At 39.8% G+C, this 58,250-nt stretch overlaps 3 protein-coding genes across 8 annotated transcripts in view; all 3 read left to right on the forward strand.

The window, feature by feature from the left end:
• LOC102017726 (chromosome unknown open reading frame, human C20orf202) overlaps nucleotides 1–1,025 on the forward strand; it is a 15,946-nt gene extending 14,921 nt beyond the window's left edge. Inside the window, exon 6 of the mRNA XM_005414711.2 lies at nucleotides 758–1,025. Within this exon, the coding sequence (XP_005414768.1) occupies nucleotides 758–991 (234 nt within the window). The 3' untranslated portion in view covers nucleotides 992–1,025. The remainder of the gene's footprint in view (nucleotides 1–757) is intronic.
• Nucleotides 1,026–11,805: 10,780 nt separating this feature from the next.
• Rad21l1 (RAD21 cohesin complex component like 1) lies at nucleotides 11,806–41,727 on the forward strand. Of its 3 annotated transcripts, none has more exons than XM_013510007.1 (15): nucleotides 11,806–11,956; nucleotides 12,548–12,623; nucleotides 13,767–13,942; nucleotides 15,028–15,157; nucleotides 16,815–16,908; nucleotides 18,973–19,079; nucleotides 22,474–22,644; nucleotides 23,342–23,437; nucleotides 24,530–24,640; nucleotides 29,696–29,922; nucleotides 30,144–30,243; nucleotides 31,051–31,175; nucleotides 33,246–33,335; nucleotides 35,964–36,041; nucleotides 40,067–41,727. In XM_013510007.1, the coding sequence occupies exons 3-15, from the start codon at nucleotides 13,799–13,801 to the stop codon at nucleotides 40,253–40,255; spliced, it is 1,662 nt and encodes a 553-aa protein (XP_013365461.1). In that variant the 5' UTR covers nucleotides 11,806–11,956; nucleotides 12,548–12,623; nucleotides 13,767–13,798; the 3' UTR covers nucleotides 40,256–41,727. The 3 variants fall into 3 exon arrangements, with proteins under 3 accessions (XP_013365461.1, XP_005414752.1, XP_005414753.1); XM_005414695.1 differs by having other exon boundaries at nucleotides 11,806–11,905; XM_005414696.1 differs by having other exon boundaries at nucleotides 11,806–11,905; nucleotides 33,249–33,335.
• Nucleotides 41,728–45,047: 3,320 nt separating this feature from the next.
• The window catches only part of Snph (syntaphilin), a 42,053-nt gene continuing 28,850 nt past the window's right edge, over nucleotides 45,048–58,250 (forward strand). The window contains exons 1-3 of one of the 4 annotated variants that reach the window (XM_005414698.2): nucleotides 45,048–45,270; nucleotides 45,495–45,600; nucleotides 48,771–48,890. The gene's annotated coding sequence lies outside the window, so the exon portion shown is untranslated. The other 3 variants (XM_005414699.2, XM_013510017.1, XM_013510016.1) reach the window with 3 other exon arrangements.

Genomic DNA, 58,250 nt, shown 5'->3' on the forward strand with positions numbered 1-58,250 from the left:
AAATTCAAGACCAGCCTGGGCTACAAAGTGAGCTCAAGGCCAGCCTGAACTGCATAGTGAGACCCTGTCTCAAAAAGACAAAAAAAAAAAAAAATTCAAATTTAAATAACTATTTTTCAAAGCAAATATTTAGGGAGAAGAGTGGTACTGTGTCACATTGTTAAAAATCACTTTAGTGTCCGGCTTAACAGAAAAAGAGCTGCATTCTACTGTCTGTTTCTGCACTCAATTTACTTGGATATTATACGTGATGAGCTTCTAGAAAATGTCACTGCATACTAACAAGAAGACGAGAGTGAAAAAATAAAATACTGAGTATTGTAATAAAAGTAGTTTTGACCTCACTGATCCCTGAAAGAGTTTTTGGTACCCAAGAATCCCCAGACTGTATGTCAGGAGCTACTGCTCTAAAGGGCTCAGCCAAGTGGGATTATTTCACTCTGTTTTAATATGAAAGAAGTCACTATCACCGTAATGCCGAAAAAAGTATTTGTTTCAGTAAGGATTAAAGGATATAGTGGAGTTTTATGCCTGGTACATTTTAGAGTGTGCATTCCAGGGGCTAATTCATTTGCTCCTCATAAGGGCCCTGAAAGGTATGTAATTTGCTTTGTACTTTTCGGATGAAGGTGAGGCTTCTGTTGGGTTTGGTGGCTCCCAGGCAACTTGTCTCTAATGGACAGTGACAGGAAGGGGCTTGATAAGGAGGGGCAGCCAAAGCTTTCCACACCCCTCATTGACTCCTTCTGTCTTCCAGTCTGAGATGCAGATCCAGGACCAGAGGCTCCTGCTCACACTGAGGCATCTCCACAATGTCCTGGAGGAGCTGCGCACACCAAGCACCCAGTGGGAGGATGGCAGGTCCAGCGGGGGAACATCTCCTATCAGAGCACGAGCAGGCTCTGAAGGCAGGTGCTGCCAGCCAGTTGCCTCCAGGGGGCTGGCCCAGCTCCTTCAAGGGGAAGAGAACAGAAGAAACTCCCTTCCCTAACTGGCCAGAGATGACGCTGACCCCACGCCCGCCATCTGTAGTCTAAATTCTGTGAGGTTTGGGAGTAGAAGGAGCACTGGGATGGAGTCATGAAGCCAGGGCTCTGGGGTCTGTCTCTGCTTGCTGCTGGGTCCCTGGATCCATCACTCAACTTCTCTATGTTTCTAGTTCCTTTTCTGTCACTTATCAGTTATTTTGTGAGGCATAAATAAAGTATCAGATGTGAGCATGCACAAACGTGTTATATAGCTTCTCACAAGTACCCATGGCTATAATCCATGCTTGAGAATTTCTCACAAAGCAATTATTAAAAAACAAAAATAAAAGAAAGATTTGATGTGCAAGAATGGTTACCTAGCATTGCCATGGTGAAAAATTCAGAACCCTATGCAGTGATCTTTCCACAGGGCTGCTCCTCTGAGTTTTCTGTCTTCTCACCCAGCCTTCCCATCCTCCCTCAGCCATTAACAAAAGGCCCTGGTCCCACCTTGGCCATGGGATGGGCATGTGACCAAGTGTGGCCAATTGTATAACTCAAGGTTGTTCTAAGAACAGGATCGGGTTACAGGTGGGCATGTGACTCAGCAGAGCCAATAGCAGTCTTTCCCTGGGATTGCTGTCTGGATGCTCTTTTTACTACAGCTACAAAGCAGAGGCAGCCAGTAGCCATGTTTACTGTCGGGGGGGGGGAAAGACCTGTATATGGTAAGAAAGAAAGAGGCAAATCTTTAAAGAGAGGGTCACACAAGAGATGGACAGAAAAAAAGAGCCCTGGTTTTTTTTTAGATCCTGCTTTTAGGCCCTAGTTTGTGAGTCATCTCTATTTTTTCAATATGTGAATTTTATTAGTAGTAGTACATGAACATTTGCGGTACATAATGATTGCATTCACTGTGAGGAATAGGTACATGTGCATAACATATTTTAGTTCCTTTTTTACATCCCTTTTCCCTCCTGCTAGATCTCTTTCCTGTCCCTCTCTCTCCTCTTTCTTTCTGTCTCTGTCCTTCTCTCCTCTGTCTCTCTCTGTCTCTCTCTGTCTCTGTCCCTCTCTCCCTCCTCTCTTTTCCTCATCTCTGCATTCTTTTTGTTGAACTCTACCACCCACTGCCACACACACTCGGGTTTGTTTGTGCTTAAGCTCATTTGAGCAGGCTTTCTCTCATTTGCAACCAAAATGCTCCCCAGGAACACCATCCAGATGTTCAAAAAATCAACGAAGAGAAATCACTAAGAGAGTGGCATTTCATTCATACAGGGTTTGTGATAATGACCTCCTCTATAACAGCTGGCAGTGAGGTTCACGTACAGAGGGACGCTCAGTTGTATGGAGTACTACAGTTATAACCACAAAAATCATATCTGCTTCTATGAAGAATTATAACGAAAAAGTGAGATAAAAGTTATGGTGTGGGGATGACCCAGTTACAGGCAGGCCTTCTGGATTTTACAATCTTCTTGCATATTGTTAGAGACTGTGTTTACAGTTTTGAAGAAGTGAGTTCACTGCCTGCAGAGACAGTGGAAGGGTGCATTGTACATTCTGTGTTCACAGTCAGATTCATTTGGGAATTTATACAATACTTGGTAATATAAAAAGTACCAAGTACCTGCTCTGTGATGCAAGGGATGGGACCTTGCCATGCATATTTCTGTGTTGCCAACTGCTCCCTCTTAAACTTTTTATTCTTTTCCAATAAGCAAATAAGGTTGGACTGCAGGGAGGATAGAGAAGGGGCTCCATGTCCTACAGGCTTCTTGTTGCTCTGAGCACCCCGTGCAACGCTGTTTCACCTCACAGCAGAGGTCTCTTCTACGGCACCAGCTCCTCCCCTAGCCCTCAGGACCCTCCCCTGAGCCACAGAGACACCATCCCAGCTAAGCACAGCTCCACAGGACTCCTTCTTTGAGTTTTTAAGTTTTAATAGTTTCATCTTCTTTTCTTTGTTCCTTCAGCCCTGGGGGTGGTAGATGCTTCCTGCAATTGCTACCTTAGAATTCTTTTTATAACCTTGCAATAACCTAGTTAATAACTTTACACCTAGTTAAAAATTCTTTATATTATGTTCATTGTGTTAAAATTGGTGTGGTTTCTGTCTCCTATCCGTCCCTGACTGACAGTCTTTTGCTATTCTTTCCAGTGCTATTGTAACTATACTTGTCCATGTCTCCTGGTGCACAAGTACAAGATTGTCTAGAATATACATGTAGAGTTGAATTGAGGGAATGTGAACTCTCAAGTTTACAAGAAACTTGTTTCACAACTAGGTCATCCACCCACCTCCTACAAGCAGCATGTAAGAATTTCATGGGTCCCCATCTGGCCAATACTTGGTGTTAGCTTAGTTTGCCAGTGTAATGGGCATAAACTAGTATTAGCTTGCCATCCTAGGACTAGAGATAAAGCTCAGTTGTAGAACATATGAAAAGTCATTGGTTTAATCCACAGTGCCCCCAAAGAACACACATTTAGAGAGAATATAGCTCAGTGGTAGTTTGCCTAAGATTGTCACCTTGATTTAATTTTCATGATCCTATTTACACGCATGGTTGTTAACCTGAGTTTTAATTCCAGCTCTACCATTCACTTACCCTTTTTGATCTTAGATAAATGGTTCACTCTCTCTGAGCCTCAATTGCCTGACCTATAAAAAGGGGATGATAATAGTATTACACATAGGATCATTGTGTAGATTAAATGGGATAATACATATAAATCATTTTATATAACGTTTGGCACTGGAAAGGCTAATAAATGGCAACTTATTATTGCTGTGTGATTAGTGGCTGATTTGTGAAACTGACAATTACAAACAGGCTTGGTAGTGACCAGCATCTAGAGAGTTCTTGGTCTAGCCATGCAATGTAGAAATGGCATTGGTCTCCTATGCCCAGTGTCAACCACTAGCACCCTCCACTTCTCCCTGCTTCCCACGGCTTGGCTCACAGACCAGAAGCCCCTGCTAATGCCCATCCGTACCCCAGTGTTGGAACCTACAGCCTCCAAGCTACTCCTCTGGTGGGTATTTGAGCTTCTCCAGGACATCACCCCTGGAGTGAATGTTCAGTTCCTGATCCCAGATCAGAATAAGCTCACGGCAAACCCAGATGCTGGGCACAGAGGGTGGGAATGGCAGTAAGATCCTGAGTACAGATCCTAGAGGACAAAGTTAGAAGTCATGTCCATGCAGGGAAGCCACTGAGCACCATGGGAGCATGTCATCATGGTCTCAGAAAGGAAAGTCCAAGATTTTCTCTGCTCAGGTAGCAAAAACATGACTCCATGCCTAAACCTGACATCCAGAATGAGGGGAGGAAGGGACACAGATGGCAAAAGGACTAATGAGGTCTGAGGTTAAAAACTTAAGAACAAGAAGAACAATTCAATATGTGAAACCCATAGTGAGTTAGGCCTGAACTCACACTGTAACTGATGAGAAATGATCAGGTTCCATCCTGGGATGGCTGTGCCACCTGACAGAGCATGTAATTGCTGTGTAACAAAGTGCCCTGAACTTAAAACAACAACAATCATTTTATTATTGCAACAGCCATTTATGGTTTTTGTGAGTTCTATTTCCCATGGGTCTAGGGGTTGCCTGGTGTATCAGTCAGGGTTTTACTGGAGAAACAGATACAACACAGGATGTGCAAATTATAAGAAATTACAAGATTGGTTTACGACGGTCAGCCAGAGAGTTGTATGGGGAAGTGTGCAGAGGGTGTCTGCACACTGAAGGCCGAAGGAATCAGTCCAGGGTCTGGAGCTCACTGCAGAGTTCCGTGCAAGTCCTTACCAGGAGGCCGATGAATCTGCAAAGGAAGGCTGAAGGATCCAAGGCAGAAGCCGAAGAGTCTGCACTAGAAGTCAGGAGACAAAGTCCAAGCTGAAGGTGAAGACTGGAGCTCCTCCAAAAGGAATGGAAGTAGCTCTGTCCTTCTTCATTTCCCTTTTATATTATCTAGGTGATGATCCACCCTAGGGTGGCTCCTCTACACCCTAGGGTGTAGAATTGCTGGGCCAATTACTGAACCAAGTTTAGTTATGCTTCTAAACTTCTCAAGTTGACATAATCAATCAACCACTACACCTGGGTTCAACTCTTGCTTAGATTCTCAAGTGGTTGCAGTCAGATGGTGCCTATGGCTCAATCCATCACTAAGGCTGATTTATTTACATAATTGGCTGTGACACTGTGACACTGGCTGTCGCCTGGGACCTTAGCTGAAGCCGTCATCTGGAACAACTACACATGACCCCTCCACGTGGTCTGGGCTTCCTTTCTTTAACTCACACCTACACTTTACATTCTCATCTTCTATCTGCATCTTTTTTTTTTTTTTTGGTCTTCTTGAGACAAGGTCTGGCTATGCAGTTCAGGCTGGCTTTGAGCTCACTTTGTAGTCCAGGGTGGCCTAAACTTGCAACAATCCTCCTGCCTCAGCCTCCCAAGTGCTAAGATTACAGGCATGTGCCACCATGCCCAGCTGTCTGCATCTTTTCAGCTCCACTCTCATTGCTAATAATTGCATTCTCCTGCTACTTTTTTCCTATGGTGTCCAGGATTGAACCTAGGGCTTCATATATCTTAGGAAGTGCTCTACCATTGATCTATACACTTGGCCCTTCATTTTAGTTTGAGGCAGCATCTTGCTAAGCTGCCCAGGTTGGCCTTGAAATTGCGATCCTCCTGCCTTCCCAAGCAGCTGGGATTACAAGCGTGCACCACTATGCCCAGCTTCCTGCTGCTTCTTTAAATTAGAGTCCACAGAACAGGAGGAACTCTGAGTGGCTGGCTCAGCTTTTGACATGTGTACACATGATAAGTTGTTTGCATAAAGTAGATTTATTTCTACTACTACTGCTCTTCCTCATCAACACATGGATTGTAAAATATAGTGGACTTTGACACCTACTGCCTGGTTTGAATCCTAGGTCTGCTACTTAGCTCTGTGACCTTGAGCAAGTAACAAAATTTTCTGTGTTTTTCTGCTGCTCTAAAAAGTGGGGGTAAGAAGAGAAATGATCTCACAGGGCTCTGAGCCAATGCAGTGAGTCAACATGTTCCCGGCACATAAGAAGTGTTCAGTAAATCTTTGTTATTATTAATAATGACAGCTACCATCTTTTGTGTGTGTGCCGGGAATCAAACTCAGGACCTTGTGCTTGCCAGACAGGCACTTGTGCTTGCTGAGCTATATCCCCGGAAACAGCTACCATTTTTTAGGACAAAATAGTGCAGTGGTTCTAGGCACAGCTTGAAGTCTCACTGCCTGTGTTCAAACCCCATAGTTCAAATCCTATGCTTCAAATGCCTGTGTTTAAATGCCTATGTTTGAATCTCATTCAAATTCCAAGTTGTTGTCTTTGGGCAAGTCATTAAACTCTCTGGGCCTCAGTTTGATTGTATCTTGGATGCGGCTGCTGGTATTGCCTATTCCCTGGGTTTGCTGTGAGGAATAAATGACTTAACATGGTCCCTATCAGCTAATGAGGTCTACGTCAGCATCATGTAGGCTATACTTTTGACTGTCAATCATATACTCTAACTTCCAGCCCATATAAAGCACTGTAAAAATCTTACTGTATTCAACATCTCTGCAAGGGTAGCTTTTTATTTTCATATTTTGGATGAAGAAACTGAGGTTTAGGGAAGCGAAGTTGCCCAGAGTTCCAGATGAGCAAAGGCAGGGGTGACATTAAATCTCAGGCCTTTCTCCTGCCTAAGCAGGACCCTTAGGACGGTGTTGCTCTTCTGGTTAGCCACAGTGGGGAGAGGTATGCAGTGGAGAGAGGAGGCAGAGATGCCAGGCTCTTGTGGCCCCTTTGCTCTTCTCTGGAGGGGTCTGGGCAAGGTGCTCTTTGTGCACGTGAATGGACCTGGGATGAGAACTCTGGAGCCCTCCTGGGTAGTAGACAGACTCAGAATTTAGTTTCCCCCAGTACAGCAAGCACATCCTTCCCTGCTCCTAGAAGATCCTGAGCCCCAGTTCATGGGTAGCATCTCTGCCCTACTCTTCCAATCTGTTCTGTTTTGCTCAAATCCTCCCAGGCCACTTTCTTCTCCTGCCTCACTGGGCTGAAATCAGTTTTACTGGGCCAACAGCAAGGTGTTGGGCAGGCGGGACTCCCTCTGGAGGCTCTTACGAGGAGCCCTTCCTTGCCTTTTCCAGTTTCTGGCGTCTGCATGTGCTTTTTGACTTGAGGCCACATCCCTCCAGTCTCTGCAGGTGACTTCTGACAGCCTTCTACTCTGTGTGTAAGATTTCTCTTCATCTACCTCTTATGACGATTCAAATGATTGCTTTCAGGGCCCACCAGATAACCCAGGATAATCTCTCCATATCAAGATCCTCAGCTTACTGACGTGTGCAAAGACTTTCCCATATAATATTCATAAGATCCAGTGGTTAGGATGCTAGGATGTGAGGACTTTTCCCATCCTACCACAGATGAAGACCAACAAAATAGAATGTCCCTCTCATTCTTCTTGGAAATCATTCTCTAGCCCTTGTGTAGGGCTAAGAATCTTACACATAGTCCTCCATCTGCATCAGTGGATCCAAGCAACCATAGAAAATATTGAGAAAAGAAAATTGCATCTGTAGTGAACACATACAGATATCTTGTCATTATTCCTTAAATATTAGAATGTAACAACTATTTACATATCACTTACATTGTATTAGGTATTGTAAGTAGTTTAGAAATAATTTAAATATGCAGGAGGATGTACATAATTTATATGCAAATACTACATCATTTCATTTAAGAGACTTAAGCATTGTAGGATTTGGTATCTGTTGGGGTCCTAGAACCAAATCCCCAAGGATACTGAGGAATAACTGCAGCAGTCAGATCTGGCTGGTGAATATTCCCATTTGACAGAAGACTGAGGCCCAAAGGCCAGTTGCAAGGGGAGCAGAAGCAAGACTCTGAGAACAAATGAAACTGGCTTTCAAAGTTGGACCTCTGACAAGTGTTTTTACTTAGCCTTGTCCCTCAAAGATGAGGGTAACAGCTGTACACTGAGGGGTGGCGCCACCTAGTGTCCGTGTACAGTCGTCCTTCGGGGAATCCACCACCCTGTCTGTCCTCTGTCCTACTGTGGGGCATCTTTGTAGAAGGGCCATGGAGGAGAATTCCTGGTCCCAAAAAGAGCTGGCTTTGAACTTCACTGACTGAGTGACCTGGGGCCAGCCACTTCTTCTCTAACCCTCCATTTAATCTTAACAAAATGAAAATGAGGCCTCTCAGCGATGTGGAGAGGATCTTGATGAAGTGCCCCACCATGCCTGACAACTGGGAATAGCTAGGGGGCAATGGAAAGAAGCATTGTCTGCAGTTCAACAGGTCTGGATTTGTTAAAAAAGAAAAACTACTGTGCACGTGCTGTGTGCCAGGGACCGTTTAGTGTGCACTGACGTGACAATAAATAAAACATACAATATTCATGGCTTCATGCAGTTAATACTCTAGCATCCCAATTTTTTAGTCAGTCACTCATTCATTTACAAATATGTTTCTGATACTATATGTGCCAGGAACTTCCTAAGCCATGGGCACAGAAGTTATCTAATCTTTCTGGAGCCTGGGGAGCAGAAGGGAGAGGGCTGAGTAGGAACAGATCCAACTTTGTGGGGCCTAAAGCTTATATAACTTATAGTACTCCTTAAGAGAAAGAATACAGCTGGGTATGGTGGTGCAAACCTATAATCCAAGGGGGTGGAGGTGGGGTGCTGAGGCAGGAGGATCACAAGTTTAAGGGCAACCCGGGCAACTTAGCAAAACCTTGCCTCAAAATAAAATTGAAAATGTTAGTGATATGACATAGCGGTAGAGTACTTGCCTGGCATGTTGTTAAGTAATGCATTCAATACCCAGTAACAGGGGACAAATATAAAGTCACAAATACAGGATTAATTTAGGAAGAGAATTTTTTTTAGAATGAGAAAAATAACACATTATGAAATTCTAAAAGCTGACAAATATCACAAACCTCACACAATCTAGAAATGTAGCACAATATTTTACCGATAAATTGTGTGGTATGGGTCTATAATAATCTTCTCTACATTTTTTGTTGTATATTCTTTGCTCATTTAGTCATAAGCCAATGATTGTGTGTTATTATTTTCTACAAAGAGACTAGGGAGATAATTCAGTCCTTTTACCGGGTTGATTAACTTTTTCTTTTTTTTTTTTTTTTTGTACCAGGAATCAAACTCATGACCTCAGGCTTGCCAGGCAAGCGCTTATGCCGCTGAGCTACATCCCCGGCCCTTGATTAACTTTCTAAGTAGGTATGTTAAATAATTCTTTGAGTTGTAAAGCTTCATGTGATGTAAATTTTTAGGATTATTGTAAAATTTGGGGGAAAGCTCTTCATTTTTAATATACAATCTCTAAGTCTTACTGTAAAGTGATTAATTTTAAATATTCTTTGAGTTGACAGTACATTTACCAGTTTATTATTGGTAATATTTGATTAGTTGTATATTTTATTATAGTGATGTTTTATGAGTTCTATTTTCTACTCATTAATTGTCAGTACTTCATATAAAATATGAGGGAAAATTAAAATTTTTCCAATTCATTTATATAATTAATTGCTTTTAATTAGATTACCAAATTATCCAAGAGTATTCATTATTTTATTTCAAAACATATCTGTTCCTCTTAATGAATTATTACTTTTGTTATGATACATAGGACACATTGGCATGTTTCAGCTTGTAGGCACCAGAAATCACTAAAGCAAATATACCAAATAAGATCTGACCCAATACAATGAGATCCTACAACACACACCTTCTTATATGGAGGCCCTAGCTTTTTATAGTGCTACCATATGTTTGTGCTCTACACACAAGACTGATGTTCTGGTTTGTGCAGTTCCTGTGAGAAGGAAAGAAAAATAAGGAATGCATTTGTATCTATATATGCTGCACTGCCAGAGAGTCCAGGGGAAAAAGCTGCTTAAACTGAGCTTTGATGAGAACCAAATCCTTTACTTACACTTAATACGCCTGAAGATTGGAAGAATTTTCCATAGATTAATTTCCGATTCTGTACAATGTAAATCTTATTTCATATCCCTATGTGCACTGTATGTACTCCTGCAGCTGGGCACTGACATAATTTATGGTCCTGCATCCTCAGTCACATGGAGGGTAGGTCTGCTTGGGGGCAGTAGCCATGTTTCTGGAAGGCTTTCCTGCACTGAGATGGATAGCAATGACTTAACCACACAAAGAAGTGACCATGGACCACATAAATAGATCTCTCTAAACCGAAATCCAACATACACTTAACTCGGCCTTAGCCCCATCCTTTAGGTACTCCATTACCATTGTGATAGGCAGAGTGGAGACATCAATCATGAAGAATCACAGAAAACATCTTATTTTTTCAAAATTTACAGAAGCATATGGCCATGTGAACACATTGGAATGTTTCTCTGAGCCCCTTAGATGGGTTCATACAAAGAGGGTTATGAAACCAAAGATTATTGTTAAGGTAAACACATCTATATGAAATGAAGCCATTATAGTAAGTCTGAGGGAGACTATATGGGGCCTTGTAGTTGTTGAATGGGGGTTTACATTTTATTCTAAAGGTAACAGGAAGGCTTTAAAGGAGGAGGTTGGGAGTACTTTGATTTGATCCTTATTTTTTAAAGACTACTTTGATTTCCGAGTAGAGAGTGGGTTTTCAGGAGAAAAAAGACTTGAAAGAACCACTTAGAAGGCTATTGGAGTTTTCCTAGGAGAGAGGTGGCTTGGGCTCGGGTGGAATGGAAGAGGTAGTGAGAAGTAAAGAGATTAAGTTACTTTTGAAGGTGGAGTGATGGGCTCGCTGATGGGTCGACATTAAAATAGACGTGAAGTGGCACCAAGTGTGTCTCCCAGATGTCTGTGTGAGTTGCCACAGTGACTTCATCCTCTGCAGTGGAAAAATGGGGGCTAAAGTTGAGTTTGAATCTTGTCTTTACCATTCCATAGACGACACTGAACAGGACGCTTTTTTTCTCTAGACTTTTTCCCTATCTCCAAAGAGGGAAGACTAATACCTGCTTTGTGAGGTTGTTTAAAAAGTGAATAAGGCAGCCTATTAACATGCTCGGCAAGCAGTCTAGACCTTCTCAACAAACTGGACGTCATTACTGTTCCAAGATTTATTAGTGTATACTACAAAGCTCAAGTGGACAAACCGTCCTTGGGTTCTTCTGCTTTGATGTGATTTTTCTCAGATCTTAGCAATTGATTTCTGCTATTGAAAGCTGTGATGTTCCAGGCTGGAAAATGTTTGCTGTCCCCCCAAAACCGGTCTTTTAAAAAATAACAATAATAGATGAATTTATTAAGTACATATTGTAGGCTCTGTACATGCTTCACGTCATTTATTTCTTACAATATCCTGTGGCACAGGTACTTCTTTCATCCTTTCCATTTTACAGATAAGAAAAACTGAGGTTGAGGGATTAAATAATTTTCCCAGGGACCTCTAGCTAGTAAATGGAAGTGACTGGACTGCACCATAAAGATGCTCAAAGATCAACGATCGGACGGAAAAATGATGTTTCACAGTGGAACACAGCGCTCAAGCCCGGTTCTCGTCTTGTTTTACGGGTGTCCTAGGCTGTTACTAGAGCGCGGGCAGAACACCTGAGTCTGCGCGCTGGGACTGCCCCACCCGCCCGGGCCCGTCCGCCCGGGCACGTCCGCCCGGGCCGCCCTCCCCTCCCTCTCCGTCCCCATACCCCGCCTCCCGCCACGCCCGGCTCCCCGCCCCACAGCCGCGCCCCGCGGACGCCCGGGGGCGCTGCAGTGCTGTTCCGGCACCTGACGCGCGCTCCGGCGGCTCCTCACAGCCCGCGTTCTGGCGCCCGCGCCTCAGATCCTGCGCTGAAAGTAGGGCTCAGCTGGGAGGCCGGGCGCGCCTCCAGGCAGGAGGCGGGCTGGGTGAGGGGACTGCGGGCACCACGCCTCCGCGCGCCGCGCCCCGCTCCTCACCGCGTCCTCAGCTCGCGGCGCCAGCCCCGCAGGCCTGGCCTGAGGGAGCCCGGGGGTCCCCTCGCGCGCGCCCTCGGGGCCGTCCCCCGGCCTCAGTTTCCCCCTGAGGAGGTCGGCTGTGGAGGGAGCCCTTGGCCGTGACGGCCGCCCCCCTCGATGTCCCCAGCCCTGGAAGCTCGCAGCTCCGAGGTTCCTGGCCCTCGCCCCCTGAGAGCCGCCTCAGAGGGCTTCGCCGCCTCGGCGGGGCCCTCGCGCGTCCTGCGCGCCGCGCCCCCGCCCGCGCCCCCGCCCCCGGCGCTGCTTTCGGTCTCGCCCTCGCGGGTACTGCCGGGTGTGTGGCGGGTAGTGTATCAGGGAAAGCACGGGAATAAGTTACAAGGTTTACGTTCTGGGGTTTTGTGTGTGTGAGTGTTCTATTTTTATTTGAGATATAAAATATCAGTTTCAGATAATTGGAAACAACCTAGGACCTTTGCTCTCAGCTAAATTTTACCCTTCCTCCCTCCCTTCCTTCCTTCGTTTCCTCGCTCTCTTTTACAGGGTCTCGCTCAGCTGACCAGGCTGGGCTGAGCTTGTGATCCTCCTGCATCAGTCTCCCAGAGAACCGGAATTACAGGTGTGCGGCCCCGCCCATTAAGGATATTACATTAAAAGTACTCACAAGGGGGGAGTCTTAGAAGACAAATTGAATATTACTCTAAGATACCAAAACCCATTCGCAGTGCAAAGGAGGAGAGTGGAGCCAATGTAAGGCAGAAGCCGTAAATATCAAAATCCCTAGCTGTCCCCATGAGGGAATGTGGCTTGGTAAATTGCATAACCTTTAGTTTGGGCATAATAATTTGATTCTTGCGGTGGAAATGAGCATTGAGCGAAGTTCACCTAAATTTTTAATTCTGTGGCTGGCTTTGTTTTTGCCTTTATTTTGGCTCGATGTTCTTTTATCAAAAATTTAAATAGAAGTTTCCATAGTGGCAGTTTAAAATTACTTACATGTAAGCAATAATTTATTCTTCTCTAGGGGTCAACCAAACGTCCTTTTTCATTTGTAGCTTCCTAATAGAGCCTTAAAATATTTTTAAGTAGTATAGTTTAAATATACATTAATTTCTTCTGTGTTAAAATGAATATTTTCTCATTATATTCTTCAAAACTTTTAAATTTGATTCTTTTTTCTTTTCTTGGTCTTCTGATTCTTTTCCTAGTTTCTTGGTTTTTCTCTTTTAGTTCTTGACTTTATAGTCATTTGGGAATCTGTTATTTTTAACCTCAAAAATTATTATATTGTTAAATAAACCAGAGCATCTTGAAGAGAACAATGACATTCAACACTTGAATATAAATCAGTGATCCAATAATTCTCAAATTCTTAAATTTCTTATTTCATAGGTTTGTCTATCTTTTCTTACTCTTTTCTATTTCTGATTCCTATTTTTCAGTCTTCCCCTTTTATTTTATTAGACCATATTCAGTTAAAGAGAATGCAAATCCTACATAGGATAGAATAAATAAGACCTAAGCGAGATCCTTTGTTAGAATCCATTTAAACCAGGTGTGACTCACAGTCTGCTAGCGCTCTGTCCTTCATTTATGATTTTATAAAGATTCTCTTTTTTGCAAGGAAATACTTTGAATTGAACAATATGTTGAATTAGGAAATAATCTGAATGTTACTTTTAAAATTTAAAACTGTTGTCATGAAATAGTACTGAAAAATTTTTGTTATCAAGTTTTAAATATATTTTTGTGTTCTCTCTAGTTCATTAAATATAACTACGGAATACAGGCAAGATGTTCTACACCCATGTGCTTATGAGTAGGCGAGGACCACTGGCCAAAATATGGCTAGCAGCTCACTGGGAGAAGAAACTCACAAAGGCACATGTATTTGAATGTAATCTAGAGATAACTATAGAAAAAATTATTTCACCTAAGGTATGTTACTGATTAAAATGATAATTTGTGTTGCCATAACTTCTGTAGAGGAAAGGAATTTAAATACATTTATATCATTAAATACATTTCCAACACAGTTGTACTTCTCAGATTGTCTCTTTTAATTCTTTATAGCAGTTATTGTCTGAGCATAAACATATTGGTTTCTGCTGGTGATTTGTTCATGTATGTATCATAAACAGATTGGAGCCTGAGGAACAAAGGCTGTCTTTTATGTATTTTGTAATCTTTTCTTGTTCTCTGTGTATGTAGTAGGTACTTAATTAATACGTCTAGAAAATAATGAATGAATGGGGAGGGTAGAGAGAAAGGATTGATTATATACTTAAAAATAACACATCATAAAATACTGTGTTAATTATAAAACTGTAAAATAGCTATTAAAATTTGCATTAAAATATTATCTTAATATTTTTATAGGTTAAGTATTTATCTGCTAGAAAGAAGGATGACTTATAAATTGGAAGATTACTGTGTGAGAGGCACTGGCCTAGACTTTATGTTATTAATCCTTATTAATTTGTTTAATCCTTTTTAAAGGTTCTTTGGCTTCTTTTAGCCTCAGTGAAGTGGTGTTAGGATGAACTTTTAAATACCAAATTTACATATAATCCTTGCTTCATCACTTAATAGTTGTATTACTTTGGACTTGCCACTTAGTATATCTGAGTAGACAGATATTTTTTTCTTCTGTGAATAGACATTGTTGTCAGAGTTAAATACATTAATGTATGAAAAGCTCTTAGGACAATGACTGGTACAAAATAAATTGTAGCCATTTTTATTAAACCGAGGTTCATGAAGGTTAAGTGACATGCCAGACTGCAGAATTTATATTCTTCCTGCAATATTTATAATAGCACATGTCACTTAAATGCCACATTAGATCATTTTTATGAAATAAAAATTAATCATTTTATAAGAAGGGATAAAATTTAAGTGATTTACTTTAAGAATATGAAATGTCTGCTTTTTAAAGAAAAGAAATTATTATAATTTCAATAACTTTCAGAGAACAGGGTTTGTGAACCTGATTTTTATTCTAATTTTAAAATTATTGAAAGGTGAAAATTGCACTTCGAACTTCAGGACACCTTCTTCTGGGAATTGTTCGAATCTATGATAGGAAGGCAAAATATCTTTTGGCAGACTGCAGTGAAGCATTTCTTAAAATGAAGATGACCTTCCGCCCAGGTACACCTGCAGTGTTAACTTTGTCTCACTTTTCTTGGTTCCCTTTTGTATGTCTGTTGGGTGGGGCCTTTCAATTGGCAGTAGATTGTAATTCAGGTGATTATAGTGAATGTAAACTTCATTTTGACTGAATCTAAGTTTCCATGGTTAAGGATGAATTATATTGTTTTGCTTACTCTTTTCCTATGTTTGCAGGAAAAGGTTTTGCTTTGTGAGACTTGTAATGTCCCTATGTATTATGTAAGAGATATGCTTAAAGCCAAAGCTTGTGTAAAAAACTCTATTATTCCATTTTTAATGGATCATTTAGCTTTTCATATATGTTTTGTCTTTATGAACGAAATTAGAAATAGTATAATTGACAAAACAAATATCAATAATTATGTTTTTATAATTCTCAAAACTATTAAATTGTACGCTCTTAATGAAATATGATAAAAATACCTAGACATGCCAAAATGCTAAAAAATTTAAGTGTCATAAATATAATGCTTTCCAAATATAATGTACATAGCATTTGTTCCACTTTTAAGACATTCATCATTTTCCACGTTGGATCATGGTTATTTAGATACAAGTCCTTCTGCTATCACTAGTCCTCAGGCTCCCTGAAGGAGCATCTTTGTCGTCTCCATTTTTTAAATCTCTTACAGTATCTGTCTTGGTTCCTTGCCCATACTATTCCCTCAACCAATTTTTGTTGAAAAAGGATTGACAGGTTTTTAATCTTTATTCTAAAATATTTCTACAATCTCTAGTGAGATCTATACTCATATCAAGTAAGATTCATTTCTTCACTTATTATTTCATTTATATATTCCACAAATATTTATTGATCTTATACTTAGTGTCAAACATGATGATAGGCTCTGGCATACAAGGACAGACAAGGTAAACAATACCCTTTCAGTCTAGTGAGGAAATAAGATAATGAAAAAAATTTTTTAAGTTACTACAATAATTATAGACTGTGCTTGTGCTATAAAGGAAAATAAACAGCACTGCAACAGAATACAATAGAGAACATTACTTTAGTTAGGGAAGTTGGGAAAAGCCTTTCTGAGGGGGTCGAATTTAGTTTGAAAAGTGAGAAATATCCAGCCATGTAATAAGTTCCACATGGAATGGCATAACAGGCAAGTGAAACTGCAAGAGCGAAAGTCTTTGGATGACAATGTACTTGAATTTTCAGGGAACAAAAGGGCTTGTATGTCTAGAGTAAGTACAATGAGAAGGAGAGTGGCCTCATATGATGCTTGATAGGTTGATTGGGCTAGAAGGGCCTTAATTAGACATTTTGATTTTATTAAAATGTACTGGGTAGTTGCTAAACCATTTTATGGGGGTTATCTGATCAGTTTGCTTTTGGAAAATATTAAAATATTTGGAAAATGTTTGCTTTATGGAGAATGGAGTGCAGAAGGACAGGAGTGGATAAGGGAGACCGGTTAAAGAGACTAACAAAGTGGTCCAAGGGGCTGGGGATTTAGCTCAGCGGCAAAAGCGCCTGCCTGGCAAGCGCAAGGTCGTGAGTTCGGTTCCTGGTACCAGAGAAAAAAAGTGGTCCAGTGAGATAAAGTATTTAGTTGGGAGTTTATTTTATACTGCATCATTACTTATTACATGTGATTTTTAAATATTTTTTTCAGGACTGGTGGACTGGTGGACCTCCCAAAAGAGAGTTTTGAAGCAACTTACAATGCTATTACATTACCAGAAGAATTTTATGATTTTGACACCCATAATATAAAGTAATTATTTTGTTTACTTTTCTTCAATTTGATTTTCTTGATATTTTATTGTTTTCCTATTCAGATTTTATGAAGGCAAATGAAATGTAGTTAACAACTGAGCAAGTACACATACAATTGATAGACTTTAATGTGAATTTCAAAAGTGTACCAACAAAAATGTATCATTATATTCATCAAATATAATTTATAATATTGTCAGCATATTCATTTGTCCATTCAATAAATATTCAGTAGGGGCTTGGAATATAGCTCAGTGGCACAGCACCTGGCTGGCAAGCACAAGGTCATGATTTCCATTCCTGCTACCAAAAAGTAAATAAATGAATAAATAAATAAATAAATAAATATTCATTGCATGCTTTTCCTAGCCAGGCATTGTTCTGGGCATTGAGGAGATAGCAATGAATAAAACACAGTTGCCGGCCTCATAGATCATATGCTTTAGCTGGAGTAGATTGACATTAAACAAACATGTAAACATACAGTATGCCAGGAAATGACTAGATGATCTAATATGAAAAAAAATAGAAAATAATGAATGGTCAGGAAATGATTTTCTAATAACAGAAATCTGAAGAAGATAAATGAACCAATCACTGAGAAGTGTGGGAGAAAACTGTCCTAGCTAGAGCAAGTGGAAAGGCCCTAAGACGGAGCCCATTGGATGCTTCAATAAGGAGGCAAGGGAGGCTGGAAAGGAGTGACTGAGGGGCTTGAGTGGTATATAAATGAGGTCAGAGAAGCAGCAGGAGGTACAGATGATATAGGATATCATAGGCTGCAGTAAGACTTACTTTACTCAGAGAGGAAGCACAAGAAGGTTTGAATAGAGAAATGGCCAGGTCTGGCTTGATGTCAACATGGTCTTTCTGGCTTCTTACTATAAGGGAAAAATAGGAAGCAGGGAGCAGGTGAGATTATTAGAGTAAGAAGTCTAGGTGAAGAATGGTATCCGTGATCTGTTCTTACTTCATCAAGGTGATAGCAATGAAATTATGGATATGTGTAGAAATCAGAGCCAACAGGATTTGCTGATGAATTGGATGTATGGCTCTGAGAAGTAAATGGTGCCATATGATTTTTAACATGAGAATGGAGTTACCACTTAATAAAATCAGGATCACTAAGAAATGGCAAGTTTAAGAAGGGGTGAGAAGAAGTAGTAAATTAGGTTTTGGAAATGACAGTCACACATCTGTAATTGTCTAAATTATGAATCATAAATTCAGATGTTGAAACCTAATCCTGAAGGTGACCATATTAAGAGATAGGGCTTTGGGGTAATGATTAGGTCATGAGGGCAGAGAATCCCATGGATGGGATTAGCGCCCTTATAAAGGGGTTAGGCCTTTTAAAAGAGGGGTGAGAAACTTTCTACCACCTGAAGACACAGCAAGAAGGTGCTGTCTGTGTGGAACATATCCTTACCAGACACTGAGTCTGCTGGAACCTTGATCTTAGACTACCCAATCTCCAGCACTGTGTGCAGTGAAATGCTGTTGTTTATAAATTGGCCAGTTTAATTTATTTGTTATAGCTGCCCCAAAGCCTGGAAGGTTCAAAGTCAGGGTGCCAGTATTTTCACTGTCTGGTGGGGTTCTGCTTCCTGGCTCATAGGTGGCAGTTTTCTCACTGTATCCTCATATGGTGCAAGAAGCAGTGCAGCATTTTGGAGCCTGATAAGGGCACTAATACCATTTATAAAGGGAGAGCCCTCATGATTTAGTCACCTCCCAAAGGTCTCACATTTTAATAGCATTGCATTGGTGATTAGATTTCAAGTTATGAATGAGGGGAGCACAAACAAATGTTCAGCCATAGCAGAAACAAACATCTGTTTCAAATGCTGTTGGCTAGCATAAGTAAGGTAAGAACTGAGAATGACCATAGGACATGTTAATGTGGAGATTGTGTATGTGTTAAAACATAATACTATTGAGAAAACAAAACTTTCCTTTATTTGTAGAATAAAACCTGCTTTTTGTTTTAGGCTTTTGCAGTATACTGTAAAATCATTTTGATCTATTTGTATGCTTTCCCCAATCTTACATTTCTCTGTAGTGTGATTGATATTTCAGAGCACTTCACTCAGAACCAAAGCAGACCTGAAGAAATTACACTTAGAGAACAATATGGCAATGATCTACTTTTCTCAACAGAGAACTTAGGTGAGAGCTTTTGAAAAATCAAAATTATAAGTAATAACCAGTTATATTTACATTTTTATACTAAAATAACACCAATAGAAATATGTATAGAAGGAATATATTTGTGTGATATAAGTATAATACCCTCCAAATTTTCTCACCTTTTTCTAGTACAGATGTTAATTGTAAGATATTCTTAGGGTATAGCTTCTTTCTCAGTGTATAATCACTTGTTGAATACTCTATAATACATCAGATACTATCATAAACACATGCAGTACCAGCGTTTAAAAAAAGCAGTTCCTGCCCTCAAGGAATGTTTGTCTGGGTAAGAGGCATGCAAATAAATAGTTGCTGTAGTTAACATTCATACTAGGTTTTATATATATGCTATATGAAATACCTTTAAATGTCATATTTTCTCCAATATATGATGGTATCAGTTGTAAAATAACAGATTTTAAATCTGCTTGGAAGTGAGGAGGAGGAAATATTGCCATACTTAATGTATAGATTAAGATAATAAGAGAGAAACTGATTATAAATGCTAAAATATTAGGGCAAAGTGAATGTAGTTTAAAATTGAAGTGTTATAGTATAATTCAACTATATAGTATTTGGTCTTTTTTTCTGACATATGCCACTCTCTATATTGTGATATTTATATGCCTTCTGTGCTGACCTACAAACTCCATGATGGTTGATCTGTACCATGATCATCTTTGAATTTCTCACAGTACCCAAAACAGTGAGCATAGGAGAAGGATGGACTAAACTTGCCTTGGCTCAGGTGGACGGTCAAGGACATAGTGCTTTAGCTACATCTCTACCTCACCTTCTGACCCTTCCTCTCTCTCTATAATCTTTGATATCTATGATTATGTTCCTCAAAACATCTATGTTGAATGACTGTGTTTATAATTTTTGTCTACTTCTGATTTGTCTATATTATTTTATTTTTGTGTAAATTTAATAAATTCCTAAAATTTAAAGTGAATTAAAATTTCATTTTCATGAAAATTAAAATTTAAAAAATCAAAACAAAATGTTTTTATTAGTCAATGTATATAAAAATACTCTGTCAAATTACTATAAATCATTCCAGACATTTACTTCTAATCGCTGTATTTACTTTACTATGGACCAGCACTAGTCCATAGACCATACTTTGACTATACTGGATCTCTTAACCACACCTAGAAATATAACACCTTGGCAAAATCATAATTGTATACTTTGCTGGCCATAACACTCTGTGTAAACTTTCCTGTAATTCTACTATTTTTTTATGCCTGGAACTTTAGGATTGCTTTCAACTACTTTTTTCTTAGCTTCATACTAGTGATGATTTTGTTTTTAAAATCTGAAGTGTCTTTTAGGTTTTCTATTTACACCAACATAGTTTACCAATACCAAAGGCCTGAAGTGCTGTACTACTCTCCTGCAAATCTTACTCCTTTCTATTTCTACATTTTCCATATCTCTGCAAAAGCAACTGTCTTTAAATTTCATTTTTGCTTATCACATTCCTCTACTTAAGTACCTTGGTTTCCTATAATATTGTATTGAACTCCTCTGCCTATCTTCCAAGGCCTCTTCCAATTTATCACCCTTTTTTATTTTATCAACTGTGTTCTGCTCTTTTTTTCTTCCAGTATGAGGGGTTGAGCCCAGAGCCTTTGCTTTGAGCTACATCCCGGCTCTCAAATTTGTGATTCTCCTGCTTCCACCTCCCAGAATGCTGGGATTACAGATACACCCAGATTGTTTTACTATGGGCATTTTGCTATATTCAAGCAAATGTCTTACAGTCTAACCAATACAATTTAGGTGTTCACATTTCTGTATCTTACATAATTCAAAAATGTGAGAATGAGTTCTTAGTAGATCAACAGACTCAGGTTTGAATCAGATCTTTATTGCTTGCTGTTTGGAGCATAGCAATTATCTAATCTCCCTGAGCCTTATTTCCGTATCTGTAAAGTTGAAATAACTTCTAGCAGCATCATAGATTGTTGTTTCCTTTATTCTTGCCTTCAGTCTTCTCTATCAATATATGATTTTTCTCTCCTTCAAAAATGATCTGAAATTTACAGTTCTTTAAGAAATCTTTAATATTAACCATCCTATTCTGTACTTCAATATAAAATTGAAGGTAACGATTATTTCTTTTCTGTAATCTCAGACTGTTTTGGTGCTCAATGCTCAGAATATAGTGTCTGTTCATATATGTTATTCTTTGACCAAGGCTGATTTTTCTTTTGGGATTTATCAAACTGCACATAATATAAACATATTCTTGTTTTTTAAAAAGTCACTTCATCTTTTCTATTGATCGGGTCTTTAGTGTGATTAAGATTGCTATTTTCAACTCTTTTTTAAAGATGTAGGTCTATAGAAGAATGTTCAATATGAATCAAAGACTATCATGATTTTCTTTAACCCTAAGATGGGTTGTTGGAGGGAAGGGAACCACCAACCTCTGCCTTCTGGGGTTACAGACTCCTGGACCTAAAGATTCAAACCCAAGACAGAAAAAGAATATCCAAGAGCTATCAGTGTAACATAGTGACTGTTAATCGGGGTTGGAATTAGAGGGAGCTGGCTTTGTTATTGACTGGTGTGTGACTGTGTGCAAATAAAATACAAAATTAATTATAAAACCTTTCTGTGATGTGTTCCCTCATTTGTACAATAAAAATTATATCTTGTGTTATATAATATGTATAATACATTAATGCTGACTGTTTATCATTTGTATTTACTCTCCAACTTCTAGCATATTCAGTAAATATTTATTAGATGAATGTTGTAAGCCCAATCTTTAATATTTTACTTACCCGGGGGCTGGGGATTTAGCTCAGCGGCAAAGCGCCTGCCTGGCAAGCGCAAGGTCGTGAGGTCGGTTCCCGGTACCGGAGAAAAACCAAAAACCAAAAACCAAACAAACAAAACAAAACAAAAAATATTTTACTTACCCTTTCCATTTTCCTAAGAAAGCATATATGCTCCGTATTTTTCCTGACCCTTATTATGGATGAACTGTTCAAGCAATTATGCTTGAAATTATATGAAATAATAGTTGGTCAAGCAGAATATGAATTAATTAATGTAGAGGAAATCATCCTGCCATAGTATTTCTGCCTTCTAGGAAATTATTAAATAACATCACAATTAATAAACTTTAATTATGTGCTTTTTTCCTATTATATTGGAAAGAATATTACACCAGAATGCTAATCTCTGCTGATTAACTTAGTGACTTTAGTTGAATAATTTGAGTGGGTTTTTTCAACTTTCTTGTTTCTTATCTATAAAATGAGAGCAATTGTACTAGATAATATCTCAGTTTCCTTCTAACCCTAAAACTATTTGTTTTTATGACTAACAGCACTAATGATATACATTTATTTAGGGGAAGAATCTGAAATTTTCAGAAGACATAGTTTCTTTGATGACAACGTATTAGTGAATTCCAGTGGTCATTTCATTGAACATAGTCCTACAAGTCTCATTGAAGAAAAGTCTTTGTTCTGTGACAGTGGAGATGGATTTGGAGATGAAGGATCTGCAGGAGAAATGATTGGTATGCTGTCTGGTCATATCCAAATCAAATATTTACTTCAAATTACTACAGTATATTAATATATTATGTGAAACTAAAATTTCAGATATGCTTCTGTATGATATAGGTCAATTCGTTTTTTATACAATTTTTAAAAGTCAGGGGCTGGGGATTTAGCTCAGCAGCACAGCGCCTGCCTGGCAAGCACCAGGTTGTGAGTTCAATTCCCGGTACTGGAGAAAAACCAAAAAAAATTTAAAAAAATAAATAAATAAAAGTCTATGACGAATTTAAGGTAGCCCTACTAGCCATCTGTTTAAATACATTTTCCATAGAAGTTGGGAACTATTGCCCATTTTTATTTTTACACATTCTTAAGTTTGGGAAGGGAAGAATGAGATTAGTATATCTCTCACAAAATATATTACATTATGTGCTGGAAAATGTTTTCTGTAACCCTAGTTGTAGGACTGCTAAGGAATCTAGCATTTTATATTTCTATTATAATTATAGAAGTAGTATGGACAAAAATGAGAAAACTAAATGTGCATATTTTAAAGGTTGCTAACTGTAATGTCATATATATTTTAAATTTTTTTCATTTACATCAAATCTAGTCCCTTCATTATGCCTTATTTAAAGCAATGTTAATAAATGTTGTGTGAACAAATGACTGACTCAAGTTTATATGACAAAAATATGTATTGTGCTTTTCAAGACAATCTACTGCAAGATGATGTGAATATCCTGTTAGGAGACATGCATTTAAAGGGAGAAGTTTCCTTGCCTTTTGAGCTTCCCAGTGCAATCATGGGTATGTTAAAATTTTCCTTTATATAGACAATGAACAGATATTTGTTTGAATTAAGCCTTAGAACTTCTACTTTTAAGTAGCAGTACAATATAGTACAGAATAAAGAATATTGTCCTTCAAACATTTTTAGTCGGATTCTAGACAGTATGGAATAGGAAGTTGATTTCTCTTGCAGTATAGGTGTTAAACCCTGCACTAAGTTACATCCTCAACTGATGGACTGATCAGTTGATCAACTGACTGACTGACTGACTGACTGACAGAGAGAGAGACAGAGCCTCACTAAGTTGCTAAATAGCCCAGGCTGAGCTCAAATTCATAGTCCTCCTATCTCAGCCTCGCACAATGCTGAGATTTAGCTTCTGAGAAAGGCACAATTAAGGGTATTTTAACCTCAGCTGGGTTTAGTATGCGAGCATGCTTAAATATTTTGCCCAAATACTGGGCTGTTGAATCCTAAAAATAATATATGTTGCATAGTAAATAAATAAATAAATTGTGTAGCTTGACAATCTGTATACAATTTGAGGGAAATTACAAAGGTGGGATATTTTCCCTACTTAAAATTCTTACAAAGTACTTAAGATGATTTGAGGTTTTTTAGGATGATTTTTCTTTAAAATTAAAAGTGCAGTTAGCTCTATTTTGATTCTTCACAATTTTTGATGTTATATTTGGTTTCTAATGAAATAATAGAAATTTAACATGTGAAAAGAGGCAGTAAAATTTTATAGTTTATTATAAATCAATTGATGCAGTTCAACAGAATATAAATACTTATCAGTATATCAAATTTATACCGTCGTTTATTATATTTGCTTCTCTTGCCTTCAATTTCACTGTGACTGTATTCCAGCCTTAGATGTCTCATGTGCAAAAGGGGTGAAGATATTGACTCAACCAAATACTGTGGGTCCCCTACTGTATAATCTCTGAGTCTCTTTACTGCTATCAAATACAAGATCTTAAGAATTCAGATATTGTGCCAGTTAGCAATATACCTTTAGTGTTCATCTTAATTCTCATACAGTCTTCCAGCTTAGAAATAACCATATGTTTTTATAATTACTTCAATGACTCCATTATTTGTAGAACCAGATAATCCAGATGGTGTATGTCTACCTGAAAATGAAAAACTGGATGAAACAGTATTATTATCAAATGAAGAGGGAGGATTTGCTCTTGAGCCAGTTGACGTTTCAGGTCAGAGGCATTCGTGTTATTTTTATCTTTGATGCACTACTCTGTTATACTTTGAATAATCAAAAAATTTATAGGAGATAATCTAGTAATAGAATTTTTAATACAATAGGAGAAGAGTATGAAGAAAATTTGAGACAATTCTTTCATTGTATTCAATTCTGTTCAAGTCATATATCCAAGTTTAGAAACTGGAAAACTTAGAATTCAGTTCAAGAAGTTATTCAGCCATTACTCTGTATGCACAGGAATGAAGAAAACATGGTTCTTTCCTTTAAGAAGTTTTATAATTTGGACTTCCCCTCTAAACACAGTGAGCCCAAGGCATCCTCATGAGCGCTCACTGCACGAAAGGCACCCTGCACCCTGTGCAGAGAAAAGATAAGGAAACAGACCCTAATAACACCTATGAGTGAGCACCCCCATCTGTTGACTTCCAGAGACCCCTGTCTGCTTGAAAACGTGCCCCATGACTCTTGTGGACCCCAGCAGGTACACAAATGTGTCCATGGATTGCACCAACTGGGAGGGGCAGTTCCTAAGTCAAACCCAGGGATAGCATCAGATTCTGCTTGCTGAGTAGAGAGGAGAATTGTTCAGGCTGTGTTAGCTCAGGTTTTGAGTGCAAGAGAAAAGTGAGGAAATTGGTATGGCTGCTTATTATCAGACCACAACTAAGGCAAGAAGGAAATTGTGTAAACACTCAGGTTATTTGGCGTAATGGTCACATGGGAATCACATGCACATTCTACTATTGAAATATTTGATCTGGGATTTTTTTGGTGCTTTGACTTAGTTGATATTTGTTTTCCCTCCCTCTTCTTGTCTATCTCATTTCTTCAGCTCAAGCTTCTGTGGCAATAATATTTTCTTATTTTTTGTTTCTCCCACTTTTTAAATTCTTTTAATTTTTTGTTGCTATTTTCTGCTCTCTTTCAGTCACTGCAATCTTCTCTCATAATGACTTTCTGTCTTCTCTATTCTATTCCTTTTGCTCTGCCTTATCTTACCTAGCTCTCTGTTTTCCCTTGACTTGTCCCCACTTTACAAGTGCATAAATATATCAGTTGATTCCAGATACCTCACAGCTTCCCTCAATTTCAAAATACACCTCCCTCTTCCTCCTACATCCCATCTTTGTCCCCACAAATATCTTCATAAAACCCTCAACACTAACCCTTAAATCCAACTAAAAGACTCCCAACAGAGTCTGACCCCATCAAGCAAGACAAATAGATAAAACAAAAACAAAGGAGTCATCAACAAAAAGAATGAAATAGCAGGAAAAAATCAATACCTTTCAGTAATAACTCTCAATGTGAAGGGCCTCAACACCCCCATTAAAAGCCACAGATTGGCAGACTGGATCAAAGAAACAGAATCCAGCAGTCTATTGCATTCAAGAAATGCATCTAACAAAAAGACATTCATAGACTAAAAATCAAAGGATGGAAAACAATATTTCATGTGTCAGTGTCCCCCAAGCAAGCACAGGCAGCAATTTTACTCTCAGATAAAGTAAACATCAAGCTAAAAATGATAAGAGGTGAAGAAGATCACTATATATTAAGTAATAAAACAATCCAACAGAATGAGATAACATTTGTAAATATATATGCACTGAATACTGGCGTATCTGTCTTCATAAATACTGCTGGACATAACAGATCAAATAAACACCAACATAACTATAGTGGGTGACTTCAACATTCCACTTTCACAAAGACATAGATCAACTAAACAAAAAATCATTAAGAAATATCAGAGCTGAACACATTTGAAGAAATGAGCTTAAAAGGTATCTACAGAGTATTCTACCCTACAACAGAATACACATTCTTCTGAATCTGATAAAAAAAATTATGACAAAGCAATGGCCATTTTAATGGGAAGAAACTGAAAGCTTTTACTCTAAAATCAGAAACAAGAAAAGGATTCCTAGTATTACCATTATATTCAACATAGTACTCAAAATATTGTCCAGAGCAATCAGGCGAGAGAAAGAAATAAAAGGCATATATATGGGAAAAGAAGTCAAATTATCATCTTGCAGATGACATGATCCTCTAATAGAAGACCCAAAACATTTCATTAATAGACACTTAAAATTGATAACCAGTTTCAACAGTGTAACAGGATACAAAAATCAATACACAAAAATCAATAATATTCTTGTACACCAATAATGAACTCACTGAGAAATTAGAAAAGCATTACCATTAATGATAGCATCAAGAAAGATTAAATATCTCGGAATTAACTTGACCAAAGAAGTTAAAGACCTCTACAACAAAAACTGCAGTATTCTGAAAAAGGAAATTGAAGAGGACAACAGAAAATGTAAAGATGTCCCCTGCTCCTGGATAGGTAGAACCAATATTGTCAAGATGGCCACATTTTCAAAACTGATATGTAGATTTAGTGTAACCCCCATCAAAATACCTACAGCATTCCTCACAGAAGTAAAGAAACCAATCCTAAAAATTCATACGGAACCAGAAATTACTAGAGTAGCAAAAACAGTCCTGGGCCAGAAGAGCAAACCAGGAGGCATCACAGCTCCAGACTTCAAGTTATACTACAAAGCTTCAGTGATAAAAATGCCATGGTATTGGCACAAAAACAGACATATGGATCAGTGGAATAGAATAGAGGATGCAGATCCAATATTAGACACAGTTGTCTTCTTGATCTTTGACAAAGGGACCAAATACATATGTTAGAGGAAAAATACCTCCTCATCAAATAGTTCTGGGATAAGTGGCTATCCATATGCAGAAGATTGAAGGTTGACCTGAAATCTTTCACCATGTATTAAACTAAAATAAAAAATCGAAGATCTAAGTATTCAAATAAAAACCCTTAACCTACTGGAAGATAAAATAGAAAAAACTCTTAAAAGTTATAGGCAAGGAGTTTCTGAACAGAACTCTAATTGCACAAAAAATAACAAGGTTCAGCAAATGTGATTATATTAAATTAAAAAGCTTCTGGACAGTAAAGCAAGCAATCAAGTGAAGAGACAACATAAAGAATAAAAAAATGGTCTGTGAACTATTCCTTAGACAGAGGACTAATGTCTAAAATATATAAAGAACTCAAAAAGTTAGACACCTTCAAATAAGACCCCATCAAAAAATGGACAGATGAAATGAATAGACATTTCTTGAAGAAGAAAGTACAAATGGTCAGTAAATATATAATGTTCAACATCACTGGCCATTAGGGAAACACAGATTAAACACTAAGATTTCATCTTATAGCAGAAAGAAATGGCAATGATCAAGAAATCAAATAATAAAGCTGGTATGGCTGTGGTGAAAAAGGAACCCTTATACACTGTTGGTGGGAATGTAAACTAGTATAACCATTGTGGACATAAGTATGGAGATGTCTCAAAAAACTAAAAGTAGAAATTCTCCTTGACTAAGCTATTCCTCTTCTAGGTATATTCTCAGAAGAGCTAAAGATACCTCATTACAGCAATATATTCATACTAGTGTTTATTGCAGAACCATTCATATTAGCTAAATCCTGAAACCAGTTAGTATGTCCAGCAGTAGGTGAATAGATAAAGAAAATGTATCTATACATAGTGGAATACTACTCAGCAATCAAGAAAGATAAATTTGAGACATATGTTGGAAAAACAGATTCACCAGAAAACATAATGTTAAGTGAAATAAATCAGACACACAAACTTAAATACCATATGGTTTCTGTCTTTTAAGTAATGCAAAATACAAGTAAAGAGTAAATAAAAGATTGATAAAAAGAATCAGGGAGATAGATCTTTTTGTAAATGGGAAGAAGCCTGAAAGTCTGAGGGAGAGAGGAGGGATAAATGGAAGAGTATGTAAATGGATTTAAGATGTATCATGTACATGTACCAGATACCCACAATGAATGTAGTCATTATATGTCATAACATGAACTAAAGTAGGGAATAACAGCAATAGTGAAAATAGAGAAAATGGATCTAGAGATACGGAAGGAGATGGGTGGGGAGGAAAATGGGACTGAAACAAATTTTAAAAAGTTTTACAGTCTGGTCAAGGTAAATAAACATACAAGTGAATATAAGATCAAATAAAAGGATCAGAAGAGAGGAACTATACCCCCTACTATATAACCTCTCACATTTAACACATTTAAGGAATAAACAATAATATGAGTCTTTTAAAAACATTTTTTTCAGAAGTATAATTGATATAAAATTCGGTGTATAAACTCAGCCATGCAGGGATAAACGTAGTTTTTAGAAAACCTAGCCTGTGTTCTACAGGACTGGCAAGAAATTCAGTCTGCACAGCTTCCCAATCTGCACAGAGCTATGTAGTACCAAAATTTGGGTGAGAGGTATGGGGGCTAGAACTGAACCCCTGGGTCATCAGCCATACCAATTTGTTGTGCTCATTGTCCCAGATTCACAAGCAGCCCCTGTAGGATTTTGTCATATTCCCAGGATTCTACAAAAACATGTCAACAAAGAGGTTCCTGTTCCTCTTAGCTCCATCTGATCTCAGATCTTCGTACCCTGGAAAATCTAACCCTTTTTCTCCTTTTGAAGCTTTACTAAAGAAAAGCTTGACTTCTGCTCTCTGCGTGGTAGAATTCCCTGAAGGAATAAAATCCCATGGATGTAGCTACCTACAATGAATTTTTATATGAATTTCAGCAGAAGAGGAAATAATACACTGAACAAGTACAAATTATGTCTCAAGAATCTATCCTATTACACAGGCATTTTAACGTCTAGATTGGTTAACTTCCCACTAGATATAACCTCTGCTCCATGCTTCCTCAGTTGCCCACCTATCAGGTTAACAGAATCCCTGCTAAGCACTTTCAAACACTGTTAAAAAATGTATCTGCTTTTTGGCTTCTCAGACACTCTAGCTGTGAAAAAACCTTGCAAAGTATTATTTTCAGGGGAGAGAAGAGGGATTTTCTTCCCACTGAAACTGTACAGGTTGTTATTTTTTAGATATGTAGTGCCTAGAATATCATTTTACAAAGCTGTATAACCAACCACTTTTTATGTCTTTTTATATTTAGACATTGTTGAGAAAAGGAAAAGCAAAAAGAGGAGATTGCTTATAGATCCAGTCAAAGAAATCAGTAGCAAAACTATGCATAAACAGCTCACTTCCTTTTCGGACACACTCATGGTTTTAGAACTTGCCCCTCCTACCCAAAGATTAATGATGTGGAAGAAGAGGGGAGGAGTGCATACACTTCTGTCTACTGCTGCCCAGGATTTGATTCATGGTGAACTGAAAGTGGTAATAGTTTCTCTCCTTTTACTTGAGTGAAATGTTTGTTTATAAATAAAGCCATTTTACATAAATATATGCAACAGAATTTGAACTCTTGAAAAAAATAACCATTTATAAATTAATGTGTTGGCTATGTCTTTATGAACTATAGTTTGCACTTTTTAATATACCTACATAAGCTTTATTGAATTGATACAAAACAAGAAATAAAAATTGTGTTTTCACAGTTGTTTACAAAATGCTTTCTGTCTTCTGGCTTTAAACCTGGAGGAAAATTGATACAGAAGGAGTCAGTAAGGGAAGAACTGGGAAAACAAAATGTTGTAGGTGAGGCTTCCTAATGCTGTTGATGTTAAGAGGAAGTATCATTTTGCATTTCAGAGTGAAAATGGGCTGTAAGTCCCTATTTTCAAATATAAATATTATCTCTAGAAGTGTATTTGAACTTAAAATAATTACTTCAGTATTTTTTCTGTTTTTCATATGCACTTTTCTCTGAAAGACTTCATTAAAAAGATGAAACTATATATACTATATAGACCATTGTTTTTCCTGTTTCTCACCTTCCCTATTCCCAAAGTCAGTACTCGCAAACCGTTAAAAAAGAAAATCATTATATTTATCAGGACAATGCTTCACTTTAAAACAACTAACATGAAAAAGTAGGGATAACAATACAATTAACCTGAGACATACATAATCCTATATACCTATAGAGTATTTACAATTGGTTATTTTTGTAACAATTACAAAGTAGTAATAAAACCAGTTTATGTGGTGAATGAGCCTCCTATTCCCAATCACCCTTCCTGAAGGCATTAAAATCTACTGAATAGTATACCCTAATGGGCTTGAACTCTCTGTGTTGTCTTGTAAGTGAATATATGAGAGTGAGTGTGGAGTCAGTATATGAATATGTGGATTTGGCAAGGAATGGGTGGAGGTGATACAGACAGATGAGGGGAACCAGAAGATTAATATGTGAGATTTAGGGAGACATAAAGTTTGTACACCCTTTGCTTAAATTCTTGGATTCCAATTTGTCTATCAGAGTTTTCTTTTGTAACAGCTATATCCCAATGCATGTTTAAAAGGTATCTTAGTGAAATATTTTTTATTTCCCTGATAATTCAGAGATCTCCGTGATGGAAGAGCCAAATTCTCAGCAACGGTTAAGTCAACCCCAGATTTGGAAGGATGTGATTGATGAATTTAAGAATAGCTCTAATGAGGATATCAATAAAAATAGTAACTCTGAGGTAAGTTAACCAGAGAAAATCATAAAAATATTTTTTCAGACATAGCTTTGTGGTAAAAGAATGTTGGGATTCTGATTTTTCTTCTCAATTTTATAGATCATATTTCTTCTATCACTCTATATTTTCTTTAGTAAGTAGCAGTATAACAGGGTAAAACATGATTTTCATTTGTGAGACAATATTCTCCAGAAGTTTAGGATAATGAATCACAGGATAAGGGAGTTTCACACTGAGATAGTATTTTTCACAAAATATTAAATGAATTATTGTCTGACCTTGAATCTGGCTCTATCCTGAGAATTCTGTTAGGCCTCATGTTCAATATGTCATGGAATATTTTCCAACTCTAGCCAAGAAACCTGTTCTCTTTTTCAGCATAATTTCACCCTTCCTGCCACTAATATATTTTAGGCCTTCAATTGTGTTGACCTTGAATCTGAAAGGTTATTGGTCTGTGACCAAAATACATCTTTAAACTTTTTATTTGAAGATATAATACACGTTTGAAAAACAATTATTTAAAAATACAAATAGAAACAATGTGCCTTAAAATATTTTCTCAGTTGTCACTTTATTGATTGTACAAATGTAAGCATTATCATACTAGATAAAAGTAAATTAGTGCTTTTCTGGTCTATTCCACCATCACTGCATTTTGATAACCACTTAGGGAATTCAAAGTTAATCCATGGTGAAACTGAATACTCTTGGAAGGAAAGAGTCTCACAGTGCATTAAAACAGGATGTATTTTACTAAATATTTCATAATTCACTAGATATCATCTTCTTGGTTGCTAAGACTATATTCCTCACTGGAGCTCAGGTGTTTCTTAGAATGTACCTCCTGAAAATTGTGATTAGACAGCCATGTTTCAATTAAGATGTTTGGAAGGAAAATTTAAATGCAGTTATTATGGACATAGTAACAATATAAGTTTCCCATGTGCTTGAAGTGGAAAGAAGGAAAGAGATTAATATACCTGTTCAAAATACTCTACTCTTTTACCCTATGCTATGTTTTAACCTTCAATTCCACTCTTACTTTGCTTCCAAAATGGTAAACAAATGTGAAATATACTTGATGTGTGGAAGCACGGTTAGTTTCAAGGGGCAGGAAAATGATTCTGAGTAATCATTTTCAAATACTCATAAAACAGAATTTTTATGTTAGTAACTATGTAATTGAGAGTATCTGAAAGGCTATTCATAAAAAGTAAAAGAAAAAAGGAAGCATATACAAATATGCATAATAAAGAATAAAATACAATTCCTTATATTGACTAAAATTTTAAAAAGCTGAGGTGAACAGTGAAATAAACTATGTTAGAGGAAACTCTTAATCAAGATCAGGGATGGCAGCTGGGGAATGAAGCTTGGTGATGGTTTCAAGATGAAAAGGGACCGACAGCTTTTATAGCAGTGTAAAGGGGAGGAGATGGGGGGGAATGGAGAATTTCTGGCTATCTCTTTTTTCTTCTTCCTTTATGTCTTTGCTCCTCTTTCAGAAGACACAATTTTTTCTTCCCTGTTGCCAATGACAGCTCCAGCAGTGGCGTCTGGATAGGGATATGGTGTTCCTATAGGGATAGTGGCGTCATGGCCCTAGATAGGGATATTAATACCTCTTCCCTTACTCTCACTCTCTCTGCCTGCTCATTGCCAATCTTTTTCCTCTGCCATCTGGCACTGACCTGAGGGAGCTAGGACTTAGATAAAATACTTCAAAGGAAAATGACCTCTGCACAGAGCAATAAAGACTTGTCTGCAGTGGAAGTAGGAGTAGGAGTGGAAGTCTGCAGTGGAAGTAGGAGTAGGAAGGAAAAGGATAGGAAGCAAGAAGGGAAGGATGTGCATGCTCTTTAATTGTAGGTGGCACATAGAAGAAAGGAATGTTTAAGTTAGGAACTACCTATCTGGGATATTTTAGAAATAATATTTTGAGAATGTAGTAGTATCCTAAATTAGTTTGAGAAATGAGCATTCATTCATATTATTAAAGCATTAACAAAATTGGATTGTTCTTATAATAACCACTAGCAGAAGTACCTATCTTTCCCTAATTTTCGTTAGCAGGATATTATGGAAATGATTCCTTCAGCTGCTGAAGAATCATCTATAAAGAATGCTTTCTTGGCCCAAGAATATTGTCCAGTTGAATTGGTAAATATATGTGTACTCTTGGGAATATTCTTAAAAACTGTTCCTAATATTGAATATTTTATTTATCTAAAATTTAGTTTTTAGAGCTGTCATGTTACTTTCTAAAATTATAATTTAAATTGGTAATCTCAGTATAGATGTTTGTGAATACTTTGGTAAAACATTCAGAATTTTACTTTCCTTTTGTCTTTATTTTGAAACTTCAAATAATTTTAAAAGAATATATAGAACTTTTATGCTTATTAAGGTAGTGATAGGTTTTTAAATGTTAAGAATCACTATTTTAAATTTTTTTAAAGCTTATAACCTATAGAGAGAGCCAGACATGGTGGTGCACACTTGTAATCTAAGCACTCCAGAGGCTGAGGCATAAGGATCCCTGTGAGTTTAAAGCCAGCTTGGGCTCCACAGTGAGTTCAAGCCCAGCCTGGACTTCATAGTGAGACCTTGTCTCAAAAAATATTTTGCTAGAGAAACCGTGCCTACTAGGAGTATAGCCTAGGCAAGGGTGGTGAACTGTGAACCTTTTAGAGCTTTCAACAATACAAACAGTTGGCTGTGGCATGCATGCTATAGGTTTTCCACCGTTGGCCCAGGACATTTGAAATTTTATTTATAAAACAGTGTGGGCATTTTTTTTCTAGAAATGGGAAAAAGAAAATGAGCTGCTGAAAGGGCCACATGTTGATAGCAAAGCCAAAAGTAAACTCTGACTCACCTGACTCCCTGTGTGTTGCTGCCTTGTTTTTCCATTCCTTGTCATAGAGTTCTGAAGACATGTTTAAGACTATAAGGAATTTTAACAAAAGTTTTTATAATAAATAATATCAAGATACCTCTTAATGTCTGATATTAACTTGTTTTTAAATAAGTTACCTTTACAATGAATTATAAGACTATTAGATTGTTTTTCTCATATACGGAAAACAGAACACGTCCCCTGTTTAGCTTCATCCACAGCTCTGGAGCCCAGATACTTCCTCAAAGTACTTTTGATTTCATGTACTCCAAGATGCTTTCAGAAATTTCTAAAATATTTTGCCTCATATTTTAAATGACTTGAGGCTAAAGGATTCTAAATTCTTTGGATAATCTAAGAATAAATGACGTATACTTTTTACCTGAAACATCCATATAGCTGAGCCATAAGTGAGGTGATTCATTTTTGCACTCTCTTTGCTTTCACAAACACAGGTTGTTTTCACATATGGTACAGCAAACCACAACATAGCACAAGTTCAGCTGTTTTAAAAATCCTCTGGGCTTCCCACACAAAGGCTTCAGTTGTAGGGTATCCAGACAGATCAAATGGACAGGAATTAGCAAAACGCATAGACTATTCTGAGCTTTTTTCTAATTAGTTGTACATTATAGGTAAAGCTACTATTTCATGGATCTTTAACAGATTTTTACATTTCAGAAATAACATTTGGGTACTTAACAATAAAAGAAATATGAGTTCGATGAATTAATTTACCTAAGGACAAACCAAAGGAGAATAAGCATACATTGTAGCTGGGTAGATTTTGGAAAACTCTTCAGGAAAAAAAGTGACCATATCTTCAAATCATTCTCACTGGGATGTAAGAAAGGACAAAGCATAGGCAGGACCATGCTGTGTAGTCAGTCCTGGAAGCAGGAATAGCTGGTAGGAAGGGGACTCACCAGTTCCTGGACTGAGTCAGAGAGACCCTTTAGCCTCAAGTGATTTAAAATATGAGGCAAAATATTTTAGAAATTTCTGAAAGCATCTTGGAGTACATGAAATCAAAAGTACTTTGAGGAAGTATCTGGGCTCCAGAGCTGTGGATGAAGCTAAACAGGGGACGTGTGATAAGGGTGGCACAGGTGCTGTTGATGAGAGCTAGCCTAGGAAAAGATGGTAAAGTAGGTCAGCTTTGTACAACTTCCTTCTCCCAGCCCTTCGTATGTTCTTCTATCAGATTCATCACTTTTCCTATGCCCAGTTTCTGTTGTCCGCTTATAAGGTGTTAGTTGGTAGGGACTATGGTGAATTCTCATAAAGAGATTTTAACTTTACAGTTTTAAATATTGAGATACAGTGGTTAAGCTTTTAAGACTGAACAGAATGAAACTGTTCAGGTAACATGACAGGCAGTGGATTAACCTTTTCTGGACAAGGCACTCTCGAAACACGAAAGGTTTCTAACTCAACTGTCACAAACTACTAAATATGTCATTTTTAGACCTTCCATATAACCACATAAGTTCAGTAACTTGAGAAGATAGTTTTTTCCTGTAGCTTTATATTTGCTCCTGGCAGCTAAGTTCAGACTGACCAGAAAAAGAGTAGATATAGCTGAAAGTGCTTGTTTTTGCTGAGTTTACTTTTCAGAGTCCATAAGGACATAGTGCTCTGGTGTACATTGCAATAAGATTGCAGAATCTCCTACTTTGATCTCATTATCAGAAGACAGCCTGGGGAGTATATGTCTAATCTTGCACAGGTTGATGTACATTTGTGTCTCACTCTCCCCACTATCAGACTATAAAGTCTTTGGTAGGACTCAATGTTATGATTGTGTTTCTTGTAGCAGCTAACACTGTGCTTGACACATAATTAACATAAAGTTTGCTTAAATGAAATATTTATCAATTATTTAACAGGAGTCATCGGGGAGTGAACAAAATAGTGAAGCTGAGAGATGGAATCAAAGATTATTTCAGGTGTTAAATAGTTTACGGGTAAGACGGTAGGGTTTGTCAACTCTGTTCTTAAAATGAATAAAATATTGGCTTCAATCATCTAGATATTTATGAAAACAAAGCAATCTTTCATCATTTCACTGTGGCCATATTTTACTAACAAAAATGATTTTGAGTGATATACCTTGGGCTAAATACAGAAGTTTTGGTCCCTGCATTTTCTAATCAACTCTTAACCCACATTAATGGTCCCAAACATCTGTTCTGTGTCCCATTCTTGGTTTTAGCAATATAACAACAAATTCTAAATACAGAACCAAATTTATAACAGTTTATGAGTGATAGATCATGTAATTTTCACATTTAATTTATATTTTATCAAAATAAGAGCTATGCGTAGGTTCAGTAGTTCTGTACTATAATGCTGAAAAGGAACAACAGAAGTCTATTGTTCTGTTCCTCTTCTGCCTAAGTCCTGCTCGTTGGAAGCAACTATATTAAGCTGTCTTAGTATTTATATCTATATGTCTAATTGATACATTCTACAGATCTTTCTTTATACTTCAGCTTTAAATTGACTTTTTTGACAGAAAGTGAAAATTTAGTTATATTCCCCCATTACAGTATACTTTTAGCATAGTATTGTGTTTACAATGTTATAATATTTGCGATACAGATTTATTTGTGAGAGAAAAGCAAAATATATTTTGTTTAAATAAGAAGTCTATTTTTCGGGGCTGGGGATTTAGCTCAGTGGCAAAGCACCTGCCTGGCAAGCGCAAGGTCGTGAGTTCGGTTCCCGGTACCAGAGAAAAACCAAAAAAAAAAAAAAAAAAAGAAGTCTATTTTTCTTTCATGTAAAAATCTAATCTAATATGCAGCTATGTTAACAAAGTTATCAGGGACTACTTTCCCTTTTTCTTGCTTTGTTTATCCCCCAAATCCAGCATGTCTGTATTCCAATCTGCAACAAAACTTTCTTTAAGGGTATAACCCGGAAATTTTGTGTGACACTTCTGACATTCACCAGCACTTACCTTGCATTGCCACCTGTATCTGGGAAATGAGAATTCTCATTTAGTAACCTTAGGTCCAGCTGATACTTCTACTACTGTGGAAGAAGAGAATGGATGATAAGGGGCAACTAGCACTTTGCCACAAAGATTATGTAAAAAACTATTTCATACTGAAACTTCACAGTGTCATTACATTTCTTAGAAACTTTGTGGGGTTTTTTTGTTTGAATTAATCATGACCTCATTTCTTCCATTTATTGAATGTTTCTGTATACCCATCCCTTAATTATTTTTCAAACTTTTTGATAATATAGTAAAACTCCTTTTTAGTCTATACATCTAATATATCAATTAATCCATCAGTTTCATCTTTTTCTAAGATAACCCTCTTAGAGCTAATCATCCTCTTGTTCTAATCCAAACTAGTTGCTCTTTAGATCAGGTGCACAGCATCTATCTTGGGACATGGTTTCATCATAAACATGAAAATGTCTTTGTTCCTTCTTAGTGCTTCTGTTTCTTGGTGATTCGATTTTCTTTTATCTTAAAATTTTGGTGGGTAATATTATCTGATAATTTCCTGAGATAAATATTGTATAGGAGACAGAAACCTTGCAAATAAACCTGAAATTTTCTTTAATTTACCTTGAACTTTATGGGTTGTCTCTGGACATAAGCTAGAAATAATTTATTTCTGATGATAACCTTGTAACATTTCTACGATTCTTGTGTTGTTACTGAAAAGTCAGGTTCTGCCTTGGTTAATGATCCTTTGTAGATGATCTTTGTGCAAACCCCAGTACCATAACAAAAAGAATCATTGTTAAGATATGGTTAACATACAATGAACTGTGCATGTTTAAAGTATAGTATACAGTAAATTAAGTCCTTTTATTAAGTTTATCAGTACATTTTATATATATATATATATATATATAAAATGATAATTTTCATCATAGGGAATTTTTTTGGTACTGGAAATCAAACACAGGACCTTACATTTGCCAGGCAGGTGCTTGTGCCACTGAGCTATATCCCTGGCCCCACCATAGGGAATTTGTACCTATATATGATACAAGTCTTGAGTTATGTATATACCTATGAAACCATCACTACACTCAGGATAGTAAACATATCTAAAACCCCAACAAGATAGTCCCTTAGACTGTCCTTCCCACTTTCACTGTCACTTTTCAGGGATACAATAAAAAACTTCTTTGAACTTTAGAAGTTACAACTTTCTTCTGCTCGCTGAATACTTTTAGTGATTCTCTTGAATGTATTCTTTTTATTCCTTAGTGTTAGAGATTCAGCTGTCTGCTGGGTCTTTGATTGTCTGCTTTTATTTAAGACTGAGACACCAAAAAACTGATTTTGGAAGTCATGGGCAGGGCTTGTATGCAGTCCTGTGGTCTTAACAATGAGTTAACTGGGTGGTGCCCTTTCTCTAGACATCATCTTCTAAAGAATTTCTTTTTCCTTTTGAGTGGTCAGTTTTTTTTAGAGTATTGTTTTCATCTACGACCTAGGAGATATATGCAAGATACCAGTGGTTCAGGAACCGAAAAGAAGTCAGGGAAAGATTAGTTGTTTCACTGTGCAGATGCAGTGTTACTTAATTTCCTTGTTTGTGGTACGGTACTTTTCGTTCCTGGTCTACAGTGCCAATGTCCCAAGTCCAAAGCTTCAATGGTTGGTATCACCAGAAAAATGCCTTCTTGGCTGCTATTGCTGTGTGTAGTGGTCTCGGGTTCTTAGAGATTGTAGAGTGGACAGAGGGTCTAACTTTCCCCAAGTCTCAAAGAATTCCATCTTCAGTCTCTTCTCTAACTTATGACACTCTCATGTCTCCAGCTCCTGAATTTTTTCAAGGGTCTATACCTAAGGTTGGCTTGATCTTTATTGATTTCTCCCTTTCTGTTGATATTTAGGTTTTAGCTTACTCTCCTCTGTTAAGTCAGTCCTGTCTTCCATTTTCTTTATCTTTCTTGTCATTTTTTATTCCTTTGCTCTAACTTTCCTAAAAGACTTCTGAAGGAAACATAAATAAGCACATATGTACATCTTGCGTATTTGTCCCTTCAGGGTTTTTCAAGAGAATTCTTAAAATTGAAAAGCTGTTTCCACTCTCTCACAGGGGAAAAAAATCTACTAAACCCATTTCTTGTCACACAAAGGAGGGAATAAATGAATAAATGAAGGCGAGTATATAATCTCTGAAAGGCTGCTGACGCTGGGCCACAACTTTGATTAAGATAAAACACAATAAAGTGTTCACTTATTAATTTGTTAAGTGTTGCAGACTGGCAGAAACTTCTGGTATTTCTAAAAGTACTTAACAACTATCCAAATTCTATGGTGCTCATAGGGCTACTGACCAGTATTCACTACAGTATTTCTAACTAAAAATTATACTTCTGTAGGAGGTTGATTCCAAGTCTTAGTCTTTATGAAAACAGTTATCTTCACTCATAATTACTTTATTGTACTTATTTCTAGTAGGTATACAGGTGCCCTATGATGATTCCAACATCTTTTTAGTCTGTATAAAGAAATTGAGAGTGTTTAGTTATATTCCCTTGGCACTGAAACATACAAATGTGCTTCTTCATTTACCACTAACATTGTTTATAGTCATCCTAGTACTTTTAAGAAGCTTGATAAACTGACCTTTCGTATTGTATTTGAAGCTTTTCAAAGTCCTCTAGAATTTTTGTGCCTGTAAGTTTAAACTTACTGCATTTTCCATAGAAGGAACTTATTTTAACATCAATTTTTTAAATACCTAACATTTATAGAACAAATTATGAATTTATATAACACTTTAAGATTCTTTTGCACACATTTTTTTCCATTGGCCAAGCTTGTGCTTAGTGACCTATGGCGGTTTTAAAAGTTTATTAGAGTTGTTTGTATTTCTCCATTGAAGGATAACATAATCACTTATCAAAAACCTCAATATTTTGTTGTTCGTAATGTATCCTTAGCCTGTTTTCTTCTAATGATTTTGTTTTTCTTCCTTTTCTCCTTTTCCAACTATTTTCCCAGGAATCTAATAAGATGGGAATGCAGTCCTTTAGTCTGAAGAAGCTCTGCAGAGATAGTGACCGAAAACAAGCTGCTGCCAAATTTTATAGCTTTCTCATCCTAAAAAAACAGCAGGTTATTGAGCTGAGTCAGAGTGTTCCCTATGCAGACATTATAGCTACAGTGGGACCAATGTTCCATAAAATGTGAAGGAAATACAGAACATACTGCAGGTGTATACTATCACTGGCATTTCTATATAGATTATTCAGTTTAATGCAGAAGCCTTCTGGGAGCAGCTAAAGGTCTGATCTGTTTCACAGATAGGCTGAGCTCCTGTCCCTCTGTGTTCAGAATAATCATAGCCAGAATTAGAAACCTACCTGCTTACAGAAATATTAATTATAGCTGGGTAATATTTTAAACTTAGCTGATTTGAATGTATAGTATTTGTTATTTCCCTGGCTTGAATGTAACATTTAGAATACATTTTTAAAACATTATCTGCCTTCAAGAGACATTCAGGGATGTTTTTAAATGGCTATTTTACATTGGATTATTTATGCAAATGTTACAGGGTTAGTGAATGTTAATATTTATTTCTTGACAATAAATTATTTAATTTTAATGTATGTCATCTTTGATATGACCTAGTGTTACAGGTTTTCATCTAATATCTTAATTAGAGAATTATAAAATTCATCTTTGTTTTAAATCACCTGCCTAGCTTTTAGCCTATTTATAGGTCATTTAAATCTTTTATTTACTATTTAATATATTAAATTATCTTTACCATTTAATAGATTATTGTAACCACCATTAATGTCTCAACAAAACTAAATATTTCTTACATTAAAAAATTAGTAGATACTTGTGCAGCATGTTATCTACAGCTATAACTTGAGTTAAAATTGCTGAAACAAGTGTTCTTGTACTTGGTATTTACTGAGCATTTTGACATTAAAACCATTGCTTTTTCTCTTAGTTGAATTTGAATTAGATTTTCATATATGCTTTGTGAACTCCATTGTACACTATAAAATGAAGCCTTTAAAACATTGTATTTGAAATTATATATATAACTAAATTCTAAATAACCTCTATGAATACATTGACTATAAGACATAAACACCAAAATTGCTTTCTGAAGTTTATTTTTAAAATTAACGTGCAAAAAAATGACTTCTTAATTTTGGTGCACAGTTCTCTAAATTTTAGCATATACATAGTTTCCTAGAACCATTACCACAATCAGGATACAAACGGTAACAGCATCCTAAAAATCTGTGTTATACCTTTGTAGTTAGACCTTTCTCCCGTGCTGATCTCTGGCAGCCACTCTTCTCCATGACTACACTTTTGTCTTTTTGATAAAGTTATATAAATGGAATTGTATAACATGTAACTTTTTGAGAGCGGTTTCTTTCGCTCAATATAACATCTTTAATATTCACCCGTGGTCGGATAGTTTGTTCCTTTTCTTGCTGATCAGGATTCTGTTGCTAGATATACCACAGTTTTATTTATGCATTTATCCATTGAAAGACATTTAGAATGTTTTCAGTTGTGTTAATTATAAATAGAACTACATATCTTTGTGTACAGTTTTTGTGTGAATATGTTTTTATTTCCCTAGGAGTGGGATTGCTGGGTCATATGTATGTTTAACTTTGCAATAAATTATCAAAATATCTTCAAGAGTGGATGTATTTTGTATTCTCACTAGTAATGTTTGAGTTTCAGTTTACTTGATACATTGATATCATTGTAGATCCCTGTGCAATTGTCAGAAATAATGCAGATCAGTTTGCCTAACCTTATTAAATTACATGCAACCAAGAAATTGAGATTGACCTTACCCACCTTATTCAGATTTCAACAGTTTTATATGCACTCATTTGTGTGTATGTATATTTAGTTCTATTAAGTGGTGGTTACATGTAAATTTGTGTGACCACCACTATAGTAGAGAAACAGAACAGTTCCATCACAAAGATCATCTGCATTGCCTTGTTAGCCACAGCCATCTCCCTCCCTTCCCTCCTCCCTAGCTCCTCACAACTAAGCTGTTCTCTATTTCTATGATTCTGTCTTGATACAGTTGGCTTTTGTGGGTTAACTTTATATTCAATGACTTTGTTAAACTCACTAGTTACTTTTATTGCTTTGTTTTTTCCTGTACAATCATGTTGTCTACATAGAGGAACAATTTTTTCCTTCCTTTGCAATGTGTATGACTTTTAGTTCTTTTTCTTACCCTGTAACACTTGCTAGAACCCTTAACATTTTGTTAAATAAAAGTGGTGAGACTAAACATCTTTGCATTTTCCCACTCTTAGAAAGGAAGTATTCTACTCAGTATTACCACTAAGTATGATGTGAACTGTATTTGGATTATATTGTTTTGGGCTTTAGGGTGTTATTTGGGAGACGTATTTTGTCAACTAGTCCACTTTCTATTGCTGTAATAAAATATCTAGTACTGGGTACTTATAAAGAAAAGAGGCTTATTTAAACTCACAACTCTGGAGGGTGAAAGTCCAAGATCAAATGACCCCATCTGTTCAGCCTCTGGTAAGGGCCCCATTGGCTGAATCACAACATGGCAGATGGCATGATTTCTCTTAATTTTCCTTTATCAGAGAATGTCCTTATTTCACTTTCATTCCTGAAGAACATCTTTGCTGGATATAGAATCCTGGTTGGCAGCTCTCTTTTCTTTTCTTTTCTTTTCTTTTCTTTTCTTTTCTTTTTTCTTTTCTTTTCTTTTCTTTTCTTTTCTTTTCTTTTCTCTCCTTTTCTTTCTTTCTTTCTTTCTTTTCTTTCTTTCTTTCTTTCTTTCTTTCTCTTTCTTTTTGTTTTTCTTTCTTTTTGTTTTTCTTTCTTTCTTCCTTTCTTTTTCTTTCTTTCTTTCTTTCTTTCTTTCTTTCTTCTTGTTTTTCTTTCTTTCTTTCTTCCTTTCTTTTTCTTTCTTTCTTTCTTTCTTTCTTTCTTTCTTTCTTTCTTTCTTTCTTTCTTCTTTCTTTCTTTCAAGACAGGGTTTCACTATGTATTCCAGGATGGCCTTGAACTCACAGAAGCCCTCCACCCTCAGCTTCCCTAGTACTGCACTACTGTACAACCATGCACCATCATGCCCACATTCTTTTGGAAATTTAATATATTTTATTTTACTTTCTTCTGCCCTCCACCAGCTCTGATGAGAAATCTACAATTATTCAAACCATTACTACCTTATAATTAATGTATTATTTTTCTCTGCTACTTCTCCAAGATTATTTTTTGGTTTGTTGTTTTTTGTGGTAAGTGAAAACAATTATTTATATTATCATTATTTGACTTACCTTCTTTGGGATTCACCAGAAATCTAAAACTTAGAGCTTCAATTGCTTTGCTCTGCTTTGCTGCCTACTTCCCACAATTGCACCTGCATCTGGAGGTACGTGGTGGAGAGACAGAAACAAACAAAAATCATAGAGACTCACTCAGGAGCACAGCTACTCTGATTAAGAAATTTCTCTCTCACCTCACCCAGAGGCACCTGTGAGCTTCTGCTGCCACAGTCCTACTGCAGGATTACTTGGGACAACGGATAAAAATTTTAAAAAAGAGATTTCCCCCACTCTGAGCATCAAAAATCACCTTTCCTGACCCATAAGTCAGAATTAGGAGGATTTTTCAGAGCTTACTCTGTGCTGATTTCTAATTTCAGAGTTTTACTCTGTCTTGATACCAACTTAGGAAGTATCAGAGGAAAAATTCATAAATTCACCACTAGTTCAGTGATTCATCAAATCTTACCTTCTTCCTCAATTTGCCTTCTCTTCAGACTCCTCAAGTATCTGCCATATGTATTTTGTTAAAGTTTTATTGCTGTATTCAGTGAGAAGAGTGGTTACCAAGAATTAGAATGAAAATTGCTTTTGAAACTAAAAAACATGTTAAGTACTGTATTTCTTAATTAGTATAAAACAAAATTACTTCTTTGGAATAACTTTATCTTGTTTTATGTTTATAATCCTCATTTTTTTTGCAAACATTGATTCTCTTCTCAGTCACCTGCTTTCTGATGCTTAAGAGAATTCTTTACTGGCTAATACTAGTCTAGATGGGAACAATGTGGGTGGAAAAGTGCTCTTGTTTGGGGGGGTTGTCTTAAAGGAGATTTCTGGGAAATGTCTTTTAAGTACTAGGCAAAATAAGTAATGGGAGAAAGACAAAAAATATTTATGACAGTGTCAGAAATATTCTCTTAAACACAGTGATTACAAGGCTTCCGTGGTTTTGTTTTAAGCATAAAGTCACTTGTATAATTTAGGTGGCACTAGGACAGATAAAACATTTACCCAGTGACAAGAGATGGGCGAAGATAAGGAGTGCCAGGGTGAGGGTCTTAAGCAAACAATGACTGCGGAGACAGAGCTGGTTGGAAAAGAGGGAGCCCTTTCCCTCCACCCCACTGCCCAAGGTGAAGCAGATGGGATCCTGGCCCAGAGAGCAAGCTAATTTATCTGAAGATCGTGGCTAGCAATGAGGGTGGAAACCCAGAGTCCTGACTTTTTAATCCTCTGTTGCCCTTAACATCTGAGATGAGACCAGAGGGGAAAGACCCACAATAACCCAGTTGTTGTAGGCTGTGAACGCTTATCACTCCATCTTACCGCCCAGTCACCGTTTTAACCACAAAGGAAGTATTTTCTGTCCTTAGATATTTAAGATTTCTGCTACCAAGTGCTCTTCACATTAACCCCAGTGCTGTGTCTTAGTTTTGGGAGGAAAACGTTCCTAAGAGTGGTCAGATAAATTTAGCATTTATCACCTGAGCCACTGTGTGACAGGGACTGAGATGCGTGTCATCATCCCATGTCACAGATGAGAAGGCTGAGGCCCAGAGATAAAAGAACCTGCGCAGAGTCACACAGCCTGTCACAAAGTCCTTTCTTGCAAGCCTGTCGCCCTGCTCTTCCGCAGGCTAGCGTGCAGGTGAGAGACGACCTGCTCCCCACGCGGGCCTCGGGAAGCAGGGACAACTATCTCTTTAAGAAGCAAAGTGAGGACGGGCCGCTTACGCAGCCGCGACGGGCTCGTCCCCTGCACCCCCTCTCCCTCCCGCCTCCTCCCGGCAGCCCCGGCCCGGCGAGCACCCAGCCAGCCTCTCCCGCGGGGCTCCGGAGAGCGCGCCGGAGCCCCTGGCAGGGCAGCCCCAGCCATGGAAGCCTCCGCAGGTGATGACGAGGACCCCAGGGTCCCCGGGGCCACCGCCCAGCTGCGCCGCGGATTCCAGAGCGCTGGGTGCGAGGACACCGGGGCCCGGGGCTGCGGACGGGCGGCGGCGGCCGCCTGCGCTCCGCGCTTCCTGGCTACAGGGGCCGGGCTGTCAGCGGCCGGGCTCAGCTGCCGGCGTCCGCGCCGCCCTCACCTCCCCTGTCTGTCTCTCCCCACGCCGCAGGTCGCTGATCCGGGCCAGGCGGCTGCAGCAGCGACTGCAGAGGCGCTGCGCCAAACGGGCCAGAGCCGTGAGGGCTGGCGAGACTGCGGCGGGCAGGCGGACTCAGGTGAGCAGGCCGGGCGCAGCGGGAGGGGACCCTGCGCGGCTCAGAGCTTGCAACGCTCGCTGCGGTAGGATCCTTCCCTGGGGGGCACCAGCCAGGAGGCATGGATCGTGACTCATCTTACCCTCCCTTCATTCTTCTACATCCCGTAAGCACCCCACCCCCAGCCGTGAAATTGACTCATTAAAGGATGCTGATTGCAGTAGGGAAGAAACCCGAGGTGGGCGATGAGGAGGAACTGTTGGGGGAACTGCCCCTCCCCATTCCTATTTGTCTTCTGACATTTGGTGAGCATGCTAGCTTCTCTTTGGAACCCTGCACCCACCCCAAGGTCAAGTGCCATTGACTGCTTCCTTGCCTTATGCTCCTGTGTGAAGCACCAGGGCCCTGCAGTAGATCTGGAAATAAATGCCCATGACCCCTGGAGTGAGAGCTCTGATCATGGGTTTTCCCTGAGCTTCTATGGGATGTGCTGCTTTCTCTTCCACTCCCCAGCAGGGAGCAGCGCTATTTGCAACACTAGTGGCTGAGGAAGTACCCCATTCCCTGCCTCAGCCTTGCAGACTCAAGGAGAGGCCTGGTCATATGCTGGCTGTTTCCTCGGCCTTCTCTGTCCATCTGGTAGTGTGGGCTGGGCTGGGCTGGGCTAGGGGAGCTTCCCCCGAAAAAGGGGATCTGTGCAGGTAGAGCCATGCACAGAAAGTGCCAGAGATTGGGAGTCTAGGCCTTTCCCTTGCTAGTTGGCCGAAGTAGCCATCTTAAAATTCTTTAGGTGTGGGTGTCTGTCTGCTTTTCTGTTAAATACAGGAGTTGGATTAAGTGGTCTCCACAGTTTTAATGTATCATTCAAGCTACTTTTAAGGGTTGGAGGACCTTCTACTAAAGCAGTTTAAATTTAGGTTCATGGAATAATTGGAGGTTCCTCAGTTAATCTCTTTCAACTCCGGACTTCTCAAGTGAAACATTGACCTTGTGGGCCTCATGGTACTGGAGGTGTCAGGCATCCCTACACTGTTGAGCTCCTTCCCTTCCCCAAGCTTCAGCTTTCTCATCTGTAAACCTGGGAAAAGGGACACGTGCCTCAGAGGGTTGTTGAGAGGCTTAAACAAGATGTACACAGAAACATCAAATAAAGGCTTAGCACATACTAGGGACTCAGGAGATAGACAGGGAGAGGGAGGAGGGCGGCTGCCTTAAATCCTCAGCCCCTCCCATTATACCCCCACCCGGCCTCTTCCACATCCTTGGAGATGGTGTCCCTGCCAGGGGATAATGAATGCTGGAGCGTGCTGGCCACCAGACTGAGGGCCTAGGCGGGAGTCAGGAGGTACCAACAGCGCCACGGTGAGGGCTTGAAGCCATTCTAGCAAATGATGGCCCCACGGAGGCACATGGCTCAGCTAGGTTTGGAAAACCTGGCATCTATGGGCAGAGTCCTGGCCTAAGGGAACAGAAGCATCTGAATCTTGTGTTCTGGTGGGGGAACAGTGACCAGGCTTCCACGCAAATCCCGCTGCTGTTCTCCTGCCCTCTCCAGAATCTCTCCCTAGACTCTCAGTGAGACAAGGGAGGCAAGATTTTGGTGCTCATATTTTCTACTTCTTATTGTCCTTCGTGTTGTCATTTTCAGCCTACGCTCAGCCTTTCTTGCTTTAGTTTGTCCCATAGAGACCACCTGCCTTTTGACCACATGATAAAGGAGGTTCCCCGCAGGGTGGGGCAAGGCATTTTGCTGCTGCAACAGTTAGGGAAAAAGAAATCACCATGTCTTCCCTCTTCCCTAAATCCCTGTTAGACTTGAGATCCTTTTGACAGAGGCCCAGGCTTTTCCTCTCCATCTCTAGCCTCTGACCCAGGGTTAGGCCTAAAGTAGGTGCTCCCTAAGTGTGGAATTGAGTACTTTTGAGGAAATGACACTGCTAAGGCAGTGAGACAGGAGAAGTGGCAGTGTGTTAATGGGGAGGTGAAATGACTTTCAAGTGTAGGACACTGTGCAGGGGTTGGTTATCATTGTTATTGCTATTACTCATGCCATGGTTACTGCCATTACAAGGACAACATATACTTTACCTGCTCCTCTAGAGCTCCTGACAAGGGCCAGTGGGGCCAGACGTGCCTGGGAGGGTGGTGATGTTAGCAACCCGGGATCCAGATGGTGCTGACTGGTGTAAGATCCAACGGTGAAGGGAAGAGGCCTGGGAATAGAGCCATGCCAGCCACTGCTGCATGCAGATCAGAACAAGTGGGCCAAGAAAGGTGAGCAACAGACAGTCAGAAGACCAGGTCCCAGCTACTGCCTCATTGTGTGACCTTGGGCCTATAGGCACCCCATAAAGTCTCTATGTCCCCATTTATGTACTGAGGGGACTGGATTAGACTGCCCTAGGGCCACTTCTGGAGCTGACATTTTGTCAAGTAGACTCTAAAATAAAAGAGGGCACCATTTATTTCTCTTAATATCATTTATGGGATATCAGGCCACTCCCTATTTCAGGTAATCCTCATAACAATGTGTACCAATTTAAAGAGGAGGAGGCTGAGGCTTAGAGAGATTAAGTGACGTGCCCATGGCTGCCTGGACGGAAGTGGTGGACCTGTTCATCTGACCCCAGGTGAAAATGTACGCTCTTCCAAAGGTCCGACTTCTTCCCAATGGTACCTTCCTGTTGCATGAGCTCTGTGCACTTGTGCTCATGTATGGGGGTTTAGGGACAGGAAAGCTGTGAAGAATTCACGACGAGAGATCAGGCATTTCTCCAAGCAGTTGCTGCAGAGGACTTGCTGGCTGAGTTGAAGCGTGTATGAGTCACAGCTGCAGAGTTTACCATAAGCTCTGCTTTGCTGCCGTGTGGTGGGCACCACTTTACTAAGGAAGATGGCTGGGTCTGCACCCTAATCATGACAGATACCCATTTCTTGTGCTTCCTATGCGCTGTGCTCTGTGTTACCCAGGAGCTATTATTTACTCCTCAGACCATTCCAATATGTTGGCACTATATAATTTTATCTATTTTGTAAGTGAGAAAACCAGGGTAGAGAAGCTAAGGGTCCTGCCCAGGGCTGACCGCATGATAAAGGAGGTTCCCCACAGGGTAGGGCAAGGCATTTTGCTGCTGCAACAGTTAGGGAAAAAGAAATCACCATGTCTTGCCTCTTCCCTAAATCCCTGTTAGACTTGAGATCCATAGCTGCATGCTGTGGGACCTGGAGAATGCTGAGCTGGAAGTACACTGGACTAAGAGGTGAAGGGTTGCGTTTAGTCCAACCCCCACTCACTGACTGAGTGACCTTGGGTAAGTCAGTTTCTCTCTGAGAGTCAGTGTCCCCAGCCCTCATATTGAATGGTTGTACCTGCTACATCTAAAAAACCTAAATGCAACTTTATTCCAGAATAGGGAGTTGAGGGGATCCCTAGTATTGCTGAACATTGATGGGTGTCTGTTATTGAATATCAGCTGGGCCCTGAGCTGCTGCATGGAGTGTAGGGAAGAGTGAAGAAAGTGGATCCCTGGTTCCAAGGAGCTCACATCTAACAGAGGGGGACAAATACCTAAAGATGTAGGAGTGGGGAAATGTCTAGGAGCTGTAAGGCATACTGATATGGAGGTGATGGGGAAACAGGAGTAGGGGAATGGTCTTTCCTACTGTCTTAGTTACTTTTCTTATTGCTGAGGCAAAATACCTGACACCCAGGATTAAAGGGGGAAAGATTTATTGGGCTCACAGTTTGTAGAGGTTTCAGTTAATGCTTGGCTGGCTCCAACGCAGGGTGGTGTGGCAGAGGGGCATTGCAGAGGAGAAACAGTTCATGGCAGGCAGGAGCAGCAAACAACAAATGACAAGCATCAACAAGCCCTTTTCTGTCCCTTATATCTTATCCAGGCTACTCACTCTTAGGGTGAGTAACACTTACACTCCCTTAATCCTAGTATCATATCCTTGATCCCAGCATCACACATCCTAGATTCAGCTACCTCCTAAAAGCCCCACCTATGACTGCATGAGGAGGACATCTAGATACAAGCCATAATACATATCAAGTGGTGGGGATGGCTTTAGTGAGATGGTGCCACTGTTGTCTTATTTCCTGCATTGAGTTTGGGAATAATGATAATGATAATAGGGTTCTATTCAGCCTGAGACATTTCCAAAAAATTCTAAAGACCTGTTGGCTCTTGTCCCCAGTAACTCATGAAGTGGTCATAATGTCTGATTGACCATCCAAGCTCACACTGGTGCTGTTCCAGCAAACTATCATTTGTTCCAGGTGAACCAGAACCTTTCCTGTCTTTGGAGGCTTCTAGAAGCAAGACTCTTAAATTCCATTTGGAAGTCCTGTCTAGTGCCCATAACCATCCAGCAGGCTTGGGGGATCCTCTGTCCTGTCTACTGTCAGGCTTCCACCTGTTAGGAGGAGCACCTGACACCCCAGGAGATGGGGGCACTTACCCATGATTACTCAACAAGCTGGAACCACAGCCCTATCGGATGGAAACTGCACTTCTCAGCCACATGGGGACTTTCTACATTTAGCCACTGGGGGCTGGAGGCCACTGCTTCTTCTGGTGAACAGATGATGCTCACTGAAGGCTTGATGCAGGTGATACTGAGCTGAGGGCCATGGGGACGGAGTTGGGGGCTCTGTTCCCCTGGCTGCTATATATCATTAATGGGAGGTATTTATGAAGAACTTGTCACGTGCCCACCACTGTCCTCTGACTGAGGGGCTGAGCCAACCTAAAGGGAGCATCTAGGAAGCAGCTTGGTTCAGTGCAAAGAGCGAGCACCGAGGAGTCAGCATGGAGTTGTCAGCCTGGCTCGGCTGTCCACTCTCTGGGTGGCCTGAGGTCAGGCCCTTTCTCTTCCACTCCTGTGAAATGGGAGGCAGAAGCAATAATCGATAAGGGCCTTTCATCCTCTGGCAGGCTAATGGTCAGCAACCTTTTCTTCCGTGCTCTTCCTGCCTTAGGGCCTATGAGGGTGGACAAGGTACAGGTACCTGTAACTTGAGGAAGAACAAGATAAAAGTAACCAGAGGCACGAACAGATGCCCTGTAGATTTGCTGAGGAGGGGGCTTGGGAATGGCTTAATTCAAAACTGATGATGGAGGAGGCTGATAGAGATAGCTGGAGTTGAGGAGTGCTTTGTTGTGTGACTTTAACTGGGAGTAGGAGCAGAAGCCTGCTATCATGTGGAGACAGGAGAACTGTAGAGCAAGCCATGTGTCTCTGGACTTGGGTTTCACAGAGATCCATATATTTGAGAATCCAGCCGAGGCTAGCCAGCTTGCTTTTTTTTTTTTTTTTTTTTTGGTTTTTCGGTTTTTCTCCGGTACCAGGAACCAAACTCATGACCTTGCGCTTGCCAGGCAGGCGCTTTGCCGCTGAGCTAAATCCCCAGCCCGCCAGCTTTTTATTGTGTCAGTTAAGGACATTTCTAGTGACACTTAGAGTTTGTTCACTATCATATGGTAAGAGGAGGAGCACTTAAATAGCTCTACCCTCCAAATAAGACTACAATATCAGCATAGAGGTACCACTTCAAATGGAATGCATTTTACTTTTTTAAAACTCACTGCAAGCTGGGGGTATGGCTCAGGGGTAAAATGCTCACCTAGCATCATATGTGAGGCCCTGTGTTCCCTCTCCAGTACTGGAAAAAGAAAGAAAAAAACACAACTCTTGCCCTATTGTCCATACTTTGCCCATTTTGCCACAGACTAATGTCTGGGCAGGCTCTGAAGTCAGACTGCTTGGGTTTGAATCTTGGCAAGTTACTGTTTCTCTTAGAGCTGCTGTTTCCTCATCTGTGAAGCAGAGAATGATGCTCCTTATACCCTAAGGTCCTTAGTAAACCTGTCTGCCACAGTAAAACATATAATGCCTTCAAACACACAGGCAAACAATTCTCTGGGCTCTTTGTAGCCCAGACTGTAGCAGTTGAAAAGTTCTTGCTTGAATCAGGTAGCTGCCATTCTTGCCCATAAGAATGTGGGCCCAGTGGTCTCATGTGTACTGATCTAAACAATAGAAATCTAGACATCTGTTTGTGACATTACCTAATTTTCAAATTATGGCCATGGAGGTAACATTTTCAAATACACATATGAAAGCATATCTGTGACAGGCCATCGGTTTGTGACCTCTGATGTGGGTTTTTGATCGGGGCACACAGTGCTCAGCAGTTGTTGGCTGGTCCCCAGAGGAGGACACAGAAAGGAGCCAAGGCTGAAGGCAGGCTCTTCCCAGGGCAGGCCGGGCCTACAAGGCTCGGGAGTGCAGCCTAACTCTGGCAGTTTGTGCTTGTTTGCTTCTGGGCCCCTGACTCCAAGTCCTTAACTGTGCATCTCTACTTTGAGCAGCGGTGTCAGGACTGAATCTCGGATGACGCCTTAGAATCTCTGCACCCTTAGCCAGGCCTCCCTACCACAGGGTTGTCGGTAGCCTCAGAGGAGAGGGTCTTCGAGGGTGGTCTATGAAGGCTGACACGGAAGTTCCTCTTGGGAGGCAGCATGAGAAAGGCTCCTATCAGCTTCTCAGTGGGATGGGAATAGCTCCTGCCTTCAGAAGCCAGGCCAGGCTTATAGCCGAGGGGAGGTGGTCTGGCTGGCAAGCAGTCTCACCATGCAGATCTGTGGCCACTGCAGAGGAAAACTGGACTCTCAATGAAGAGGAAGCCTAGAGCTTTCTTAGAGGAGGCCCACAGGGGAGCTTGTAATTAGCAGGAGGGACCCCACTGACGTGGCTTCCGGGCCTTCTGGGATTCAGATTAAAGCCACTGATGATAGTTTATATTCTTGTGGTTCTGGTTAATCAAATATTTATCAGGTACCTAAAGTGGTAAGGTTTTCTTCTGGCCATGGTGAGTGAGTACAAAGGTATATTTACATCTATTCATTTACCTAACTCATATTGTCTACTCTCTCTATGCACCAGATGTGACCTCTCCCCTCAGGGAGCTTTCTAGCCTGTTTGGAGGGGTGATGTGTGACACAGCACAGGGCCTGGCACACAGAAATATTAGTAACAGGGTTACTTAACTGTGTGTCTCCCAAGTGTTAGGTGCCAGACATCATCATAGGATGAATTTTAGAGCGCTGATGTGGGGATTGGCACAACATCCACCAGTGGGCCTACTGCTCAGTGAAGTAACTATTATTCTTGTCTGATAAAACTAGGTAGCACTGGAAGAAGAAACAAAATATAGACAGTCTGTATCCCTCCAAAAAAAAGCAACAGCAAAGCAGTTGAGACGGTGATGCAACTCAGTGGTAGTATTCATGCATTTGTACGTTGAAGGCCTGAGTTCTAGTCTCCCACACCAAAAAATAAAATGAAACCCCCAAAACAGTAATATAACCTCACCAATTCAGGCCTACTTAGCATATGCTATCCACATTCTACAGATCAGCGGACTGAGGTTCAGAGAGGGGAAGTAATGTTCAAGGTTATGATGTAGCTGCTGTATAGCAGAGCCTACACTTAGGTGCTGCTCTTTCTGGCATTGAGGCTATATTCTTTCATCTTAGCTATACTGCCCCTAGATAAATGACTCAGGAACAAAATAGATAAAGCTACAGTGTTGAATGCATATGATAGATGAGGCCCAATGCTACCTAGTGAGATAGAAAGTTTCATAATTGAGAAAACTGGGATTACTAGAAGAAAGTGAACCTAAGTTACATACCCCTGACATGGTGGGGTCAGGACTGCAACCCCAGTGAGTTGGATGTGGCTTCCCAGTTGCACTCCTCAAGGGTACAGGGAATGTCTGCAGGTGTTCAAAACACAGTTACAATAGACCATGGGTTCCGTTGTGCCCCAAGGGCAGATCCCAGACCAGTCTCAATAAAAACCCATCTAGCAACGAGATGGTATTTTTGAGAACTGGCTGCTCACCTCCAGCTGCTCAGATAGGCCTGGTTGTCCCGGAAAGAACACTCACAGTGGAATGAAGTTGCAATAGCATTGCTCAACAGTTTTTGCAATCCACAGGCTCTAGGGCTCCAGACCAGGGCTGGTCATGCAGTGATGCAAGCAATGGGCTCCCCCATGGTCCCAAGAGAAAGGGTTGCTGGGGGGTGGATTGTTTGGGAAGACTTGCTGGAGGAAGAGGACCTAGAGCACAATCCAAAGAGCTGGCAGAGGCAGTGCTGAGGAAGAGAGAGGACTTTAAGGGACATGAGCCCTGCGCAGTACGCCCTCCACTCTAGCTAGGCCACAGACCAGGCACTCCTCTGCAGAGGGTAGTTTCCTATTCTTTCAGGCTGTTTCAGTGATGGAACAGAGACACAGTAAATCCTGGGTCTTTCCCAAACCCTCAGTAGGAGCCCAGTTTAGCACCACTCTCCTGCGTGAGCCCCCTCCCCGTGCTTCACGGTGCCATTCACCTCCTTCCAACTCTCTTCCAGAAGTGGCGGGCTGAAAACAAGTGGGCAAAGGTGTGCTACAAACATAACCTCTGCAGTGAGGCCAAGGCCTGTGACACCAGCCTCTTCTCTCCATTTGGGGCACAGAGCCATGGGGAGGAGCCTCTGCTCCGTCCACTGAAGTGGCCCTGGGCCTCCTGGGAGCAGTCACAACTCAGGGCCAGCACTGGCCTCAGAGTCAGGCCTGGCTCATTTCCAGTTCTGCCACTTGTTAGCCTGCAACCTCAGACACGTCGTTACCCGCCCCACCCTCCACCCCTGGGCCATTTTCTCATCTGCCAGAGAGGGATTGATTAAATCCTGCCTGCCTGAAAAGAGGGGGATGGCCTGTTGGCAGCCTCTGTATGAAAGCGCCTGTATAGCCGTCACCCACAGTGCCGCTTGCTCTTGCCTCCTTCCTCTCCACAGGCTCAGTGCACCCCTGTTTTGTTCCGAGTACTGAGACACATACTACACTGCATGCAAGCACAGGGCTGTCTGACGTCATGGGTGTCTCCTGGCAGCCCAGGGGAAGAGAGCATCCCTATCCAAGAGGAAGCTGAGTTATGGGGAATGTATACAACTCCCCCAGCTGTTATGGAGACTGAAGTACCAACTTCTGATCTCAGAGCCCAAATTCTCCTCATCCCATTTCTTGTCCTTTTGTTCTCTCACTCTGTCTTACCCAATTCTCAGAGGAGGCCTGCGTATGTCTGTTCCTCCCAACTAAGCTCTTAGCTGGGTTCTTCAGAGCAAGATTATTGGCCCTGGTCCTGGACAGAGTGAGCTAAAGCTGGAGAAAATTTTGATGATTTCTGACTACAGAAACGTCCCGAAGTGACCTTGGATGTGCTGTGTCCAAGGTCATTGTCCAATGTTGGGACTATGGGGTGTGAGTGCTGCACCTGCCCTGGGGTGGGTAGTTCGCATACCGTGTAAAAGAGGGAAAGAGCCCGCTTGCTGCTCCTTCCCTTGTGCTCTTGTTGCTTTTGCTATCTATCTCCCTGCCCCGCATGAACTGTTGCCCTCTGCCATGTGCCACTCCGCCTTGGAGCTAGCTGATTATAGACTGAAACTTCCACAAACTGGGCTAAATAAACCTTTCCTTCCTTAATTTTGGGTGTCAGGTACTTTGTCTCAACAATGAGAGAAAAGTAACCAAGACAATCAGCCATCTTCCCTTTATGCCACTCCCTTCCACTTTCCCTATCGCACTCTGACATTGTCTTCCTGCTGCTACTCCTACTGTCTCCCCACTCTCAGATCCACCTCAAGCCCAGCTCAAAGCCATTCTTTAGGGATGCTCTTCTGATTCCATAGCTTCTCACAGAGCCCAGGACCCAGGCACCATGCTGAGCTCAGAGGCTAGGGCAGGGGTGCCCTTCCCACTTCCACAGGAGGACTTCCCTTTGGAACTGTGTCCCTGAGAGAAGGCAGTGTTCAGAGTCTTTAGGACTGGCCAGGAATAGGTATTGTGAGGGGCCCTGGAGGCCAGCCATCTAGGGGAGAGAGACCAGGATCCCAGTCGAGGCAGCGATAGACCTTCTTATCCTGCTCCCTGAATAGTTGACAGTGAAGGCACAGGGCAGAGGTGAATGTGCCCGGACTGGCTTCTTGACCTCTACCATAGACTCATTCTGCAACTATGGGAAGTTACTTCTCTAGCCCTTTGATGCCTCAGTAATAGAAATGTGCATCATGACTAATCTAGCTTCGTGGGAACAAATCTGTCTAAGAATGCATATCAGTATGTAATACAACAAGCATTGTTAATTCCCTACCACTTTGTTTGTAACTCTGTATTGTCTGTACTGTGCTTGTGATATGTTGTAAAATGTTGTATGTCTGTTAATGTTTCCCCCCTTTTATCTTTAAAATAAAAAGAAAAAGAATGAACTAGATTAGAGACCTCTCATGCATGAAGCCTCAGCACAGGATTAGCAATAACAGGTAATTAATAAATGTCAGGTTCCTCTTATCCACAGTTAAAAAGAAAGAACTTTGTAACTTCTCTGTTTTCCAGAGATTCCCTCTCCCATTTCTTGGTCTTGAGCTCCCTCCAACGGGAAGGTCACTCAGAGAAATGGTACTTCATTCACACAGATGTTGGACTTTGAAACCTTCAGTTTCTTTCCTGCCCTGCATTTCTATGACTCCATGAAGACTTGACTCGGATCCCATTAGTCAGTTATTAGAAATCAGATGGGGTTCTGCTTGGATGTTTGTTTAGCACAGATAAAGAGATTCTGCTGGAGCTGTGAGCTAATTGAAGACTTCTCCCAAGTGGCGGAAAGGCTAGAAACAAAGTCACATCCAAGAAGGGCTCAAATGGCTCTTGTGAAGGGAGCTTGGTTGGAGGGCTGGGACGTGGGGCTAAGTGCTTTGGTTAAATTTGGGGAAGGTCACACTGTGCCTGCTAGAACAGATATCCTAGGCAGAGACAGTATTTCTGTCTTACCTGTGCATGCCAGTGCCTAGCGCAAGCCAGGAACACAGGGAATACTCTAGAAAAATGCCGAGTGAATGACAAGTAGCTTTGTTGCCCTTAGCAGAGGGAATCACGAGTTGGGAGTTTCTTGAGGCTGCCCTAGAGGCCATATAGAAATTCGGTACTCTGTGTGTACAAATACGTGCGAGTGTTGGACTGTGGGCCTGGTTTCCTACTCCTTTTTCCCGCCCCTTCTCCTCCTCCTCCTAGTTTTATTGAGGTATAGCTGCATATATTTCAAGCATACAATTTGGTAAGCTTGACCAGTTTTGGTAAGTTGAGAGCATCATCACACTTAAGATAATGACATGTCCTTTATCCCCTCAGTTGTAATTTGTCCCTCTCGAGCTCCATCTTCTCTCATTCCCAGACAATAAATGGGTTGCCGTCTGTCACTGAAGATTATGATTTCCTCCTTCCTCCCTCCCTCCTCTCCTTTTCCTCCTTCCTTTCTTCTCTCTCTCTCTCTTTCTCTGTGACCCAAGGCCTAGACTCAAGCTAGGCACCTGCTCTATCACTGAGCCACACACTCACCTCCACTTTGCATTTTTTAGTAGTTTATATAATTATACATTATGCACTTTGCTGGGGGTCCTCCTTGTTTCACTTAGCATAATTATTTTAAGGGTCATGTGTATATCATATTTTATTTTATTTTTTTGGTTTTTTGAGACACAGCCTTGCTGTGTAGCCCAAGTTGGCCTTGAACTCATGGGCAATTATCCAGTCTCAGCCCTCTTAATGCTGAGATTACAGCTGTGCACCACCATGCCTGGCTTATTGATAATTTGTTTCTTTTTATGTTAAGTTGTGTTCCATTGTATCGATAAAGTGTAAACCATGATTTGTTTACCCATTCATTTGTTGATGGATAATTATTTTTTCTGTTTTTTTGCTGCTACAAATAAAACTGCTATAAACTTTTGTGTATACATCTTTCAATGGATGTGTATGTTTCTAAAGTTTTCGGTAAATATCTAGGAGTAGGATAGCTGTGTCATTTGGTAAATATATATTTAACTTTTTTATTAGTGCATGCTTGTAGTACATACTGTTTACATTCTTTGTATGAAGTTGGTACATGTACGGAATACATCTTTCTTCCTTTTTTCATCCTCTTTCCTTTCCCTCTTTTCCATCTCATAATCCTTTTCCTTGTTTTGGTACATATTTGTAGTATATAATGTTTATATTGCTTGTGAGGAGTTGGTACAAGTACATAGCACATCTGAATTCCTTTTTTCACCCCCTTCCCCTCCCTGTCCTCCACCTTCCTCATCCATTGATCCCCTTCCCCTTTGAGAAAGAGCTATCTCCGTTCTTCCTATTGTCTATCTCTTATTTTGCTCTTTTGCCCATTTACAAAGTAAGGTCATTGGTCATTGGTAGGTACGTCACTGGTCTTACTGGTTGGAACTAATTTCTTATGTTTCTGGATAGAAGTCTTGTATCAAATGTACATTTTAGGAGTATTTTCTCCCAGTCTATAGTTTGGCCTAGAAGGCCTTGTATGTGGGTAAGAGAGGGAGATTAAGAGACAGAGGTGACACATGCCTGTAATCTCAGCCATTGAGATGCTGAGGCAAGAGGATGGAAAGTTTGATATCAGCCTGGGCAACAAAGGGCTGGGATGTGGCCAAGCACTCCCTGAGTCCAATCCCTAGTACTGGAGAGAGAGAGGGGTTGCGGGGAGAAAGGGGAAAGGAGAAGGGAAAAAGGGCAGAGAGGAAAAAGGAAGGAGAAAAAGGGAGGGGAAG

The sequence above is a fragment of the Chinchilla lanigera genome, unplaced genomic scaffold, assembly GCF_000276665.1.
Source record: "Chinchilla lanigera isolate Chin_1 unplaced genomic scaffold, ChiLan1.0 scaffold00195, whole genome shotgun sequence".
NCBI classification, from domain to species: domain Eukaryota; kingdom Metazoa; phylum Chordata; class Mammalia; order Rodentia; family Chinchillidae; genus Chinchilla; species Chinchilla lanigera.

Coding starts and splice junctions, on each gene's coding strand:
- Rad21l1 (XM_013510007.1), top strand. CDS start 13,799: ATGTTCTACACCCATGTGCTTATGAGTAGGCGAGGACCACTGGCCAAA. Junction 30,244..31,050: donor GGGAAAACAAAATGTTGTAG/GTGAGGCTTCCT, acceptor CTGATAATTCAG/AGATCTCCGTGATGGAAGAG. Junction 33,336..35,963: donor AATATTGTCCAGTTGAATTG/GTAAATATATGT, acceptor ATTATTTAACAG/GAGTCATCGGGGAGTGAACA.